This window comes from Triticum urartu, chromosome 2 (assembly GCF_003073215.2).
Source record: "Triticum urartu cultivar G1812 chromosome 2, Tu2.1, whole genome shotgun sequence".
Classification (NCBI taxonomy): Eukaryota; Viridiplantae; Streptophyta; class Magnoliopsida; order Poales; family Poaceae; genus Triticum; species Triticum urartu.
The window spans coordinates 261,832,296-261,904,384 of record NC_053023.1 but is presented as its reverse complement, the minus strand read 5'-3'; the positions used below and the strand labels follow the sequence as shown (position 1 = coordinate 261,904,384).

At 46.3% G+C, this 72,089-nt stretch overlaps 1 long non-coding RNA gene across 1 annotated transcript; it reads right to left on the bottom strand.

Annotated features, from left to right (window-relative positions):
- Positions 1-46,565: 46,565 nt before the first annotated feature.
- LOC125536982 lies at positions 46,566-50,263 on the bottom strand. Its single transcript, XR_007295395.1, has 2 exons — positions 48,872-50,263; positions 46,566-48,453 (listed from the first exon to the last, which is right to left on the bottom strand). It is a non-coding gene; the product is annotated as an uncharacterized LOC125536982 (long non-coding RNA).
- Between the last annotated feature and the right edge of the window lie 21,826 nt (positions 50,264-72,089).

Sequence of the window (72,089 nt, the reverse complement as noted above, 5' to 3'; positions counted from 1 at the left end):
TTGCAGCACGCTTGTGTCACATCATGGTAAATGGTAAAGAGGTGGCCCACGCCTTCCCCATAAAAAGAGGAAAACGCAGGGGCGCGGCTCATTTACTAAATGGACTCGGGTCGTGGACTTCAAGGCGCCCACGCCCCACGATCACGGGTTGGAACACGGTCGCTTCACTTGTCTTCTCGATTCTGGCTTGCTTGCCACGTGTCCCCCATGCCCCAAGGAGGGTAGGCGGCGGATGCAGAGGGCACGAGCCTTAATGGCGAGGCAGGAAACCGGGTCACCGCTGATTGGAGTAGCGGCTCGGTCCCGATTCCCTGCGCCCCTAGCACCCGGATTGGTTAAGTGGGGCGGCCGAGCCTGAGCCCCGCCCCTTTATAAGAAGGGAAGGGGGATGGCACCCTTCGATCCTGCAACATCCATCTCCTTCCATCTTGACTCCTTCCTTCCCTTTGCTATGGCGAGAGGGCGCGCCGGCGCTCTGATGGCACCGACGAGAGTCTCTGCTCGACAGCGTGCCCCCTCCCCAAGAGCTCGTGGTGGCGGAGCCGGCCACGAGAGGAAGAGGGAGGGGCGAGGGCGAGGCCACCGTGGCGCTTGGGGGAGAGGAGGATGGGGCGGCGCACCGACCGCGCCTCCCCCTAGCGGCTCTTCCCGCAATGGAGGGCCATGTCGGAGACCAGCCGCGCGAATTCTTCATTAGGCTGCACAAGCCAGTGTGCGGTCGCCTTCGTCTCCCCACTCTGTTTGCTCGGGAGATGGAGCTCGACCTGCCACAAGCCTTGAGGCTGCATATGAGGGGTTGCGGGAATGGCGGCATGTGGGTCGATGTCGACTTCCCCGCCCCTCGTGTCATGTATCTCCGCCGCGGGTGGAAAGCCTTCGCCCGTGCCCACAGCCTATCGGAGGTGCTCGTCCTCCACTTCAAATTGATGGAGAATGGCCTGCTCTCCAGCAAGGTTTTTGGGTACTTGGGAACTCGCCTAAGGTGATGCGTGGAGAGCTCCACTGACAACAAAACCTCCTCCTCGAGCGGGAGTGATGAGGAGGACAGCTACAGCGGCGACGAGGGCGTCAGGCGGGAAGATGCCAATTCCGACTCCGACTGACCACGCCGCCCTCCTCCCTCGGCCACGCACCCTGCCAAGGGTCTTCCTCGTCAAGATCTGCATCAGCGCGTTCCCCGCCGCTTCCTTTTTGGCCTTCACCTGCCGCACCTGGGAGGAAAGGGGCAAGAACGGGGATTATGGGGCACTTATCTTTCTTTAAAATTGTAGGCACTTGCCAAATCTTAATTTCTAGATAACGTAATCTATCGAGCCCATGCTTGTGTCCTGTAACCTCTGTACTCGTATCAACATGTTAATGAAAAAGTCTAGCCTTACTGCGAACCCGTGCACGCGTACGTTCATGCAGAGGCCAAATGCCTCCTTAATGACAATAAACGAGTCCTCCCGGCAAGCTGTCCTGTCGGTGCCCTCTGCGCTTGCCGGAGAATCACATCTGTTGGGTTACAGACAAAGGGCACAGCCCCCCGCCCACCCCCTTCTAGCAAGGGCTACCACGACCATCCGACCGAAGAAGCGTTCGGGCCAGGGATGGGAGCACCCGAGTTTTTTAAAGAAGGGTGGCGAGGTTTTCTAATGCACAAGTCATAGGTTACGAACACGAATGGGCAAGAGGTAAACTTTGTCCGTTTGGATTGCCGGGGATCACCATGCCGAGCAGTCTTCTCAACTTCTTGTCGGAGCCGGGTCCTTAGCGGGATCGCGCATCCTTGCCGTGGCTGGAAAGGAGAGAGGGCAAGAGCATGGAACCTTGGCGGTCCACTAATATTTGTTGGAATCAAAAAGCAATACAATATCCTAGACAAGCATGCATATACGTATATACATAAACATGGAAATCGACAGGAAACCATACATACTAAGGGATTTCTTTCCCTGATTGCGCACAGGGTCTGTGCCTGGCTCTGTACATAGGGTTACATGCCTTGCTGGCAAGGCTAGTACAAAATGGGGGTTGCCGGGGCTCCCGGCAACCGCTCCTTAGGGGTAAAACTTGCAAAGATGTTCGATATTCCAGGAATTGCTCACCGGAATGACATCTTCGGTCTCCAGGCCGACTGCGCAGGCCTGGTTACTCGTATTACACGATAAAGGCCTTCCCACTTTGGCGTCAACTTGTTTGAATTCTCGGTGGATTGGATCCGCCGAATAACAAGGTCGCCTTACTCAAGGCTTCGAGCGTGAACCTTGCGGCTATGGTAGCGGCGCAAGGCTTGCTCATAGCGAGCGGCTCGCACAGCATCCCAAAGACGATCTTCCTCAAGGAGCGTCGCATCATCTTGGTGCGACTGCTCTTGCTCAAGCTCATCATAAGAGAGCACTCGAGGTGACCCGTATATGAGTTCCATGGGGAGAACTGTTTCTGCCTCGTATACCAGGGCAAAGGGTGTCTGGCCAGTGGCTCGATTTGGTGTCATCCTGATTGACCAAAGATCCATTGGCAATTCATCAATCCAGCGCCTTTCGCACTTGTGCAGCTTGTCAAAAGTTCTAGACTTGAGGCCTCACAGCACTTGTGCATTCGCCCTCTCAGCCTGGCCGTTACTTCAGGGATGAGCGACAGAAGTAAAACAGACCTTGCTGCCGAGGTCTTGAATGTAATGCATGAAGGTGCGGCTCGTGAACTGTGTGCCATTGTCGGTGATGACTCTGTTGGGCACACCAAAACGGCACACTAGCCCCATGAAGAACTTGACGGCTGACTGTGCTGTCACCTTTCTCACTGGTTCCACTTCCGGCCACTTTGTTAAATTGTAGATCGCGACGTATAAGTACTTAAAGCCCCCGACAGCGCGGGGAAAGGAGCCCAGTATGTCGAGCCCCCAGACCTAAAATGGCCAGGAAAGAGGGTTGTCTGAAGACCTTGGGCTGGTTGATGAAGCTTCTTTGAATGGAACTGGCATGCTTCACACTTATGGATCTGAATATTCTTGCCAGAATAAGGAGAATTACATGGATAAATATGTTAGGTAGCATTCCACATAAAAAATTCTGTTTTTATCATTTATCTACTCGAGGACGAGCAGGAATTAAGCTTGGGGATGCTTGATACGTCTCCAAAGTATCTATAATTTTTGATTGTTCCATGCTATTATATTATCAACCTTGGGTGTTTTATATGCATTTATATGATATCTTATATGATTTTAGGGACTAACCAATTAACCAAGAGCCAAGTGCCAGTTTCTATTTTTTCCTTGTTTTTGAGTTTTACAGAAAAGAAATACCAAAGAAAGTCCAATTGACGTGCCAATTTTTGACGATTTTTTATGGACCATAAGAAGACCCCGGAGTAAAATATTTGGGCCAGAAGAGTCCCGGGCCGTCCACGAGGGTGGGGGCGCGCCCACCCCCCCCCCCCCCCCCCCCCCCGGGCGCGTGGACCTACCTCGTGGACGACTCAGGCACCTTCTTGACGTGAGACCTACGCCAAAAATTCCTATAAGTACAGAAACCTCCAGAAAATAACTTAGATCAGGAGTTCCGCCGCCAGAAGCCTCTGTAGCCACCGAAAACCAATCTAGACCCGTTCTGGCACCCTGACGGAGGGGGGAATCCCTCTCTGGTGGCCATCTTCATCATCCCGGCGCTCTCCACGACGAGGAGGGAGTAGTTCTCCCTCGGGGCTGAGGGTATGTACCAGTAGCTATGTGTTTGAACTCTCTCTCTCTCGTGTTCTTGATTTGGCACGATCTTGATGTATCGCGAGCTTTGCTATTATAGTTGGATCTTATGATGTTTCTCCTCCTCTACTCTCTTGTAATGGATTCAGTTTTCCCTTTGAAGTTATCTTATCGGATTGAGTCTTTAAGGATTTGACAACACTTGATGTATGTCTTGCATGTGCTTATCTGTGGTGACAATGGGATATCATGGGATCCACTTGATGTATGTTTTGGTGATCAACTTGCGAGTTCCGTGACCTCGTGAACTTATGCATAGGGGTTGGCACACGTTTTCGTCTTGACTCTCCGGTAGAAACTTTGGGGCACTCTTTGAAGTTCTTTGTGTTGGTTGAATAGATGAATCTGAGATTGTGTGATGCATATCGTATAATCATACCCACGGAGACTTGAGGTGACATTGGAGTATCTAAGTGACATTAGGGTTTTGGTTGATTTGTATCTTAAGGTGTTATTATAGTACGAACTCTATGATAGATTGGACGGAATGAATAGCTTCGTGTTATTTTACTATGGACTCTTGCATAGATTGATCAGAAAGGATAACTTTGAGGTGGTTTCGTACCCTACAATAATCTCTTCGTTTGTTCTCCGCTATTAGTGACTTTGGAGTGACTCTTTGTTGCATGTTGAGAGATGGTTATATGATCCAATTATGTTATTATTGTTGAGAGGACTTGCACTAGCATTGTTTCCTAGCATTGCAATAATGGTTGTGCTCACTTTTACCACTTGCTACCTTGCTGTTTTTATATTTTTCAGATTACAAAAGCCATTATCTACTATCCATATTGCACTTGTATCGCCATCTCTTCGCCGAACTAGTGCACCTATACAATTTACCATTGTATTGGGTGTGTTGGGGACACAAGAGACTCTTTTTTATTTGGTTGCAGGGTTGCTTGAGAGAGACTATTTTCATCCTACGCCTCCCACGGATTGATAAACCTTAGGTCATCCACTTGAGGGAAATTTGGTACTGTCCTACAAACCTCTGCACTTGGAGGCCCAACAACATCTACAAGAAGAAGGTTGTGTAGTAGAAGCTATCAAGCAGCCGTTGGTGATCTCGACCCTGGCCAACGAGGCCCTGCTGCAGCTGCCGTCAGCCTGCAGCCAGAGACCGTCAAGCCGCGTGGCCGGCAGCTCGCCGGTAAAGGAGTGTGGAAGCTGGAGCCAGGTGCCAGCAAGCTTCTCTGACCACACGACGAACTCTGGGAGCACATCCGCCAAATGGAAGTGCGGCCGAGGAGGCCGCGCAACCATGGCATGCCTCCCCTCATCGTAGGGGCCGCCTCGCCCTTGGAGGCCCCCACCCCGGGAAGAAATGCTGCCACGGACACCCAAAGCAACACCGGCCCCCGAAGAAGTGCGCCTGCGCCCTTGGGGAGCTACCGCTGGGGTCACAACATGCTTGCGGGGACGGCCTCGCCCCCTCTTGGGCGGTAGCGAGTCTGGCCCCCCTTGGGTGCTTTCCCCTTCTCGGCGCCGGAGAACCTCCTCGTCGGCACCATGAGAACTGAAGCAAGACGACGGGACAAGGAAGAAGAAGAAGAAGCGGGCGGCGAGAAGACGGAGAAGAGCAAGAGGGGCTCCGCCCCACCCCTCATTTATAGCATGAGGGAGGCCAGCCGCCGGCCTCCATGATCCCACACAATGATGGTTTTTCTCTGCATGCAGCGGAGTCTCGTCAAGTCGAACGGTTATCGAGGTAGCATGGGGAAGCGGAGACGCCCACGTCCCGTCAATTGCAACGCGTCGACCAAGGCCGCAGGCGGTTAGGGCCCGCGACGCTCCGCACTTTCCCTTTAGCTTCGCCTCGAAGCCAAGTTCGAGTGTGCCTTGGGCCTGGGGGCTACTGTTAGTGTTCTGCGAATGGGGGGGTACCCAGACTTGCCTGCCTGCGGCCCACGGCATGGCCCCATCAACGGCCTAGTATGACCCAGCTTCAGTAGGAAACAAATCGAGACCCTCACAGGGGGCCAAGCCTCGCGAGGCGGATGACACCAAGACCTCCACGAGGAGCACCCTCCCCAAGCTAGCTCTCGAGGAGCGGAGATCCCTATGCAAGCCTCACCTCACGAGGTTCGGATGATGTGAGCCATGATGAACAAGGCCAAGCGGGCGCCAGTGGGCAGAGTGTACTAGTTTCCTCTTTGGTGCTAAGGAGGCAGGCGCAGGCGCAGAGTCCTGAGGGATCAGCCAAAGGTTTCCATTCCGGTGCAACAAGACCAAGACCGCCAGGACGGCAGGAGGAGGTCATCATGGAGCCCACCACGGCGTCACGGCAAGAGGCTTTCACAGGCGACGACCACTTTTGTCAGGATGGCATGTACTAGTTGTCTCCCTTCGAATTTGGCCGTTGTGGGATCCCTGATTCATTTGGGAAGAGGACCAAGGCCAGTATAAATAGGAACTAGCCAACACCATAGAGGGGGATTGATTTGACCCTTCTTAGCTCCCCAGCTCACTCGAGCCCAAGAACACCCGTCCTCCTGAGGTTGTTCCTGTACTAGTTCATCCTCAGCCCATCGAGGCCAATCCACCACAAGGAGTAGGGTTTTACACCGCAAGGTGGCCCGAACCTGGATAAAATTCCGTGTCTCCTTTCCATTCAGTTCGTCGAGCTAGGCCGTGAGATTAGCGAGTTGGTAGACTGGGGAGGACGTGTTCTTCACACGCACCCCAGAGTTCGAACCTCTCAAGGGTCTGCGGAGCCCAAAACCCGACAAGATGTGGCCACAGTCATTTTGTGCGAGAGAGTGTGAAGAGAGCAACCCCAGCAAGCAACCATGTAGGCTCGTGTCCTAGCTATGTATATAGTGGAGTTGTTTCTTTTTCTCTCCATATGTACCAATTTATATTGCATACGTGCCACTGAAGAAAAAAAACTTTATTTATAAATGACGCGGCATCGTTCATGCGTGGTTCCCGACCCTCCATCTATTATATAATTAAAATAAGAGTCAAACAAGCCATCACATTAGTCCACACAGATTAAATTATCTTGGCTGCCAATTTTAGATATTAAGGGTTGAGATTTAAAGATGTAAACGTTACATAGAAATATAATTAGGTACAGGACTGCCACGGACAATCTTTTTGTTCCAACCCAAGCCAAACGTGATGGTAGGAGAAGTAATCGGAGCAAATCAGATTGACACGGACCGGGTGTTATAAAAAATTGACACGGAAAGTGTAGGTAATTTGGAACATTTGATAATACGACTCAACATGCTCTAGCGTACGGGCATAGGCTACCTATTATAAGTTTTTTAATCTACCTATTATGAGATGGACAAGGTCAAATACATAAATATTCTCTGATTGACCGTGCATGCATACATTGGGTTCTGTCTTATCGAAGCAACAAGCCAAGGCCCAGGAATTCCAAGGCCCATGACCTGATCGTTATCCACGCGATCTCAGCGGTGCACGGATGTGGAGGCTGCTGCCATGTACTATTAGTCTACGATGTAGAGCAACATTAACAATGACCAAAGACGTATGTGATTGTGCGCTGCCAGCATAAGGAGGAATTTGACCTAAACAGTGGCTGCGACGGCAACGCCGGCCACAAAGACGACGGCCGATGGCGCAGCAGAAGAGGCGCATGTCAAGGGACGGGGAACACAATGGTGTGACAGAGATGTCGCTGACTCACTGTTGTGGCGGCGCAGTCAAGTCGACTCAAGGAGTTTCGGGGATCACAACACAAACACAGACGTACGCATGCTTCTTCATGTGATCAGGTGCGGTGATTGATCTCTCTTGCTACGTACGTATAGCAGCTACAACATGGGAACATGGCATCTTGGCAACTGGCTACATATACATTATTTATGCATCCGTTCATGAGACATGGTTTTTCTGCGCGAGTATATGGATTTATGTTGATTTTGTAGATGAAATATGCATGACTTTTTTTATAGCAAGATGGGATAAGCATGATGCATCTGTGTGAGATCACTTTGTTGTGAAGTAACTACATATTTCCTACTTTGTTTTACAACAAGATGGGATATGCATGACCGATGTGTTGGCATTTTTTTATATAATTTGTTTGACTAAGAATCAAAGGTTGTATAGTGTTTGGTTATAATTTTTGATATATATATATATATATATAGGTAAATTGTTTGGGGCACCTAGGTCATTGACTTTAATATATATATATAGGTAAATGGGTATATATATATATATATATATATATATCTAATGGCTATGATTTCGTATAAAAAAGGTCTACCAAATGAAATTCTCATCTTTTGCTTTTATATGATATAGTTTCTGGCATATTTTCTTTTCTCTGTTATGTCCAAATTGTAAATTTTTACATATGGTCCACCAAATATTTGGCCTACTTTTTACGAGATGTTCTACGAAATTTTGTTTTTCTAACTAACAATGAATTTTAATATATAATAGGTCAATGTGGCAATTATAATGTTGTGGCAAGCTAAATCTTGCAATCGTTGACACGAGGGCAAACAGTCTACTATCTATTATATTATTTCTTCAGAACACAAACAAGCGATGATGTTGGTCTACATATGGTAAAAATATATATTCTGTTGATTTTGATCAAAACGGCTCAGATTAAAAGATGAGAAATTACGCACAAAAATAAGCACGTACATTAAAGAAAATGAAATTTACAAACGATTCTTATCTTTTTCTCTAAAGTTGGAAACGATTGTCATCCTAGAATAAGCAAAGTCAATGACGTAACTATACATTGAATAAGGAAACCGATCGATCGGTACATGCTAGGAAACATAATGACATAAGAAGTTACTATTCTCATCCTAGAAGAAGAAAATCAAACACGTACGTACATGAAGGAAGAAACTTTAGAAAAATGAAGGAAGGAAACTGCTTTGTTTTCCGGGAAAATGAAAGAAGGAAACTGTAAACCATACCTTTTGCATAGTCCGACTAGATTACAAACTAAGTATATTTTACTAGAACGGCACATACGAGTGAAGCACACGTCCGAGAGAAGGAGCGTACTCACGAGAGAAGCATACATGACCTGATGCCTAGCGAATCAAAGTCACAATAATACAAGGATCCACCATAATAACCTTAAGGAAAACTTCATCTCTTTGTCCGAGATATGCCGTGGTTTGCAATCCCGGCCATCAGGGCGCAGGTTATGTATGACAAAGGAATTTAGATCATCTGGATAGTCGTTAGATGTGGCTTTCCACACTACTGCAGTTTATTCTTTTAGATGACAATTCATCTGTCAGTTAGTTAACCGGCTGATAGGAGAAAGCATGGACGCTTTCCAACTACTGCAGTTTATTCTTTTAGATGACAAATCATGTGTCAGTTAGTTAACCGGCTGATAGGAGAAAGCATGGATGTCTACGCCAAGCAATAAAAACACTAAACAAACCAGGATATATTTTTACAAGAAAAGTATTTATGCATGAGAAAGAAACTACAAAACTAGGAGATGACAATGAAGACTCAGAATGCTTATTATGCCAAACTTGGAACTACAATTAGTGCAGTCATAAGGACAACACGAACCAGCAAGAGATAAAGGGAAGTATGCATAATAAATGATTGGTCTCTTATTCGTGAATGGTTTTCCAAGTGAAGATAGTGCGAAGAATACTGTTAGTAAACCTATGTTCTAATTTAGATTGTTGTTCAAGTAGTTTGAAATCCGAGTGCCTGCAGTGGATTGTTGATCGGAAAAATAGATAACACTGGTGAAAATATTGGCAACGAATTTTAAAATAAGGAGAAGTTGAATTTTTTTATCCTGCATAGTCTGTTCCTGCTTGATTACATAGTCACATACATCCTTGACATGTTTTACTAAGAACACATGTACTTCCAAGGTAAGTTTCATGTTACATAGATGCATACATCTAACTTTTTAATCTTGCTAGAAGAAAGCTCATTTTCCATTTATTTCTGCACTGACCAAATGCCCTAGATCAGCCGTGTAGTCATCCATAATTGTACTTCAGAAACCTTAATTACCAAATTAATCTCTTCATATCCATCTCATGCTCTAGATCTCCATAATTCAAAAATCCAAACTATCAACTTTTTCAAACTTACTACCCAAGCTCTATCTCTTTCTAGACCACTCAAATAAACTGCCCATAGTTAAACTTAAGGGATGAACAAAATGGAGAAGCAGAGTTGGAGTTTTACATTTGTATCAATTTTTTGGCCACGATGAGATTGATGATCTACGATATCCAGAACTATGAAAAATACCAACTCGGTGAGGCTGTGAAGCACACCAACTAAATTGTTTTGCGTGCTATGAGATAGAATTAGAGGAATGCTTACTCATGATATATTTCTTTGAAAAACACCAAGTTGTTAGTACATTATAACACAGATACACACATGCGCACACAAATAGAAATCCAAATCAACAGAAACAGATAAAATTGTACTGCCGGCACAAAATTATTACTTATGAGATATTTCTTCTGAAAAACACCAAGTGGTTAGTACATTATAACCTAGATACGCACGTGCACATATATATAGAAATCCAATTCAACAGAAACAGATAAAAATTCTACTATCAGCTCAAAATAATTTGTTAGAAAACCACCAAGCAATACAATATGGACGCGTGCTGCGTGCATACACGTGCACCATAGTACACAGACAAATCATATTACACTTGGACACAGGCATCTACGAACCATTCTATCAACTAAGCCAATATATCTGAATTAAAGCAAATATGATAACATATAAAATCTAGCCGCGCAAATGCGCGGGTGACCCCGCTAGTTATTTATAAGTGAGTAACTACTACTAGACGCGTCAAATTATCATGTGGGCTGCATCATCATAGAGAAATGAGCTCCACCGTGTCATGTGTGTGGTTGGGGAAGACGCAAAAAATGCAAAGAGTGCTACTAGTACTACGTGCGTGGGTGCGTGCACCCCTTCTCTTCGAGCATGGCTATTAAAAGTATAGCCCACTACTCTACCACGCGGTTATTATATGTGCAAAGAGTATAGGCAGTAATAATGACTAATAAGCCATCAAATCACGAGGCCCACCTTTCTCTATGTTTGACCGAGGAAGCCGCCATCATTTCACTCCTCGTTGAATATCCATCCGCTGCTACCTCCGCAAATAAATAAAATCTGCTTCTACCTCCGCAGCATGGTTAATAATATAGCCATTTCAATCACGACGTAGAAATATCATTCACTGATACAATAGGGCTAGATCTACGGCTGGTGATTTTTTTACTTTGTCTCTTTCTCTTTTTGTCTCATTTACTCATTTTACATAGGAGCACGTGTAGAGAATGGCTATTCCTTTCGATGGGACTTCTTCATGGGGTTTAAGACTAAGTAGCTCTGAATTATGCCTCTTCCCACCACTCTGAATCATGCCATCTACGATAGTACTCCCATTGCAACAATGATGTCCACTAGGTCTAGCACGTCCTGTAAGAAGAGACTGTCACACAAAACATACATCTTGTTGCCTTCTTCCTCATACAGTACGTACCACTGGTACGTAATACTAGTACTAGTACTACTCGTTCTCCTATAAACCTTGCGCTTGGCTCTTCGCCTCTTCGGGAAGTCGAGCAATAATGTTATTGTAGTATATATCATTCTAGCTATCTGAGACCGAATGAATTGATGCACGTCCACAACATGGGCGAGGGTTGAGCGAGGACCAAGGGGCGAGGGCCGAGGGAGAGTCCGTACTAGTACGTCCGTTTCAATATGGACTACATACGGAGCAAAATGAGTGAATCTACACTCTAAAATACGTCTATATACATCAGTGTTTGGAGTATGCACTAGTAGTTCATATTGAAATCTACTAAAAGACATATATTTCAAACAATGTCATAATCTCTCTAACTAAGGTAGGGATGAGGAGTAACGGAGGGAGTAGTAAAATTTTCTCCTCGTCCTACGAGCCACCGCGCGCGTGGGCGAGGGAGCGGGCGTAAGGCATTGTAAGCAAGCTTCTGCTCGTCCTGCGACTCTGTTAGCCACGGTGCCTGTGGGCGGGGGATACGGTGTACTAAGCCAGCTTTTCCTCATTCTGCGAGTTCACAGGACACATCAAAAGTAATACGTATAGAGCATCTCCAGTGTATAGATCCTTGCCTCTAAGGTAGGTCCCACATGGTTTTCCTATTTTTTAACATAACGCGCCAAGTCACAATTTGTTTGTTCACCTGTGGTACGCGATCCTCCATCAAGTGGACAACCAGTAGACGTTTCAAATTACCACATGGGCTGCCTTTTCGTACAGAAATGAGCCCCGCCATGTACCCGCACGGGTGTGGTTGGGAAACATACGAGAGTACGTGCGCCGTGTGTGCACCTCTTCTCTTTGTGCATGTCCCCTGCCTACATGGGTGTGTGTGAGAGAGATATGAACCTAGACAGATGGCTTGTGCGTTCGTGAGTGTTTTTTGTTGAGGAGGAGGTGGTGTGTGATTTTGTGAATGTATTTGTGGGAATATGTGTCGATGATATCTCAAAAAAATTGACACATGCAATGTGTGTGAAATAGAGGCCTATCTATATCATATATAGAGGGGGCGATCCACGAGAAGAGAGGGAGGGGTCATAGATATTGACATAGTCGAAGAGAGGATCAAGTGGGTGGGTGTGAGATCGATGAAGAGAGCCATCGAAATTGTGTGTGTGCAAGTCAAAGATATAGGGCGGCTGACCTACCGGGACGTGAGAGGGCACAAGGCAAGTTTGTGTGTGGCAGGGAGACATGACTAGAGAGCTCGATGTATTGGTGTGTGGGGGGGGGGAGGGGGAGACAGAGACCCAACTAGAGAGGTGGATCGACTCGTATGTGTGTTGAGAAGGAGAGACCCGGCTATGTCTTGAGGGAGATCGGTCGACATCCATACATAAGTGAAGGACGTGAAATAGGTTGGGACAGAGAGACAGAGAGATAGGGAGAGAGAGGGAGAGGGGTAGAGTGTTGGATGGGTGATGGAGTTGCTTGTCGAAGATGGTGGGAGAGGCCTACTAGACAAACTGAGGGTAGAACTACAATACTATCAATAAGAGTGGGCATGTGTTTCTGTGTGTGCGTGTGCGTGATAGATGTGTCGGGAGGCATGCATGGATGATGAAGGGGGCCCATGTGTTTGGTAAGAAGACCTAACTAGATCGGTAGATCAATTGTTGTGTGCCGGAGGGAAGGGAGAGACATAACTAATGAGGTAGATCGATCGGCACGTGGGGAAAACGAGTTATAGCGACCTAGCTAGGTATATGTATAGCGGGAGATCGGTAAGTGTACATGCATTTGTTAGAGGAAAATAAGGCCCAGTGAGACGGATAGATAGAGAGAATGGAGCTAGGAGGTGGTGCCAGAGGCCTACTAGCTAGATAGGGGGAGGAGTGTGCGATTGTGAGATCGAGGAAAAGAGGGGAGAGAGTTTATATGTGTGTGGGACCGGATGAGAGACACGAGGTATGGACACAGAAAGGAGGAGATGGAAGGTGCGTGTGTATGTGGTAGGCAGACATCGCTAGAGAGGTTTATTGATCAGTGTGTGTCGGAAAGGAGTTGTGGAGACCGTGGGAGAACAACCTAAAGAAAAAAATATGCGTGATGGATAGAATGTTGAGGGAGGTGGAGGGCGAGGAGGGCATGTGCATGCACGAGAGATAGTTAGTGCTAGCTACAAAGGTTAGATGATTGTGTGGGTGTAAGAGGCTAACAAAGATCATAATTGGATATGAAAGTGGATTCATATATTTGAATAGGATATCATAGTGTTATAAACATAAGCATGCATGAATATAGCGGTGATACGCGTGGTGTGGTTTTGGACATGTTATACCATAATGTGATAATGTGTGGTGTTTTCAACTCAGATCTAAATATCGAACAATCTAAACCATACTATACATCGAACAATCTCACATTTTATTTGAATTTGTGATAATGTGTGGCGTTCGCAGCTCGCAACTAAATATCGAACAATCTAAATCATACTATATATCGAACAATCTCACATTTTATTTGAATTTGTGATAATGTGTGGCATTTGAAACTCACATCTAAATACTTGTAGGCGTAGGGGACGGGGCACCATACATTATGTGATAAACACATTATACATATGAGGCATGTTTTTGATTATGAAGATCTAGCTAGAGCTTGAAATGTACTATGATTTGAAATTAACATAAAGTGGATTCAAAAAATCGAGTTCGAGTTCATATATTACACATAGTTCATATCTAACTCGACCGTAATCATGTGCTATGAAGATAATACGCAAACGATGGTTTAACTTGACAATAATGATGATTGTAGATCTTATTAAATAGAGAAACAAATTCAAATGGTTTAACTTCACAACAATCATGATTGTAGATCTTATTCAAATAGAGAAACGAATTCAAATTTTGTTCATATTGAAGCGGTAGTATATACGTTTGGAGTGCACTAAAACGTTAATTTCGGTAGCAAGTTGCATGCATTATACACGTAGCGAAATATTTTAATTGAACATAACATGAATTCAAAGTTGTGAATGTCATTTGTAGTGTGAATTGATTTGGTACAGTACACGAGACTAGACTCTCTTGTGTGGTGCAAATTGATTTCTTTTTGTTTTTCCGACGAGGGAAGTGCGAATTGATTTGGTACATTACATGTTAGGCTTGTCCGGAAATTTCTACCCGGTCCTTGTTACCCCGAAATATTCAAGATATATCTTTGCCTCGTTGTGCTCTGAAAACTCCCTCCATCTCAACCCGCGCCTTGCTATCCCAAAATTACAAAACACGCAAAAACTCCTACCTCCGGCGAAATTCTGACATGCGAAATGCTCGTCATACCCTTGAACCGCCTAGCTCCAATCGGTGGGGGTACTTTCGCAAATTACCCCACATTTAGGACAAGCGCGTCCCTAAGCCACGGTTCCCCCTCACATCCCATCCTCCCTCCCATTCGTACACCGAGGCCGCGAAAACCCGCGAAGCCCCACACCCTCCTCTGTCCGCCACACAGCAGGAGCCTCTTCCCCAACAACGTCGTCCATAGAAACACCTCGACGTCCCTCATCCACTACACCGGATGATGATCTTTCGTTGATCTCGTTGTCCCGCCGGTTCATCCACCCCGTCCTCCACCTCCAAAGAGCTGCCCTGATGTTCCCATCGTCTTTCGCGCCTCCTCCATTCCCACACTGCCGTCTTCACCTGCACCACCGAAAGAGTAGCATCATCACCGATTCCTTGGATGAAGCTGAGGCCTAATCGGCGCCAACAAAGAGGTTCTACACTAATCGCCACATTTTCTTCTTGATTCGATCTCACGGTGCTGCCGGCGCTCAGTCTTGAGTCGACACGACGCGGCTCCATCCACGACGGCGTTGCCGACCACTTCCTTTACGGCATTGCTCCCTGAGAGGCGATGTCCACATCAGTAGGAGATGCTGCTGCTTTGGATCTCGCTCACGTTGCTGCTCTGCTCTTGCTCTCGGTCCTCTGCCTGGTCTTCTCTTGCTCTTGCTCGCGCTGCTGCTCTCGCTCTTGCTCTTGCTTGTGCTGCTGCTCCATTTTAGCTACACTTCAGTTGACTGAATCTACTTTTGGGTCAGTCGATTTTCAGGGGGTGGGGGGCTTGCCGGAGTTAAGGCAGAATCAGCCATAGCGTCAGAGGAGATCGCCAGAGAGGTACCCCACTATCTATCTTAGGGTTCAGGGTGGGGGCGGTGGTCGCCGGTGGTTGGGTGGCGTGGTGGTGGGGTGGTGTCGTGGGGATCGCTGGAGAAAAAGCTCGGCACAGGGGGGCTCTAGAAGGATAGCCGGGGCGACGGCGGACCGGCGGTGGAGAGTGGATTTGGGGCGGGCGCGAGAGCGGGGCGGCGCGGGAGCGCCGCTGGCCGCGGGCAGCAGGGGCCGACGGTTTGGCCGGTGGTGGCTGGTGGTTTAGGGTGGTGGAGGTTGAAGATGAACTGCAGGCCCTTGATTTCATATGCAACGGCTGGAAAATGGACCGACCAGAGATGAAAAAGTCAGTCGACTAACGTGTAGCCTCACCCCTGCTGCTCTAATCTTACACGCACTGCTGCTGCATGAGCAGCAGATCTTGCTCTTGCTCGAGCTCCTGCAGCTGCCACCCGAGATGCTGCTACACGATCAACTGCCCGGCTCTCGCACGTGTTGCTGCTCCGGGCACTACTGCTAGTACTACTCCTTTTCTGCTACTAGTGCGTTCAGTTTCGACAGTAAAATTCAGTTTCGACAAGAAAATTCAGTTTCAACAGTTAAATTCAGTTTTAACAATTAAATTCAGTTTCGATAGTTATGTTCAGAGATGAGCGGCTGATGTATTTTACATCTAGCACTTTGTGGTTATGTATTTTACATCATCTATTGGAGATGCTATTAGAATTCCACTAAGGTTAACGTCGTCTCTCTTGTCCTGCTTCAGCCTCGCCCTCGTACAACTCAGCGGAGCTGCTCCAATGATGAAACCCTCCATCACAGCGGAGCAATACCCCGGGCACCATCTCCAGACACCTAGGATCTTCTTCCCCTCCTCTGACAGCCAAATCAGCCGAAGCATCCTCACCGACCAACCCAATCATGCTGAGATTGACATGGCTTCGCCAAAGAGGGTGTACACTTGTTGCATCACTTTTTTACTCTACATGTTATATATATTGTCCACTGAGCACACGTAGTAACGTGAAATACGATTAGTTTCTCCTACTATATGACAAGCAGTGAGGTACCTGTCGGTAAGAACGACACCTATGGGATCACAGGGAATCCCTTCTATGGTTGGCGGGCGCGGGGCTGTGGAAAGAGCGGGTTTAGAAGATCAACACAGGAAATTTATCCAGGTTCAGGCCACAAGTGATGCGTAATACCCTACTCCTGCTAGTTTGTGTTTATCTGGTGTTCTTGGACTAGACACAAAGTGTGCAGGGTCCAAAAAGTCTAAATCCTTCTCTAGTATGCCTCGGGCCTCCTTTTATAGCAAAAGGGGTCGCCACAGTGGCACATAGGAGGTGGAAAGTTGTACTGTATACAAGTCTATCGCCTGGCACCATAGGACAAACACATTTAATGCGCTGCCGATGTGCCCTCTCACTTTATCGGGGACGGCAAGGAAGCTTGTCTCGCCCGTCGCCGCGTCGTCTCGTTCTGACGCGCGTCCAAGCTGACTAGGCATGCAGCGCCACGCTGGCTAGCTGACTGCTGAGTTGGTGCGGTGACAGAGTCTTCACGAAGATCTGCATGCCACCACGCAGGTGCTTGCTTTGTTGTCCTGGAAGCTGCATGTCACCACGCAAGTGCCTGCCTTGTTGGCGGGTTGACTGCTGTGTTGGAACGGCGGTGGAGCCTTGGCAGGTGGGGGCCTGGCTGCGGCCCCGCAGATGTCCCCGGCAAGGGTCTTGCCGGGGGTCTCGTGAGCGTCCCCGGCAAGGATCTTGCCGAGGGGTTTCCTTCTTCTGGTTCTCATCTAGTCTTGTATGTTCTTGGTCTCCACAAAGATCTGCATGCCACCATCACTACAAAAAAAGACACATCCGTGACATTTTGGGCCGAACGAATTTTTTTTCTGTCATACTTATGACACTTCTATGATGATAACTATGACAAAACCTGGTATCATCATAGATGTGGTGGGCTCCTATTTCTATAACAAAAAATCTTGACAGAAAATGGGCTTTTCGTCCTGGGCGGGCTGGAGACGCAGCTGCATGACATTCTTTGGGCTGTCCATGACGAAAAAAACTGTGGTAGAAGCGAGGGGGAGGAAAATATCAGGGTGTTTCCGGTTACGGTGGGTGGTCGGGGCCGAGCGATGCATGGAGGTTTGTGAGTTTCTCTTGTACACGCACGCACGTGGGTGCGAGGCATTGGGCTCTAACTAAACCCGAGCGAGGCGTTCGCCTACTGAACTCGAGAGATTGCACTGCAGGCTACGCGTTACTGAACCCGAGCGATCGATCGATGGCTGCTAACTGAACCCAATCGAGCGATTCCTTCGCTACTGCTGCTAATTGAAGCCAATCGATGCTGCCTCTAGATGAACAGTGAGCATTGCTGGGGGGGTTTGGATGAACAGTTCCCGGTGGGGGTTGATGAATTTGACCCCATGGTGTTGCCTCTGGATGAACATGACCTTGATCGATCGAGCCGTTTGGGGCTGGATGAAGAGGACCCAGTGGAGGGCTGGATGAACATGACCACCCCATGGAGGGCTCGATGAACAGTAGCCCGTGGAGGGGTGGTTGAACAGGAGCCCGTGGAGAGGGTTGGTTGAGTAGTAGTCGATGGAGTAGCGCGCGGTGGAGGCTGGGTCAACAGTCACAGGTGGAGCCTGGAGGAGGTCGACGGTTGATGAACAGTAGCCCATGGAGGCTGGAGGGGGTCGACGGTGGAGATGAACAGTATCCCGTGGAGTCCCGTTTTGCGGTACACCACACCGCTCCCGATGAACAAGGCCCGCGTTTCGACCGTAGCGCTCCAACACAAGTCCGTTTTCTCTGTTTTGCGGTACGCTACACCCCCGCCGATCAACAGGACCCCGTTTCGACCGTAGGAGGTCCAACATAAGTCTGTTTCCTCCGTTTTGCGGTATGCCAGACCCCTCCTGATGAACAAGATCCCGTTTCGAACGTGGTCGGTCGAACACAAGGCCGTTTCCTTCATTGTGCGGTATGCCAGGCCTCGCTTCCATCGGCTGTTCTGTCCAAGCCCTCCCGATGAACACGACGACGCATTCCGTTCCGACCCAGCCGGTTGGCTCCCCATGAACACGATGATGATGCAATTTCTCCGTTCTGACCCAGCAATGTACACGGGCCCTGGCCATACGTATGCGTGAGTAGGCGTTCGAGACCCCGCCCGTATGTACGTACGTGGCTGTATTTTCTTTCTTGCACACGAGCCGCTGTACATACGTGTACATGCTACGTGCGCGCCTCTACTACGACACGTGTGCGCCTCTACATCGACCAGTATGTATGTACACGTTCACGACCAGAATGACAACCCTACGTACGCTTCGACCAGGTGGGTCCCGACTATCAGGCACTTCCTTACGTGCGAAGATGTAGCTAGTGGGTCCCAGCAGTCAGGGGGCGAATCGTTTTTTTGCCCGGACGCACTTCCTTGCGTGCGAAGATGTAGCCGGTAGGTCCCAACAGTCAGGGGGAAACGTTTTTTTCGCAAAATACGGTTGCCCATCCGGTGGGTCCCTGCTGTCATGTGGAGGAATCATTATTTTCCGCGTAATAAGGAGGTAGTTCCTTGCTGCGGCCGTGGACCTAGCTGTCAGCCTCTCCACGTATAGTCCACGTCCGGTGGAAGCCGTTCCTTGACCATGTTGACCACGCCGCGCCGAGAGCACCAGGGCGGTGGATGACGGTGAGGCCTAGGACGGGGACGACGCGGAGCCGGGGAAGACGCGGCAGTGGATGCCCACGCGTAGAGGAGTATGAGAGTTCATTAGTTCGCTGCAGTGTGAGGCTGCCATCACAGCAGAATAACATGGGGTGTGGGTGAGTAGAGGGATGGCCTGGCCAACGGTGGGTGTAGTAGGGGGCGGTGAGGCCTCCGCGGCATCGCAGCCGGCCACGGGAGGCAGGAGCACGAGGCACGACCGGTGCTGGTTTGGGCGGTTGGAGCAAGAAGACCAGAGTTTGAAGAAGCACTACAGCCGTTGGATGGACATCGTACGGTCATCGGAGCTAGAATCGTGCATATTGACTAAGTTGACAACGCCCTCCGTCCCCGTCAACTTAGTAGGCCCACAAGTCAGCCTCCCACTATACTAGGTCCCAGCTAGCAGGGGGAGTATTCATCTTTTCGTGCGTAATAAGGAGGCACTTCCTTGCGTGGGAAGATATAGCTGGTGGGTCTGAGCTGTCAGCGGCGATAACATTTTTTTTGTGAAATACAGAGGCCCTTTTGGTGGGTCCCAGATGTCAGGTGGAGGAATCTTTATTTTGTGCGTAATAAGGAGGCATTTCCTTGCGTGTGGTCGTGGACCCAACTGTCAGCCTCTCCACGTACATGTTGCTTCCCACATTGACCAGGCCGCACCGAGAGCACCAGGGCGGTGGACGACGGCGAGGCCTAGGAAGGGAACGACGCAGAGCTAGGGAAGACTCGGCAGTTGTTTCCCACGCGGAGGGAAGTACGACTGTACGATGGTTTACTGGTTCGTCTGTCATCGCTGGAGAATAACAGCAGGTGTGGTTGAGTAGAGGGATGGCTAGGCCAACGATGGGAGTACGGTGGGGCGGTGAGGCCTGCGTGGTAGCACAGCCGACCGCGCGGAGGAGGGAGCAGGAAGTACCACCGGCGCTTATTTGAGCGGCTGGAGCAGGAAGAGCAGAGAATGAAGAAGCACGATGGCCGTTGGATGGACATCCTACAGTCACTGCTTGTGCGTCAACCTTTTTTTAGGAGAGCCTCAAATCTGTGGAAAATAGCATACAACCCAGCTGCCATTATTTCTAATAATTTACAACCCATTTGCTAATTCTTAAGGTGTTTTGGAACCTATATTCTTTTTGTTAGCATTACATCCCACATTGTGGCCATGGTTAATTTTTTTTCGAAATTTTGCATATTTCGGTGCGGTCCGAATTGTTTTTAATCCCGAAATTTTGAGTCACATTCAAACTGATTTTAAAAATAAATCTATATCAATATAAAATCCAACAAATTGTCCATGCATAAAAATCAATGCAATTTAAAATCTCGAAATGAAAAAAAGAAATTTGAAACTAATTGCCGGTTTGATGTGATTTAATAATGTACAGCCCATTTATCATTACTGATAGGCCATTTTCTCGGCCAACCGAATGAAGCTCTCCTTGTCTTGAAAGATTTGCAGCCCAAAATGCCTGACAAAGCGACTTACTTGGCTGGGTTGTCGCCGTGTATCCAGCTGTCAGCCTCTCCACGTACAGTACTCTTCCGATGGAAGTCGGTCGTTGACCACATGGACCATGCCGCGCCAAGAGCACCAAGGTGGTGGACAAAGGCGAGGCCTTGGAAGGGGACGACGTGGAGCCGGGGAAGACGTGGCAGTGGATGCCCACGAGAAGAGGAGTATGAGGGTTCACTAGTTCGGCTGCAGTGTGAGGCTGTCGTCGCCGCAGAATAACAGGGGGTGTGGGTGATTAGAGGGATGGCCTGGCCAGCGGTGGGAGTAGTAGGGGGCGATGAGGCCTCCGCGGCATCGCAGCTGGCCACGAGAGGCAGGAGCACGAGGCACGACTGGCGCTGGTTTGGGCGGCTGGAGCAAGAAGACCAGAGGTTGAAAAAGCACTACGGCCGTTGGATGAACATCATTCGGTAACTGGAGCTAGAATCATTCATATTGACTAAGTTGACAAAGCCCTCCGTCCCCGTCAACTTGGTAGGCCCACAAGTCAGCCTACCACTATGCTGGGTTCCAGCTGGCAGGGGGATTATTCATTTTTTTGTGCATAATAAGGAGGCACTTCCTTGCATGCGAAGATAGCTGGTGGGTCTGACCTGTCAGCGGGGGGCATGTTTTTTTTGCAAAATACACAGGCCCTTCCGGTGGGTCCCAGATGTCAGTTGGACGAATCAAAGACTTGAGAAGGCGTACAGAACAAGCTAATGTACCAGTAAAGAGACGTTGCTGAGTTTTAGAAAAAAGAGAGACGTGCTCCTGTAGCTGGTTCGAATCCAAACCTAGACTATGACTATATATGGTGCTATGCTACTCTACAAGTAATGAAACTGACATTGGTGTGGTGCAACTGCTGCAAATCACGCAGAGTCATCTGTCGCGTCTCAACCACAATCCTCAACCATGGCCGAGTCTTCTACAAATGCCCGAATCATGGGGTAATAATATGTTTAAGTTGTGTTCTGCTGCTCTCAGATGCTGATTTTTTTTAAAAGTTTGGTTGATGATCTTCCAATTTGATTCGTCCAGAAAAGGGAAGATTCGTGTGATTTGTATTTCTGGGAAGTTGCTGATGTGGGGGAGTGCAACTATGCTGATTATTTAGTTAGCCGAGGAATCCCAATACCAGCAGGTTGGGGTGTTGGACAAGTAACTGAAGGAATGGCAGAAGAGGAAGATGCAGAGAAGAAGGTTAAAGATGCAGTTTCCCTAATCATGGCCAAGCAACAGTTGTTGAACAGCCTTGACAGCAATGAGAAGATGTAAGAGCTTGTGAAGATAATGGGCAAAATCGATGTGCTCTGCAGGATGATTGTCTCTTTATTTGCAGTGTATGTAGCACTCGTGATGTATTCAGCGGCTATGGCATGAGCACTTTGCTGAAACTAGTAATGAATGAAACCTGTGTAGCAGGCTGGGCGTAGTGTTGTGAACATCTAATGATTTCTATTAACGGAAATCAGGGGGTATCCTCTTTTGCTCCTCAATAAATAAATAGCAGAGGCCCTTTTGGTAATAAATAAATAAATTAGCAGAGGCCCTGTCGGGTCACCTTTGTTCTCCTTCGAAGACGTCGAGCAAATTTCAGTCCAACAACATGCTATGTCATCACATTCAAGTTTCACAGCGAAATATGAGTACAAATAAACAACAATGCCATCATGTTTTAGTCTTCATACAATCACCAAATACAAATCAACATATATAACAAGTGATGTTCTCACAAGAAAATACTAAACAACACGTTCATCAGGTTTCAGTTGTCATAGCAAACACAATTCCACATAGTAGATAAAAAACATCTTCTAACAGGCAAATACGACAAAAGCAATGTAATCATCATCCGCAGCAGCAGCGTCAACATCTTCGCAATGTGTATCAGTCTGAATCGTAATTCTCCACGGTGTCATCTTCTTATTCGTCATCAACGTCCTCGAACGTTGGCTTCTTGATCAACTCTTGTATGTCCACAACATGATAGGAAATCTTTTCGCTGGCGTCATTGACGTGATGGCTCTCAAAGATATTAGGAACATCTGTGTTATCTTGTACATCAGGAGCAGTGGAAGCATCATTTTGTTGTGCAACTTCATTAAACGATTTCCTCTTCTCAAACCTTTGCAATACTCTCCAGTCAACGCTACGTGCAAATGTGTCTTCCAAGAAAAATATCTGTGTTGCTTGATTTGCCAAAATAAAAGGCTCGTTGGTCTGGTACGCCGCCTTGACATTGATGGATTTAAAATAATCATCAGCTCTGGGTTTTGCGATCCTAGAAAACAGGTTATACCAACAACAGCACAACAGAACCACACACCGATGATCCTCGAAACTGGAGATATACTACAACTGAACAATGTCTGTTATGTTAGCATACATTTCAGTTGTCTCTTTGTCATACGTATCCGTGCTCATGATGACACTGTTTTGTGTCTTCTTGCCTTCGTCTCGTGCAAGGGTGTTGTAGCGCACATCTCCAACAACGCAAGATTCATAATGTCTTACCCGAGTATCAGGACCCATTACTAGCGAGTAAAGGGCATCATCAACTGCCTGCCCATCGTCCCGCATCTTCTTAACCTATGGTTAGAAAATAGACAAGCTGATCATCTTATGTACTCTGTATATTAAAAAACTGACAGTGCAATTCAAAATCTTACATGGCTCTTGAACCATTTCGCAAATCCCCTGCACCCCGCTGTAATCCCTACTTGAACATGGTGCTTTATGACACATATTATGATCCAATGATGTGTTGCCATCCTATGATGTTTTGAGTAGATATCTTTTGTCTTTGGGTTGATTGATGATCTAGATTGGTATGAGTTGTATGTTTTACTTTGGTGCTTTCCTATGGTGCCCTCCGTGTCACGCAAGCGTGAGGGATTCTCGTTGTAGGGTGTTGCAATATGTTTATGATTTGCTTATAGTGGGTTGTGTAAGTGACTGAAACACAAACCCGAGTAAGGGGGTTGTTGCATATGGGATAAAGAGGACTTGATGCTTTAATGCTATGGTTGGGTTTTACCATAATGATCTTTAGTAGTTGCGGATGCTTGCTAGAGTTCCAATCATAAGTGCATATGATCCAAGTAGATAAAGTATGTTAGCTTATGCCTCTCCCTCATATGAAATTGCAATAGTGATTACCGGTCTTGTTAACGATTGCCTAGGAAAATTCCGCACACTGATCCACCATTATTCCACACTCGCTATTTATAATATTTAGTAATATATTCTAACTTCATGATAACAGCACCTACTTTTATATTTTAGCTCTCCGATATCATACAAAGTTATCCTTTTCATACCCACAACCTAGTTTTATTTCTCGTTGCTAGTTGGAAGCAAGCGTTCGGTGTATGTAGAGTCGTGTCAGTGGCAGATAGGACTTGAGAGAATATTGATCTTACCTTTAGCTCCTTGTGGGTTCGACACTCCATACTTATCACTTCCACCTTTGGAAATTTCTACGATGATTCCTTGCACTTGGGGATTATCAAGCTCTTTTCTGGCGCCGTTGCCGGAGAGCAATAGCGTGGGGTTGATATTCTCGTGTGTGCTTGTTTGCTTTCTTCACTAAGTAGATTTTGTTTTTCCTTTTTGTTTCTGTTTAGTTGTGGGTTAAACATACTTATTTTAAAAGAATGAAAATACCAAAAAAAATTACTTGCCTCTCATGCCTAAGAAGTTTTTCAAAAATAGAAGTGGTTGGAAAGTTATGCATTGAAAAAGTGAGGGTCGACCTTGAGCACTCGTGTTCATGCTCACGGAAACAATGTAGAATTTTTAATGGAAGTTTCTCTGTAAATAATTATCCCCTTATATATATCCATTGTATTATAAAAATAATGTGTCAAGCTTTGGTTTTAGGATGATTAGATTGCTTGTTTACTATGTGCAGAACAAAAACAGAAACTTTGGCTGTAGCGCGTGATTTTATATTTTTTACTGGAAAGTCAAATGGGTCTGAAACTTTTTGAACATTACTTCTGTATAAAATTTTCAAATTTTCAAATTTATTTCATAATTTTTGGAGATACAAAAGTTTACTAAACCTTCAGATTACTACAGACTGTCCTGTTTTAGACAGATTCTGTTTTCCGTGTGTTGTTTGCTTATTTTGATGAATCTATGCGTAGTATCGGGGGGTATGAACAATGGTGAAGTTGGAGTACAGTAGATATAGTTCTAATATAAATTTGAATTAGTTTGCAACAGTACCTAAAGGTAGTGATTTGCTTTATTATACTAACGGATCTCACAAAGTTTTTGTTAAGTTTTTTGTGGATGAAGTGTTCGAAGAACGAGGAGTTACCGATGTGAGAAGAATAAAGAGAGGCAAGAGCTCAATCTTGGGGATGCCCAAGGCACCCCAAGTAAATATTCTAAGGATACTCAAGCATCTAATCTTGGGGATGCCCCGGTTGGCATCCCATATTTCTTCTTCAACAATTATCGGTATACCTCGGTTTTTGTTTCGCTCACCTGATTTGTGTCCTTTGTTTTTATTTTGTTATTCCTTTATGAACCATGCTAGTATTAGATAGCCCTTCATTGATTTATAGAATGCTTCATGTGCTTCACTTATATCTTTTAAGTATGATCTTATAGAATTGCTCTTTGTGCTTCACTTAAATCTTTTGAGTATGGTTTTATAGAATGCTTAGTGTGCTTCACTTATACATTTTCAGATTGGACATTAGTTAGTTTATATTAATTGTAGAAATCTCCATTAACTTCACTTATATATTTTGGAGTATGAATAATACTATCATCTAAAGCGGGTTTGGAAGAGTGTCAACTCTAGGAACTAGTGATCCCGCTATTCCGAATGAGAAGAATTTTGCTTATGTGGAGAGTAGAAAATTTCTATGCTTGTAGATCATGAAAAGAATGCTTTATGTGATGGTTATATTGTTGAAATGATTCATGATGCTACTGAAAATTATTATGAGGGAGGAATACATGCTTGTAGGAGTGCAATAATATCAAGTTTTTCTCTCTATGTGCTTAAAGTTTTGAAGTTATACTTGTTTTTCCTTCCTATGCTAGTTGATTCTTGTTCCCATAAATTATGTGCTCACAAAATCCCTAGAAATAGGAAGTGGGTTTGGTTTAAATGTGCTAGTCATATTCTTCATGATGCTCTCTTTATGTTCAAGTCTTATCTTTCATGTGAGCATCATTGAAATCATCATGCCTAGCTAAAAGGCATTAAAGAAAAGCGCTTGTTGGGAGACAACCCAATATTTACCCTTACTATTTTTGTGTGTTTACATGATTATGATACTGTAGTAATTATGTTTTATAGCTTTTGTTTCAATTAAGTGCCAAGTAAGACCTTTGGGAAGACTTGGGTGAAAGTTAATGTGATCTTGCTGTAAAAAACAGAAACTTTGCACTCACGAGATTAGCTTCCATTTTTTACAGAAGAGTGATTTGGTGCTGATTCTTTTTGCAAAAGATTAATAGACAAATTCCTCACGTCCATCAATTTATTTCATAATTTTTTGAGTAGCAGAAGTATGGTTAGTGTTCAGATCATTACAGACTGTTCTGTTTCTGACAGATTCTGTTTTCATTGCATAGTTTGCTTGTTTTCTAGTTTCTATGACTTATATTTCTCAATATAAATTGTAGAAATGATATGGTTAAGTAGTCATTGTGTGAGAAAAATTATGAACCTTGTCTTTGACAGTACCAAATTGAATGGTTTACTCTTTATCATACTAACCTATCTCACGAAGTTTCGTTAAGTTTTGTGTGATTGAAGTTTTCAAACTTTGGATGAGATATCGATATGAGGAGAATAAGGAGTGGAAAGAGCCTAATCTTGGGGATGCCCGAGGCACCCGAAGGTAATATTCAAGGAAGACTCAAGCGCCTAAGCTTGGGGATGCCCCGGAAGGCATCCCCTCTTTCGTCTTCAAAACTATTGGTATACCTTACTCGGAGCTATATTTTTATTCGTCACATGATATGTGTTTTGCTTGGAGCATATTTTCAATTTTACCTCCCGATTGAATAAAATCATTGGATCTGAATTATTAAATGAAAAAGAATCCTCCCACGGCTAGCTAATTATTTGACTAGTCAGTGTCCTTCACTATTATCTTTTGGAGTAGTTTGTCATTTACTCACGTGCTTCACGTATATCCTATGAGTAAATGGTTGAATAATTGAAATATAATAAATCTGAATTTATATATGCTTCATATGCTTACACCATGGGGAGTAATGACTTCACATAGAATAAGTATAGGTAGTAAACTTTTTGAAAGTTAGCAAACATAGAATTGGTCATTTGAACAATTCATGAAAGAATATTGAAGGAAGAGAGATTTCACATATAAATATACTATCTTGGACATCTTTTGCAATTGTGAGCACTCATTAAAATATGACATGCTGAAAGGTTAATGTCGGACAAGGAAGACAACGTAATGGGTTATGTTTTCTTATATCCGAAATAAAGTATATTGTCTTGGATCATCCAACATGTTGAGCTTGCTTTCCCCCCTCATGATAGCCAAATTCTTTGCACAAAGTAGAGATATTACTTGTGCTTCCAAACACCCTTAAACCAGTTTTTCCATGAGAGTCCACCATACCTACCTATGGATTGAGTAAGATCCCTCAAGTAAGTTGTCATCGGTGCAAGCAATAAAAATTGCCCTCTAAATATGTATGACTTATTAGTGTGGGAGAAAATAAGCTTTATACGATCGTGTGATACGGAAGAAATAAAAACGACGGACTGCATAATAAACGTCCATATCACAAGTGGCAATATAAAGTGACGTTCTTTCGCATTAAGATTTTGTGCATCCAACCATAAAAGCGCATGACAACCTCTGTTCCCTCTGCGAAGGGCCTATCTTTTACTTTTATCTTCTACTATTATACAAGAGTCATGGTGATCTTCACCCTTCCTTTTTACATCTTATCCTTTGGCAAGCACAATATGTTGGAAAGATCCTGGTATATATGGCTAATTGGATGTGAGTTTTCATGAACTATTATTGTTGACATTACCCTTGAGGTAAAATGTTGGGAGGCAAAACTATAAGCCCCTATGTTTCTCTGTGTCTGATTACAACTTTGAACCCATAAATATCACATGAGTGTCAGCAATTGTGAAATACTAAATGATAGTTGAGTATGTGGAGTTTGCGAAATCAAAGCTCTGACATAGACCCTTCCTGAAAATAATATGAATTGCAATTGTTTGATGACTAAGAGCACTGTTTGTTAGTTTTTAAGGAAGTTTGTGATCTATACTTTAACATGTGAATAGCTTGTTACTTGATCATGAAAAGTTTTATGAAAATGAGCTACTGTTATGATATATAATGATGCTAGAAAAAGTGATTGGAACTATCATTGATGAAACTTATGCACTTGCTATCATTCACACTTCATAAATTATTTCTTTTATCATTTACCTACTCGAGGATGAGCAGGAATTAAGCTTGGGGATGCTGATACGTCTCCAATGTATATATAATTTATGAAGTATTCATGCTATTATATTATCAACCTTGGATGTTTTATATGCTCTTTTATATGATTTTTGGGACTAACCTATTAACCTAGTGCCCAGTGCCAGTTTCTGTTTTCCCCTTGTTTTTGAGTTTTACAGAAAAGGAATATCAAACGGAGTCCAATTGACATGCCAATTTTGACGATTTTTTATGGACCAAAAGAAGGCCCCAGAGTAAAAGAGTTGGGCCAGGAGAGTCACGGGGCGTCCACGAGGGTGGGGGGCGCCCCCCAGGCGTGTGCTCCTGCCTCGTGGATGCCTCGGGCACCTCCTTGATGTGAGACCGACGCCAAAAATTCCTATAAATACAGACACCTCGGAAAATTAACCTAGATCGGGAGTTCCGCCGCCAGAAGCCTCCGTAGCCACCGAAAACCAATCTAGGCCCTCTCTAGAACCCTGCTAGAGGGGGCCATCATCACCGGAGGGCATGGAGGAGGATCCCGGAGGGGCCATTATCATCATGAAGGCCAAGGACCAGAGGGAGAACCTCTCCCCATCCAGGGGGAGGCCATGGAGGAGGAAGCACAAGGGGGAGAACCTCTCCTCCTCTCTCTTGGTGGCACCAGAGTGCTATCGAGAGGGTAATCATCGCCGTGGTGATCGTCTTCATCAACAAACATGACCCTCATCATCATCATCCTGATCTCTTTTACGCGGTCCACTCTCCCGCATGTAACACCCCGGATGTAACTTTCCCTATTTGTACTCCCACTCTTGCAGTTTCCGGCGTTAAGTTATATTTATTATCTCGGGTTCGGGTTTTTTTCTCCATGTGTTGTTGTCGTTGTCATGCATCTCATATCATGTCATCATGTGCATTGCATTTGCATACATGTTCGTCTCTTGCATTCGAGCATCTTCCCCGTTGTCCGTTTTGCATTCCGGCGCTTCGTTCTCCTCCGGTGGCCATTTCTAGCTTTCTTTCGTGTGTGGGGATTAAACATTTCCGGATTGGACCGAGACTTGCCAAGCGGCCTTGGTTTACTACCGGTAGACCGCTTGTCAAGTTTCGTATCATTTGGACTTCGTTTGATACTCCAACGGTTAACCGAGGGACCGAAAAGGCCTCGTGTGTGTTGCAGCCCAACACCCCTCCAATTTGGCCCAAACCCCACCAAACTCTGCTCCATCATCTAGAGCGTTCGATCATGATCGCGTGGCCGAAAACCTCACCTCATTTGGACTCTCCTAGCTCCCTCTATGCCTATTTAAACACCCCCCCGATTTTCGGATCTCCTCCTACCTTCGAAACCCTAATTTTCCACCGCGCGCCGCCGGACATTGTCCGCCCGGGGCGAACACACCGCCGCCAGCCAACCGCCTCCTGCCATGTGGCACCCGCCACCTCGCCGCCGCCGCGGCCCGGGGAGCCCGGAGCCGGCCCCCGCGGCCTGAGCCGCCGCGCTGCCACCTCCCTCTCCTCCGAGCCGCAGCCGCCGGCGCGCCGCCGCCGCCGCCGCGCCGCGCCGCCGCCCCGTCCATCTCCAACTCCGGCCAGCTCGACCTCTCTGGCGGTCCCGAGCACTGTTCCGGCGAAGATCCGGCCGTCCTCGTAATCCGTGCAAACCCTAGATCTCGAAGGCGTTTTTTTCTCTAAGTCCCAGTAATTCCGATCCAAGTGCTCATGTTCATAGCTCCGTAACTTCGCATCCGTAGATCCGATTCATGCATATAGCATATCAAAATGTTCATCTCAGAGAGTACATCATTTCGTTCCATTGCATCATTTTCATTTGAGTTCATCTTAATGCCTGAAATGCTGTTAGAAGAGGGCTACTTGAGATAATTGCCTGATCTGCTACTCCATTTAGGATTTTGTCATTTTTGCCATGATTAATGTGTGCATGATATGCCCTGATGCTCTACATGTGTTTTGTTAAGGGTTTTGTCATCTTTCCAGAGGTGCAATCCATGTATTTTTATGATATGTGTGGTGACTAGTGCAAGCTTGCAAAGTGGTGCACTTGCTAATTCTGTTTTCAGGGACTTAGTAATTTCACTAAGTCCTGGACCTGTTTATCTCATGATGCCATATGTTCATGTTGTTTCCTAGTGATCCGTGCCTCTTTTGAGGATGATCAGTAAGGATGTTTTGTTAACCTTGTAGTGCTATATCCATCCATGTCTTTGTTTGCAATTATGGAGCAACCTAGCTTGAGTCAATCAAGCTCTACTTTTGCTACTTTGTGAATCTGGGCAGATTGTCAACTTGTTTGCAATTTTGCCGGTGATGTTGTAGTTGATCAGTGCATGCTATGCTTTTGTTCTTGCCATGTCTAGCTTGCTTTTTGTGCCTTCTTGACGGGTGTATACTTGTCTTGCCATGACTTTCACCGTAGTGAGTGCCTCGAGCTCGTAAACATGCCTACTTGAGTTATATTTCAGCTTGCTCCAGTTTTCACTAAGTCTGAAAACTGATTATGTTTTTGCTATGTTCACATGCTTGCAATAGTATTTTCTGATCCCTTTTGGCTCAAGGTCACTAAGGGACTTTTGTTAAGCTCTTTGAGTAGCTCCATGCCATGCTTTAATTTGCCATGTTCATGTTCTGTAGCTTGTATTTTTGTGGCTCCGAAGAGGGCTATCTGATCTGAAATTCCAGACAAGTGTTAATTTCACCAAGTCTGAGATATTTTTGCCATATGCATTTTTTCCATGCTTGTTTGAACCTGTTAATGGATGAATTGGCCGTAGCTCAGTGCTAGACTTTTGTTAAGCATCTTGTATGCATCCCTGCCATGTATTTTGTTGTCATGTTTGGGTGTTGTAGCATGTTCATCTCATTGCATTTAGATGCCTACTTGCTGTAAATCGTAGACCGGTGCCATATTTGAATCGCTTGCCATTTCCAAACCATAACTCCGATTCCGGCGTTCTTTATATCGTTTTCAAGCGATTTCATCTCATCTTTCCAGTGGCACACTTGGTTTTCCAAGTTGAGGCTAGGTTCATGAATTTCCTGTCATATCTTGCATTTTGCATCCCGCATCGCATCCCGCATAGCATATCATCATTGCATCATATTGCTTGGTCTTGCACGTGGTTGATTGTATCCTTGTTGCTTGTTTGTCTTGTTTGGGTAGAGCCGGGAGACGAGTTCGCTAATGAGGAGCCCGTTGAGTTTACTTTTGAGGATCCAGTCAACTCTGACAACTGTGCAGGCAAGATGATCATACCCTCGATATCACTACTATCTTTGCTATGCTAGTTTGCTCGCTCTTTTGCTATGCCATTGCTACGATGCCTACCACTTGCTTGCAAGCCTCCCAAATTGCCATGTCAAACCTCTAACCCACCATGTCCTAGCAAACCGTTGATTGGCTATGTTACCGCTTTGCTCAGCCCCTCTTATAGCATTGCTAGTTGCAGGTGAAGTTTGGAGGCCATTCCTTGTTGGAACATCTTTTATTTACTTGTTGGGATATCATTATATTGCTATGTTATCTTAATGCATCTATATACTTGGTAAAGGGTGGAAGGCTCGGCCTCTCGCTTAGTGTTTTGTTCCACTCTTGCCGCCCTAGTTTCCGTCATATCGGTGTTATGTTCCCGGATTTTGCGTTCCTTACGCGGTTGGGTTATAATGGGAACCCCTTGATAGTTCGCCTTGATTAAAGCTTTTCCAGCAATGCCCAACCTTGGTCTTACCATTTGCCACCTAGCCTCTTTTTCCCTCGGGTTTCCGGAGCCCGCGGGTCATCTTATTTTAAACCCCCCCGGGCCAGTGCTCCTCTGAGTGTTGGTCCAAACTAGAGTCCTGTGCAGCGCCCCCTCGGGGAAACTCGAGGTTCGGTTTTAGTTGTATGGAGCGCTCATCTGAGTGTGCCCTGAGAAAGAGATATGTGCAGCTCCTATCGGGATTTGTCGGCACATTCGAGCGGTGTTGCTGGTCTTGTTTTAACCTGTCGAAGTGTCTTGAAGAACCGAGATACCGAGTCTGATCGGAACGTCTTGGGAGGAGGTCTATTCCTTCGTTGACCGTGAGAGCTTGTCATGGGCTAAGTTGGGACTCCCCTGCAGGGATTTGAACTTTTGAAAGCCGTGCCTGCGGTTATGGGCAGATGGGAATTTGTTAATGTCTGGTTGTAGATAACTTTAACCTTAATTTAATTAAAATGAATCACCTGAGTGTGTTACCGTGATGGCCTCTTCTCGGCGGAGTCCGGGAAGTGGACACGGTGTTGGAGTAATGTTTGCGCAGGTTGTTCTCTAGTTTCTCGCTCGTGCTTGGCCTTCTCTTCTCGCTCTCTTTTGCGAATAAGTTAGCGACCATACTTGCTAGTCGCTTGCTGCAGCTCCACATATAATTACCTTGCCTTACCTATAAGCTTAAATAGTCATGAGCGCGAGGGTGCGAGATTGCTGAGTCCCTGTGGCTCACAGATTACTATTACACCAGATGCAGGGCCCGATGATTCCGCTCCAGAAGACGCATATGAGCTCAAGTGGGAGTTCGACGAAGACTCTCAACGATACTATGTTTCCTTTCCCGATGATCAGTAGTGGTGCCCAGTTGGGGGTGATTGGGACCGTGTCGCATGTTGGGTTCTCTTTTATTTTGGCACCGTAGTCGGGCCATGAGTGTTTGGATGATGTAATGTTATTTATGTACTTGATTGACGTTGCGAGTGTAAGCCAACTATTGTTATCTCCCCTTTATTATTTATATTACATGGGATGTTGTGAAGATTGCCTAACTTGCGACATATGCCTTCAATGCGATTATGTCTCTAAGTCGTGCCTCGACACGTGGGAGCTATAGTCGCATCGACGGTGTTATACCGCACCCCGCTGTAATCCATACTTCAACATGGTGCTTTATGCCACATATTATGATCCAATGATGTGTTGCCATCCTATGATGTTTTGAGTAGATATCTTTTGTCTTTGGGTTGATTGATGATCTAGATTGGTATGAGTTGTATGTTTTACTTTGGTGCTGTCCTATGGTGCCCTCCGTGTCGCGCAAGTGTGAGGGATTCCCGTTGTAGGGTGTTGCAATACGTTTATGATTCGCTTATAGTGGGTTGTGTGAGTGACTAAAACACAAACCCGAGAAGGGGGTTGTTGCGTATGTGATAAAGAGGACTTGATGCTTTAATGCTATGGTTGGGGTTTACCTTAATGATCTTTAGTAGTTGCGGATGCTTGCTAGAGTTCCAATCATATGTGCATATGATCCAAGTAGAGAAAGTATGTTAGCTTATGCCTCTCCCTCATATGAAACTGCAATAGTGATTACTGGTCTTGTTAACGATTGCCTAGGACAATTCCGCACACCGATCCACCATTATTCCACACTCGCTATTTATAGCATTTAGTAATATATTCTAACTTCATGATAACATCACCTACTTTTATATTTTAGCTCTCCGATATCATACAAATTTATCATCTTCATACCCACAACCTAGTTTTATTTCTCGTTGCTAGTTGGAAGCAAACGTTCGGTTATGTAGAGTCGTATCAGTGGCAGATAGGGCTTGAGAGAATATTGATCTTACCTTTAGCTTCTTGTGGGTTCGACACTCCATACATATCACTTCCACCTTTGGAAATTGCTACGATGATTCCTTGCACTTGGGGATTATCACTTGTGCGGTCGCATCCGTGTCCGGCTACGCCGCTATTGCATCGTGAGAGGCGACTTGAGCGAGGGCGGCGACCTCGAGCTTCATCCCCGAAGACAAGATCTCCCGCAGAGCGTCCGCGCTTGCGGTCATGGCGGATGTGGTGCCAGGTAGGAGGACGATGCGCTATGGTGTGGAGGTTAGCTGGGCGTTACCGCTTTAAGTAGTGCATTCCGGTGAGGACAAGCGTCCTGGTGTATCATTAAGTCGCCGGAGTTGGTTCCTTGGGCACCGAGCCTCTTAACGACGGCATACGGATGGACGGCATGAATGTGGGTAGCTAGCGCCAGCTGGGAACGCACCGCGCGACGGAGCGAGGGACGAGGGTTTTTGGTGTACCAGGGTAGTCAGCTGCGGTCGTGGCAACGTTGGAGATGCCCTTTGCTCACATGCGATCCCCGCATGTCATTGAAAAAGCAAGATGACCCGGCATGGTCTCAGGTCCTGAGGATGCAGTTGGCCGCGGACGCGTCCCGGCGCCCCGTGCATCCTCGATGAGCCGGATGTTGGGATGTGTTTGGATTGTGGCCAAAGTGCACCTTACGAAAATTTTGGTCATGACCCAAAGATTGGTCTTTGTTTTGATGGTTGCCATTTTTTTGGCATGCCAATGAACTCTAGCCAACTCTAGTTCATTTTTCTTGCCAATGTCGGCCGAATCATGGGCAACCAAAACCTCAACCAAAAATTTGCCTACCCAATGCTTTGATGGGGCAACCTTGGGCACAAACCAAACATAATGTTGGTCGTGCCACCACACTAATGCCACCCTCGGCACACTGAAACCAACCATGTCTAGCGACGATGAGCGTGTCGCTCACCGCGGTCGCCGTGTCCAGAGGCGGTGCTGGAGTTGTGCCATGTTGTTGGCCCCCACGACCCACATGAACGGTTGCCGGTGGCGAGGAGGTCGTGGGCTAGCTCGTCCATTGGACTAGTCTGCGCTACGTCGTCCCGACAGGTGTGCCCCACTTGTCGGTTTCCCTGTTTTCCCGGCCATATCCGAGCGTCAGTGCTCCGCGTTGCGCATTAGGCCTTTCATTATGTAGGCCAAGTGAGACAACTTATTGTTTATTTGATCCGTTCAAGTATAACCATGTGGAGTTTGCTTATTTCTCATTCCTCTCCAACCCTCTTCTCCATCGATCATGTCGCCCTCCGGTCGAGTCCATCCCCCCGGATGCCTCATTTGAACATTCCACTGAGTATCATTCGCATGTGGGCCTAGACCATGCTTGTATTTCCAATGTTTTGTAATTTGTCCGACATGCATAAAAACAAACGGTTCGTTTAAAGTTTCACTTTGCCTCCACTACGTGTCGCTTCGCATCTTAGTTTTTACATCCCATTCGGTTCATGCCTTGACATATGTTGACGAGATCGATTGATGTTCAGAGATCAATTGCGTGACATGCAAGGAGATAAAGGTTTGGTCTGTTTCTATGATAGAAATGACCCGCGGGGGGGGGGGGTCTGTGGGGATCAGAGGGAGTATATTGTACGTTCATAAGCAAAACGAACGTATTGTACCCACCCTAGTCCTCTTTCAATCGATCTCCAGACCCCGAGATGAAATCGAGAGAGAATGAGTGGGGGCATGTGTGATACCTAAGGCGGATTCAAAATTTTGAACCGGTGATCATAGCATTTGCAAATCATATATAAAGGGTATTCAATGTTCATTTCATTTTTAAACGTACAATATATTCCCTCCTATCCTTTCTAGTTTACATATAAGTTTTATGTGTAGTCAAAGTATCTCTACTTTGATCAAAAAAGTATCAACATTCAACAACCCCAGTCAATATTATTAGATTCATAAGTACTCCTAGATTTGTACTCGAGATGGTTTCCAATTTGTTTTCAACCACGTGAATGTGCTTGTTCTCGCGCATGCTCTTCCCGCTAGGATTTCGCCATGTATAGCCAGTCCAATTGTAACTTTTTTTAAGCTCCCTGTCCAATAGTACTAGTGGAGTACTGACAACATCTATACTAGAGTATGCAGTGATCATAGTAGTACTCCCTCCTTCCATTTATATAGGGCCTATGTGGAGGAGAGAGATGTGAAGAAGTAAGGGGAGTATGCTTTGTGTAAGTTGCATGTCATATATTATTACTCTAACATTTGGTCAAAGTTAGCCTCGAAAAACGCATTAGGCCCTGTATGGTAAATGGAAGGAGGGAGTAGTAGTGGAAGTGGATCCTCTGACGTAGGTATCCCTGCCTTACCCTCCCTTTCGGTCCCTTACTGGCGGACCCCATGCTTGCTAGGCCCCTCATGTCAGTTACTCAATGGGTTCGGCCATGTCAGGGTATCCCCATCCGTAGTATACTCCCTCTGTTTTTATTTACTCCGCATAAAACGGAGGGAGTGGTAGTATAAATGACGAGGGCGGGGGAGGGGGAGGGACGCCGGTTTGCTCTCAACTTTAGTCCCACAAGCGAGCAAAAATGCAAGACGAAGCATGTTCCATTCAGTGAGCGACGTGGAGGGTCCAGCTTGCCGGGCTGCAACCGAACGCGACAAGAGCGATGTACAGTCAAAACCGATTGAACGGTCGTCACCGGAACCACTATTCACACCAGAACCTTCGCTGCTCGGCCTACGCCAGCCACTGCCCTAAAACCACACCTAATCTTCAGCCCCTTCCCCCACCTTTCGATCCCCTAGCCCGCATCAAGCGTCCCCTAGTTCGCCGGAAAGCCATGGTGCGCTGCAAGATCACGTACTACAAGATGCTGATGCCGGAGCGCCGCGCAGAAATCGCGGCGGCGGTCGGCGCCACAGACCTCCGTTCTCAAGATCGCTTTGCGGCGGGCCAATCCCCAAGTTCTCTGGAGCCAAGCTACGAGGGGGAGGAAGCCGATCCAATGTTCATGGCGGAGGTCGCGGCGTAGAAGGCCCGCGATGGGTATGAGACAATGGACGTCGACTTCGTGCCGGTATCCGAGTCCCCCATGGTGCAGGCGGACCAGCGGTTCAACCTGACGATACTAAAGGAGGACCGGGAGGCAGAGGCTCAGCTCGATGCGGAGCGCGCGCATGCCGCTGCCATCGAGGCTCTCCTGCAGGCAGAACCAGATGTTGTGGATGTGAACCGGGTGGTGGAGGCTCAACTTGAGGCGGGCGGATGCCGCTGCCATCGAGGCCCTCCTGCATGCGGAACCGGACGTCCTAGACTTGAACCGAGCGGCAGAGGCTCAACTTGACGCGGAGCGCGCGGATGCCGCTCTCATCGAGGCCCAGCTGCATGCGGAACCAGACGTCTTGGAGTTTAACCGGGTGGCGGAGGCTCGACTCGATGAGGAGCGCACGGATGCCGCTGCCATCGAGGCCCTCCTGCAGGCGGAACCGGACGTCCTCGACTTGAACCGGGCGGTGCTCTCGTCCGTGCAGAGCGCCCGCACACTCCGTGTGAACGAGTAGCTGGAGCCCGAGGACAACCATAGTGTGGAGACACACGTCGGCAACTATGGATGGTTCTCGGCGGCAGCCAAAGACGACGAGGCTGCTCGTTCCGCGAGCAGTGATAGTTTTTCTTTATGTTGTTGTTTTTATGGAACTTTTTTTGTGTAAAAACATATACTGTTATGCAAGTCGCCTGACTTGGGTCAGCCCACCATTTCAGGTGGTTGGATGAATATCCTACGTCTCCTAACCCTTCTTCCTCACCTCTTCTTCTTCCCCCAACAGACCACCGCACGGGCCGTATGGATACTCCCCAACATGCGGTTGGATAAACATACTCTATGAATGAAAATTATGTGTCAGCGGTAGGATGGCTGAGTTTGGCTTGTTCACATGCGACAACACGTGTCAGTGAGGGTGTGTTCCCTTGGTTGGGTTTGCGGCGTGCAGGAGCGACTGTGTGAGGGTGCGGTGCGACCGCGGCGTGCTGGAGCGACTGTGTGAGGGTACGGTGCGACCGCGACAGCCGTGTGCAAGTGTACCTCCTTTTCATTTTAAAAACTTTAGGCAAGCTTGCAAAAATGTGTGGCGAAGTATGGAAATGCAAGGCCTAGACCCAAACAGGATAAGTACGTACAAGGAGTACTAGTGTTAAAAAAGAAAGGCTGGGTTTTCCTTCGCGGGATTAATCGATACAAATCGTTGTTTCACGTGTCAATTAATGTGTATTGTTTTCTCCAAAGCCCAAAGAGCTAACCATCTCACTCCTCATCGCTTGATTAATGCAGCGCCATGCAAACCAACCTTCTCACTTCCGCATGCATGCAGGGGATATTAATGTCCTTGGTTGCTAGTATATTCCCTTCGTTCTTTTTTAGTTTGCGTATAACTCGGCGCACGCATACCAAGCAGACCACCCCGTGCATTATTTTCGAAAATTTTACCCCTGCATGCAAGGACCTAGAGAAATGTATGGCTATTAATACACATGGAATCATTGGCTCCTTTTCCTTGATTCCTGCTTGAGTCTTCTTGGATTCTCCGCAAGCGCGCTTCCCCTGCCTCTTATATGCATGCTGCATGCATGCGCTTGGTCTGTCATCACTCCCGGGCTGCATGCACAGCTATAAAGCAAGGGTAAAAAACCCATCAATTTTGCCTCGATTAGGCTTAGTGGCCTTTTGCAAATTGTAAATTTGATATACTAGCCTTGTGTACAAAAAAATGGAGGTAGTAACTATTATATTTGACTTCCTTCCCCATTGCGGTGACGTCGACGATATCTTGAACATTGTGGTTTGGCGAAGTGCGGTCGACGGAGAACACCATAGAGGGAGACCACGGTAAGTCATTCGCAAGTGCCGCCTGCAAGCCGAGACAACCGCCTTATTTGCATCCAGGAAGTCTGTTGAACCAAAGTACGTGTAAATGTACTAGTACTACTAGTACACAAGAGCGTCGTCCGTCCAGCTTAGTGCGGTGAGATGGTTTCTTGAATAAGATGATGGAGAAGCGGAGTCAGCGAAGAGTGAAATGATGGTTGCTTCATTCTTGCTTTGTGATTTGATACCTCACTGCTTTGTGATTTGTGATAGAAGGGACAGGGGAGTAGAGTCTGTGCTCTATACTATACATGCGTCCAATCATGGGAGAAAGAGGAGAGACGTTGCATTTTTCTATTCCTTCAATCAATCAATCAATCAATCAATCAGGGAGCTTCGGTTCCATCCTTTTGGCTTTGGCAACACCGTCCACAATGGTTCCCACGATGCCAAAAACTATTTTCACATTTGGCTACGCATTGTGGATGCCCTTAACCGTACCACTTGGTTTTGCTCCTGTGTTCTATCTATACAAATCTCAATTATATTGATCTAAAAAATTATAGAATCAAGATTAGTAAAAAGGAGGTGATTTTGCCGCGCGGATGGCGGGGGAGGTTTCTTATTTTTAGAGGACGTTGTCCTAGCGGTTTGCTAACATGCGGTCCCACGTGTCAGTGCTTTACCAAGCCGACCCGCGTCCCACATGAGGCAGAACAACAGCAGAAGCAACACGTGGTTAACTTGAAGAAGATGAGGGAGAAGCGGATTCAGCAACGAGTGAAATGATGGTTTCTTCATCCCTCCAACTTCTTTTTTAGCATTATTACTTCGTCCCTCCAACTTAACTACGGGAAAGGTGCATCTTTGTGATTTGACGCCTCATTGCTCATTACTACGCCGGCGCCATGACTGGGTGCTTCACCTCGGCTGCTCTGCACTGTATTCCGGTATGGCACGTGGACCCAATAGCTTGATGTCCCACATGTTGGTGAAAGGGACTAGAAGATTTATGAAAGTGAGCGCTCCACTCTTACGACGGAGGAGTACACGACACGACGACCCAGTGAACTGTCACTTGTATTGTATAGTACTATAGTTTTGATGTTTCGCACGATCCATGGATACAAACCCGATTAAACAGGAAAGGGCGGGATTTTTCCTGCGCGGTATATGATATTGGCCATACATTCCAAAGGCAATTTTAATGTATTGTAACTGAATAATTAAGTAACAATATGATATCTAGTAAAATTAAAAACACATATGATTTATTGTGTTAGAGTGTAGCAGTAGTGTTGTATTGCATAGTTGTTAGATGTAACATGCGAGAACGTGTAGAGATGTAGTTTTGGAGGACCTACAGAGAGAAAAGCGTAATACATTCACCGAACTTCAGAATAAGCTGATTACGGTCACTATATACATTTTGCGGTGATTATACGGTCACTTGCTCACGGTTCAACATCAGATTGCACTCTGTTGACCGGGAAAATAGTCTGCGTGGCACCATGTTGACTAGTTAAATTGACCATGTTCCTTGTGGGTCCCACCTATCAGTTCACATAGGGAAAAGGTCAGATAAACACAAAATTACGCAGGCGCGACAAGACTCCAACCCGTGCACGGGAATCACCTGGTTGTGTATGTGTCTGTCAGGGCCTGATGTGTGCACATGCACGTGTAGGTTGAGCACTTGAGCGTGAGAGTGTGTGTTGGTCGTGTGGTGTACTAGTGTGTGCATGCATGCGTGCGTGTGTGTGTGTGAGTGTTGCGTGCGTGTGTGGTTGCGTGCGTGGGTGCATGTGTTCGTGTGAGTGTTGCGTGCATGCAGTTCGGGTGCATGTGTGCGTGTGTGTGTGTGTATAATCACCACACCAGCTCCTGTGTGTTAAAATAGATGGCTCAACATACCAATACAAAGCCACCTTGTTCGCTATGCCCACAGTCATGACTTCGAACCACCGTCCAATATTTTTTTGTCGTTTGTTTTCATTCTTACTAGCAAGATGCCCGTGCGTTGCACGTAACATCAAGATGCATTTGTATGACTAGTTTATCTTGTGAGAGAAAAGGATGAATGAGGGGAGGCCTTATTTGCAAATATGGAGAGGTGTGTGGGTACCTTTTTGCAAAATTGCCATAGTTTCTTTCCTATCCGTCAGATATAAACCAGATGACATATATGGCAGGATGGCAGGCACACCATCATCACCAACTCTGCTTTTTATAAGAGTGTATTTTATAAGAGTGTAGATTTAGAGCAGATACAAGCCGACAGGTGGGCCCGATGGTAGTGAGATAATGTGATGCAACACTAGAGGTGCCACGTGGAGCGTTTAACTGGTCAACTAGTCGTGTCTAGAGCAAATACAGAGTTGTACGGTGAGCCCATGACTGTATAATAACCACAAAATGTAAATGGTGACCGTAATGAATGGATTCTGAAGTCCAATGTATGTATCGTGCTTTCGCTTGAAATACATTGATTGTCACTATATATATCGCGAGAGAAAGATGTAACATGCGTTAATGTGTTGGGGGCTTGCTTTTAGAGGACCTGGAGATAGTTTGTGTGCGTATGTGAAAGTGGCGTAGAGGGGGAGTATGCGATGGAGAGTGAGATGTTCTTCGTTTCTCTTTATTATGACTAACTTTATATATAGTATAAAAATATACAAATTCGTAGTGCGGAATAAGTATCATTGTGGGCACCATGCAATGCAAATTAGCGTTCATACTCCTCCATATAACTTTGTAATGTTGTATATATGTAGAAATTCTAAAATAATTTTTTGTCCAAACTTTATTCAAAAGGAATGTTGCATGCGAAATAAATGTGAAGAGAGGGCTTTTTAGATCAATGGGGTACGTGATGTAACATGTGTGAATGTGTAGTTGATGCATTTGGGAGGGCCTAGAGAGGTATATGTGTGTGTATTACGTATTCAAGAGAGGCATGGATAGAGGGGCCGGGGGGGCGTGGGAGAGATAGCACGAGAAATGAGAGTGGTCTAGAGAGAGAGAGATGAATATGATATCACGGCGAGAGATTCCCTTGAGTGTGTATATGCAAGGGGGAGTGGACAGAGGCACCAGGAGAATATTTTTGTGTGTGTGGTGTCTGTGTTGGTATGTGTGGGTGTGAGAAGATAACGAGACGTGGGGGCAGAGGGTGTGTCACCGCGTGAGGTCCAGTGGGTCGAGGTGAGGCCCTTCATTCGGTTCCGTCCTGCGCCACATTGGTCGGCCCGTGACGCATTTAGGGAGACCCATGGATGACTAGTCGTACAAGACAAAGATAGCATAATCGTGAAGGACTCTGTGTCCACTGACAAAGCCGGCTAGGATTTGTAACCCTAGGTTCTCGGACTAAGGTAACCCCTTTATCTCTGATATTACTATTCATCCAACCTAACTTTAAGGGGCATCCTATAGATTGCTTTGCTAGAATCATACTCGTCGATTAGGAAGAGAGTTGTGAGACAATGCATGAGAGACAGGCCTAAAGATAATGTGCATACAAGAGACACGTAGGCGGGTCTATGTATATAGGTAGGGTCGATGGGGATTGTGCGTGTGTATGCTTGCGAGAGGAAGAGTGCTTGTGATAAAGGTTAGTGAAAATAGTCGTAAATGGTTACGAGAGGGAGGGAGGGTTATATCGAGAGCATGTGTGCGAGAAAGACACCTCAGGAGAGAGTGTGTGAGCATGTGTGAGAGACCACCGATGGAGAGTGAAACTACACGTAACAGACTGTTGTACACATTGATTAAAGATATAAATTGTATCCAAATATTAGGATGGGATCATGATATTTGCAGTTCGCGTAAGGAATGGTCATTGATCCATCAGACATCTAGATTCTGTTGAATTTGAGCATGTCTATCTTATTATTTGACACAATTGATTCACATAGTTAGTATTTTGAACTCTAGAGAATGCATCGCTTTAGCAATCAAATATAAACATGAGTATAGTTCATGTTGTGTGTGTAAAGCACATTATACATACGAAAGTTACACAATGAACATTATAAATAGCTACCTATGAACTAGCATACATTTGAATTCAACTTAAGGTGGTTTAAAAAAAATCAAATTCAACATGAAGTCCATTCAATTATTTGAATTTGATATCATGGCATTTGTAAATCATACATAAATTATGGGGGCACCAATCTTTGCTCTGATTTTGTACATAATAGCATGTGTAGTCGTGTACAAAATAGATTCAAGTTTAGCTCCTCCATTCCAAAATAATTGTAGTTATATGATTTTTAAGTGTCAAAATTTCAAAAAGAAGCGGATAATTTTTTTTGACTGGGAACTGTAGGGGAAAACCCCCACAGCATATCAAAACTTTATTAAAAGGGAGAGCAAGTACAAGTACAAAGGGGGATTACAAGAGGTAATCAAGCTATTCTAGGTAAGTGAGAAGTTAAAATTACAAGTCTCAAGGTGGAAGAAATAAGATCTATCTAAGGATCATCCTTATAAGCAGGCTTGACCCTATATTGCATTAAAGCAATATCATGGATGAATGCTCTTCTCCATTTATTGAATCCAGCTCTCTCATGCCTGAAGACCTTAGCATTCCTAAGAATCTAGATATTCCAGCATGCTATAAAGACCACTTCGGTGAAAAAGGGTTTCCTGAAGCTCCTGCTAGCATTGATAACCAACTCAGCCATAGAGTCACCAGATGACCAATCAATTTGCAAGTAGTTCCAAACTCTGACACTAAAATTGCAATTAAAGAACAGATGATCTCTCGTTTACCTAGTCTGCAAAGGGCAAAGAACACAATTTACTCCATCCTCCAAATGCCAATGCCTCCTTTCCACCATGTCCTTAGTATTCAACCTATCCGTAATAAGCATCCAAGCAAAAACTTTTATTTTCATTGTACATGAGGACTTCCAGATCCAAGCTGTCAAAGGGTTGAAGGACTGAGACACAAAAGTGTGGGAGTAAAACAACTTTGGTGAATAACCCTTGGCAGTGCCACTCCAAAACCAAATATCCTTGGACCCAGTTACTCTATTATGGCGCTCCAACAATGATTGAAGAGTGACCAGGTCATCAAAAGCCTGACTGGACAAAGGAAGGTGGAAGTGCTGGAACATGTCCTGAGAGTCCAAAAACTCTTTAACAGTGATCCAGGGGTCCCTAACATAAGAAAAGAGTTGAGGGAATCTGAATTGGAGACTAGAGACCTGATCATGAAGCTGCCATTTGTCTGACCACATGAGGGCAGTGTCTCCTTCATTTATCTGGACCCAAGCACACTCCCTAAAGTTTTGCATTACCTTGCATATATCCTTCCACCAGAAAGAGCCACAATCAGAAGTTCCTTGAGGTACTCTGCCATGATAGTAGGAGTCCCAAATTAATGACACCCATGGGAGATCCTTTTTATTAAGGAAGTTATTTGCATGTTTGAGCAGAAGAGCCACATTCTGTACACCCAGATTAAGAATACCAAGGCCTCCCTTGCTTTTTGGTCTGCAAATAAGGTCCCAAGCGGCAAGAGAAGGGGCAGGCTCACCCCTATTCTTCCTCCAGAGGCATTGTCTCTGAATTCTCTCCAATTGCTTTAAAATTCCAGTAGGAATAACCAAACTGCAAAGGAAGAAGATGGGCATAGAAGACAAGGCAGAGTTCAGAAACTACAATCTTTCCCCTGATTTAAAAATGAGGAGCTAGCTGTCATTCTCCTCTTCATGCAGTCCACCAGAGGCATGAAATCCACCATTTTGGGCCTAGTAGTACCTACTGGCAACCCAAGGTAAGTAAATGGCATTTTCCCAATCTGGCATCCAAAAGCAGCAGCTAATTCTGTCATGACAGCAGTGTCCACATTGATGGGAATAATAAAAGATTTATGATAATTCACATCAAGGCCAGTAGACATAGAGAAAACCTTGAGCATGTCTTTCAGAAGAAGCGGATAATTTAATGAGGTTTTCAAACATACATGGTCAAATTTAACATTGTCTATTTAGGTCAATCCTCAAAGTTCAAGAGTACTCTAAACGTGAATGCTTGTGTTTCAAAATTTCGAATGAAGCACCAAAAGAGCCTCTACTCGCCCAAAACCGCGTGAGACCAATGTTTGGTAGTACAAGGAAATTACTTTTCTAATAACTCTGACCCGTGAAACCTACCGGCCCGACGTCCAAAGGTCTAAATCGGGGTAGGTTTGTAGCTTCATCTAGACGTCACGCAACCGCCTCCGAAAAACATTCATACACAATGGCCGCCTAAGCACACATGCGCACGACCGAAATCGCTCCCATTCATACACAACCCCCAACCGGCAGTAGGTCCGAAATTTAAGAGGGGGGCAAAGTTTGTACTTTCCCCAAATTTCAAATAAGCGCGGCCCATCTTCTGTTCAAAAAAGCCAAAAACAAGCGCGTCCTGGACTGAAACATGGTTCTCCCCCCTCTCCCCCGCCCACCCGTTCGATTCCCCATTCGTACTCGATGGTCGCAAAAACTACCTCTCCACCAGCCGCGAAACCCCAGTGTCCTTCGTCCGCCACCCCATCCCACCCATCAACCGCCGCCATCCTCCATCACGCGGGAGCCGATACCCCGACGTCGTCGTCCACCGCAACCTCAACCACAACGCCATCCACGGCTAGTAGTTGAAGCCAAGGCCGAGCCGTCCGTACCCGAGCCAGTTCAACCACGCCATGCTGTGCCTCACCGCTGCCGCTCCAACTTCGCCACCCTCCACCGCACCGGAGGTGTTCCTATTACACCGTCCTTCGCCACCTCGGATTTGCTTCCCCTCCGCCGATATACGGCCACGACAACACAGTCAACAATTTGGCCATGGGTTTGTCCAAGGGTCCATGGTTCTCCAAAACATCGGTTCCCCCAGGAGAAAAAAGAAGATCGCCGCGACATATGGAGGAGACCACACTGGCAACCGATAAGGGTACTCCTCTTCCCTTATTCGTGCAAATCTTACGTGTCTGCTTGCACGGTATTCATCCCACAGAAGACACTAGTTGACCGCTTCTTCTTGATACTAGATGTTCCTAGTAACTCGTGATGCACAAGGTTTCTCCTCATATACTATTTCACCTTAGCTAGAGGTCCGTCGCCCCCCTGAATTTCAATTCCTGGTCAGCTGATTCCCAATTAACGGAAGCACTCCCCGGCGTAACAAGCGCTAGTCCCCCTATTACACCGGGGAAGCAGCGCCTCGGTGTTTATCTTAGGGGCTTGTGGGGCCTAGAGCTACTGGCGCCGATCTGGAGGTCGGTCGAGATTACATGGATGGCCTGGGGGCGCTGCCAAGCACGGCGGTGGTGTGAGGTCGAGGGGAGGGCGGGGCGACAGAGGTAGGGGTTTGGGCCGGTGGTCGCTGGCGGTTGGAGAAAGATCGTCAACAGTGACTAGCGGGAGGTAGATGAAGTCCATCTGCCCATTCCTTATAGATCAGATGGTTCATTAAAAAAATCGACTGACCTATTTATTTTCAGTCGACTGTTATCTTGATATGACCACATGTGGTGGTGTGCTGGAGGAATACCTGCATTTCCTGTGCTCATATATTACAAAATCATACGGAGTAGAATCTAATTTTGTTTGCCATGCAATGTTGTAGAGCTATCATATGTCTCATGTCATTTATTTTTCAGCTACCTGCTATCTGCTACTTTTACAGTGCACTAGTTCTGCACACACTTCACCCATACTCTTACTATTGTGTTTTTATGCAAGGGTATTTCAGAGTCTGCCTCGAGAGAAGCAGAAAATAAAAGAGAGAAGTTGCTCCAGCTTTCTATGCGGGTAAGCACGGCACATTACAGCGCTATAAAGGATGCAGTGTCAGTAGATGGAGACGATAAACGTAGCTCTAGAGTTGATGACCTCGCTCGCAATGAACCACCACCCCAGATGCTTGCTTTAACTTCGCGGTGTCATATGTGGTTGCATGTTCCATATGGTGTCTAGCTTGTATTCGAAAGGCCGAAGTCGGTCTTTATTAAGACTAGTAGAACGCTCTTGCGTTGCTATGGGCTACAATCCATATAAATAAATCACACAAATGGTCATATCAAAGGTTAAATCTAATTTCTCCCTCATACGTCCGAACATGTTAGGACATTAAGCAAGCTCCCCAAAATTTAACCGTATGGATACTCCGGACGCCTCCAAATCCAACCCATATGTTATCCCAACATGCGGTCCCAACAAGAAAACCCTACCCCACGATGCACACTTCCTCTCCTGCCTTACCGCTCAGTTTCCCATCTTAGTAGGACATTTCTCGCTGGGGCCTTCTCCTTTAAAACCGGATAACGCTCACCTCATCTTCACCATGGCGTCCTCTCTCTTTCACACGATACTTATGGACTGCTTGCTCACCTGGAACACATCCTCGTCATAGAATGGCACGGTCTACAGCACATGAAAGAACCGCCCACAGGCGGTCGGCGGCTGTCTCGTCACACCTGGTCACTGTCTGCACCGCACTCGTGTCCCCCGCTCGCAGGAGAGCCGTTAACTGTGGCCATCTGCCACCACGCAGGAGGAGAGGAAGGCAGGGGCCTCTCCCGCTGGAGGAGAGGAAGGCAGACGGCGCAGAAGATGGTGTCGTCCTGGCACCCGTATCCCTGGACAGAGAAGAGAGCGACATGAGAAATTGAGAACAAACATGAATAACCCAATAACCAACTGTCTGTTTTTTATCCAACAAAAAAATGACCTTAAATTAGCCTTATTTCATAAAACACATTCAGAAAGGCTCACCATGTATCCACTGCTGGCAGTGTCTATAAAAGAGCTCTTTTTCCTTGCATCAGTGAGTTAATTTTTTGATCTCTACCAACTGGAAGCACATGTAACTATATTTTTTTTGTACAAACACATGTAACTATATTTAAAAACATGAACATCTGCTATCTTCATCAATAAATAAATAGTAAAAAAGCAGAGGACCAAACCCAAATAATTCGTCATGAATGTTACTGATCAGTTTTGTTAATGTGTAAGTACATCAAACATGTTAATATGTAAGTACATCAAACATGTTCGAACAAGCAGGAGGTGATGCTTTATGACATGTGTGCTTGGAACACAACAATCGGATGAATTGGAAGAAAAAAGATGAAGTGAGTTTAGAGATCGATATGGCGATAGAAAAGTAGATGGCTGAGAAGAACAGAGGAAATGAGAGGAGTAATTAGAAAGGGAGAAAAAGGTCAGCAAAAGATCGCCTGGTCATTCATGTTAGTTTCCTCTCCAAACTTAATGCATCCGCCAAACCTTGAACAAGAGAAGGACGGGGCGCGTGCCTGCAACCCATCATCTCCTCGGCTCATGATTAAAAGAAATATTTCAGATATTAAAGTACCAAAAAATATGAGCAGTGTCACGATCAATCCAGTAAATACTATAGGGCTTCACTAATTTCAGAATATTGGCCCTGAGATAACATATTTTGACTTTCCTTTGCCCATATTAACATATCGTTGCTGACATATAATATACTTTTCATCAAAGATAATGCAAGAGGAATTTAATAAACAACATAATCATGATCTTTAATTTTTTGTTAATTATTTGAAGTAAAAACAGGATGCTATTCACCTGAATATGTAAAAACATCAAAGTAAATATATCTATTTTTTGCCCAATTAATTTGAATATCGACATACAAATCCAGCATGTTTATGGAACCTTGTAATGGGAGTGGTTTGCCAAGGCTCGAATCCATAAAGAATGAAGCTTTGAGATATTGGTTTCAGGATGATACTGAATAGTATTGTATTTGGGTACAAACTGTTTGCTTGAAGGAAAAATTGAACACCATTAATTGACCCTCTTATCATTTCACTAATTACCTACATATTCAAAAGAAGAAAACTTCAGTACACACACATAGGCAGTATAGCAAGTAACACACCACTGATATGGAATGCCGCTGAAGAGTAATTCATGTAGCTTAGAGAATCATGCTATTTTTTCCTGATTAAAGAGACCAACTGTGTTCACCAATTTAGCAAACATACACCTAAAAAATTGACTTGCTAATTCCAGAAATGTTGATGCAACAACAATGCATCAAGTTGTGGAGTATAAATTATTTTTTTGTCTTTACAAAAATGGTATGACAAGCTCACGCAATCTAGAATGAGTGTTTTTAGCATGGAGGATTATATTGATGTACGTGATTAAGAAAGCAAGCAAATAATTAGTTATATGTACAATAGTCGCTAGTGTACCTTTAGAAATGAAAAATCCTGACAAACATTGACTAACCTCTGGATTGTTGCTTCTTGTAAGAATGCATCAGGAACCTTCAACATGTCCTGGATTAGGAAAACATGAACCCTCCAGCGTTTCTCGGTAAAATGAAATGAAAAGGTCTTATGTAGATGCTACAACAAAATGCTATCAAATGATCTCCACTCAGAACTACTTGAAGTATTTTCATCTCCATTTTTTTAAGATTCTTATGAATGTTGAGATCAATCTGCATACTGAAGGGCCAAATGATAACAAAAGCTAGTAAAACAATCTCATAAATATTTGTGAACTTGAGATACCCTGCACGTAGCTAGCAACGTGTATATGCATACTGAAGTAATCTTATGCTTCCTAGGGATGGACCAAGTAACAAAAGCTAGCAACGTATGTGAGTCACTGGCGCGTGGATGAACAGAAGCAACAACTTGTACACCCGTCTGTGCAGCCTGTGCAAAGGAACGTCAGCTTCGACGGCTTGTACGTCCGGGCTGCAGATAACAGAGGACCGATGATAGCTGCGTCCCCAGCAACAGGAGGAAGGGTGTGGTGCTGGTATGTATGTCCAGGGCCATCCGGATGAAAGGCGGTGGCAAACTGAGACATGATGTTGCTGGAAGAGGGAAAGCCTGCAGTAGATGGACGTGCATGGATAGGAGGCCGTTCTCTCCAATTCACCACTACCACAAGCACGACGCCACGGCCATGAGCGGCACCGCCCCTACCTCTCCTCCGGTTACAACATACAAGGATAGCAACACGGTGATCTGTCAGTATGGAGGAAACAGCCAGCGGTGGTGTTGGTGCTTGTACGACCAGCACGCGGCAGCGAACGTCTCGGAGCCCTCGCCCCAGAGCGTCCCCGACTCCCGCAGCACCGTCCCCTGGTGCTCCTCCTCCACCTTCCTATCCTTTCCCAGAGACATGGAACGGGCCAGGCCCTGCAGCATCGACGAGATCTGCCGCATTCTCGCAAGCCAACATCAGGAGCCCGCTCGATCGGCTGATTCTACAGAGAAGCTTCTTCCTCCCCTCTTCCATGGCTGGCAGAAGGGACGCGATGAGAGGAACGGGAGGCAACGCCTCATCCAGATCCAGATCGGGCAGGGGTGAGTGTAGGGGAGGGGGCGAGGCAGGCGGAGGGAGGGGCAACAGCGGAGCAGGGCGGCGGGGGGCTCCGGCGGGCGGCGAACCCTAGAGCAGGGGCGAGGCAGGCGGAGGGAGGGGCAACAGCGGAGCAGGGTGGCGGGGTACGGCGGCGGGCAGCGAACCATAGGAGAGGCGAGACCGAGGGAGAGGGAGGAGTTGGATCGAGCGACGATGCGGAGGGGGAAAACCAACAGGAGCACCGGACGAAAAAAAATCTACCAAGATTAACCTATGAAAAAAACCGGACGAAAGTGGTGGGACGAAAATTAACCGCGGAGACTACCAACTGCTCCATTAGGAGTAGAGATAAGGAAAGATATTTTTTACATGAACCACCATCCCATGAGCACCAGAAGACAAATAGCTAGTTAGGGCATTGGCTGAGTCAGTGACAAGCCCAGCAAAGACAGGCATCACCTGGAAGCCAACTAAAAAGCCGCGATGGTGACGAAGCAGCCCGCCTCCCACCAGGCTCTCAGGTCCTAGATGATCATGCTCACCACTCCAGCCGTATGTCTAACTTGTATTGCTTCCAATTTGGTTAAATTGCATCTGCTTAGCTTACACATTATACCTTTGAATATGACATGCCTTTCTGTTTTTGGTACATACTAGTACATCTGTGTATTGACCATGTTCTTACATCGAACTAATGTTCTTGTGTATCCCTCATCAATCACTTATGATGAGGTAGTCAGGCAAGTGGACAACTCCTCATTTAAAGAATGCAACGTCAGCCTCCCGACATGATTCTCAAGAAACAGCAAGGCTAGATGAAGATAGTGAACGTAGCTCTGTAGTTGATTACCGCATTTCCCCTACACTAGCATCGCAGGAGCTTGCTATAACTTGGCAGCGTGATATGTGGTTGCATGTTGCATATGGTGTCTAGATTGTAATTCTTGAAATCTGGTTAAACTTCATGTGCTATTCTACTTAGCTTATACATTATACCTATTAACGTGACATGCCTTCCTATATTTAGTACATAGTACATCTGTCTATTAAGCATGTCCTTACATAAAACTATTGTTTTTTCTGTATCCTGCATCAATCAATATGACGAGACACCTTTAGTATATGCAGTGCGATATTAGTTGCATCTTTCATATGATTTATAGCATGCGCTGCTTCTAATTTGTTGAAATTCCATTTATGATGGGACGCTTTTAACTTGGCAGAGTCATATTGGTTGCATCTTTCATGTGGTGTCTAGCTTGCATTGCTTCTTATTTGTTGGAATGGTTTCTGCTTAGTTTACACAAACAGTTGTGAACATGCCATGCCGTCCTGTTTTTCGTACATATTCCATCCTGGTACCATGTGTTTGCCTTACATCAAAGTAGTGATTGTTAGTATCATGCATGAATGAGTTCCGATGAGAGAATTTTGTTGCTTTTTCTTGTCGGTTTTACTTGAAAATTCAAAATCAATAAAGCGGAAAGAAGTTAGCAAGGCAGCAGATGAAGGTGCTCCTTCCAAACGGAGGGCCTCTACAGTTTCTACTCCTCCATCCCCCAAGATGATTTCCAAGACAACACATGCATAGACACTCAACGTAGTTGTGTTTATGATGAGCACGTCTCCCCTAGTGCACCATCACCGGTGCTCCCTCTAACTTGACACTATTATATGTGGTTGCATGTTATGTGTGATGTCTAGCTTGTATTGCTTCTAATTTTGTTAAATTTCATTTGCTTACTTTACACATTATACTTGAATAAGACACGTGTTCCTATTTCTAGAACATACAATAGCTATCTACCACACCATGTTCTTACATCAAATTACTACTGTTGTGTAACCTGCAACAATCACTTATCATAAGACATGTTTGACTTCTGAGTGTGATATAGGTTACATCTCGCATTCTTTTCTATCTTGTACTACTAATTTGTTGAAATGGCACTTATGACGAGACAATTTTAACTTGGTAGAGTGATATTCATTGCATCTTTCATATGGTGTCTAGCTTTCATTGCTTCTAATTTGTTGAAATGCCTTCTCCTTAGTTTACGCATCATAAGCTGTGAATATGTAATGGCACTAATGACGAGAGACCTCTAACTTGGTAGTGTGATGTTGTTTGCATCTTGCATGTGATTTATTTCTTGTACTGCTTCACATTTGTTTAAACGCCATTTATGATGAGACACTGTTAACTTGGCAGAGCAATATTTGTAGCATCTTTCATATGGTGTCTACCTTCCATTGCATTGCTTCTAGTTTAGTGAAATGTCTTCTGCTTAGTTTACACATCATAGTTCTGGTTATCTCTTCTGTCTTATTGTTCGTACATATTACATCCTCCTATCATGTGGTTGTCTAACATCAAAGTTCAGTTCGTCTGTATCACGCATCAATTTGTTCTGAAGAACTAAATTGTTATTCGTTTTTCTTGTCGGCTTGACTTAACATGGCACAGAGAAAGAGGAAGAAACATAGAATGGCAGGGAACGGGAACTGGAAGAATCCTGCAGATTCTGCTGGTACTTATGGTGCAATAGAAGGTCAAACTCCAGCGAAAAATTCTACAAACAGGGTATCCCATGCTACACGAGCTGCAGAAAAAGCCAAACAGAAACAAATAGCTGCCACCAAACAAGCAAAGACAGCTCTAGTTCTTGCAACACCTTCCACTGTACTACCAGCTGCACGGTTTACTCGTGCGTCAACTGAGCTAGCAGCACGTTCCCAAGCTCCCTTGCCAGCTGACACTACTTCCCAAGCACTCTTGACACAAGACGAGTTGGCAAGATCAGATGAACCTTGTGAGCTTCAACAGCAAGAAGGCAGTTGATGAGTGAAGTTACAGTTGCATGCTTCTTTATATGCAGTCTCATAGTTTGATGTACACTAACACTTCCTATGTTTGTTGTTGGACTAGAACCTAGGCGCAAGAGGAAACAAACATCAAGGATAATGCTCGATAGGTTAACTAAATATAGAGGAGGAAGAATGGAGATCTGTTTTGAGGCAGGTTTAAAAAGGCCACGTGATGCTACAGAGTCAGGCAAGTTAGTATGAGAGGCAGCGGTTGCCGTTAGGTGTCATGTATGTATCTTCCCAACATGGATTCAGTACATGAATGATAAAGACGAAACCCAGTTCAACACCTTCCTCGACCATTTATCTGTAAGTATGGTTATGTATGGAAACCAGTAATATCGTCTTGCTCTATCCCATACTTTCTAGGTTGCTGATAATGAGACTCCCATAATTTTCAAAAGATGTGGTTCAAGTTGGATAGTGAAGATGATGCAACCAGAAAAGCTTGCACCCATGTTTTCAAGTCTGCTCTGCGACAGTATCGGTATAACTTGAGGAAAACTCACTTTGAAGGCAAGGCTAACAGTGAACTTTCCCAAACATCTCCAGTGGAAAATATATCGGATGAAGACTGGAGGGGCCTCGTTAAACACTGGTCTGATCCGAAGTATCGGGTACATTATATATATGTGATCAGATCACATGTTGAAGTCCTATTTACGCATGTGACACACAAATCTATCTTCTTGCAGGTGAACTATTCAAAGAACAAGGCCAACCGTACGAAAGTGAAATTCCAATAGATGACAGGATCTCGTAGCTATATTGCACACTGCGAGGCTCTTGTAATTAGCTATTATCAGATCTATATTGACTTGTTCCAAATGCATAGGAAAGCCCGCGAGGACCAAAAAGTACCTGAACCAAATGCTGTGGAAATCTTCAAGGGCTATCACACCAGCAAGAAGAAGGGCATGACTACACCAGTCAAAGCCGCTGTTGTAAGTCCTTAATCCTCATGCCTTTTAACTAGTAGTTACTCTGACTTGTGCCTTGAACTACATGGTTTGGAGCCAATGTGTATTACTCTTTTCAATTTTATACACGATTGTCTTAGCGTATCATTGCACCTTACAAGGTTTAAAAGAGAGGACACTACAAAAAAAAGACACATCCATGACATTTTGGGCCAAATGAATTTTTTTTCTGTCATACATATGACACTTCTATGACGATAATTGTGACAAAACCCGGTATCATCATAGATGTGGTGGGCTCCTACTTCTATGACAAAAAAATCATGACAAAAAATAGGCTTTTCGTCCTGGGCGGGCTAGAGCCACAGCTGCATGACATTCTTTGGGCCGTCCATGACGGAAAAAACCATGGTAGAAGCGAGGGGGAGGAAAATTTCGGGGAGTTCCAGGTTACGGTGGGAGGTCGGGGGCCGAGCGATGTGCATTTCTCTCATACACGTACGCGCGTGTTTTCGAGGCGTTGGCTCTAACTGAACCCGAGTGATTGCACTGCAGGCTACGCGTTACTAAACCCGAGCGATCGATCAATGGCTGTTAACTGAACCCGATCGAGCGATTCCTTCGCTACTGCTGCTAACTGAAGCCGATCGATGGGATGAACAGTGAGCGTTGCGGGGGGGGGGGGGGATGAACAGTGAGGGGTGGCGTTGCCTCTGGATGAACATGACCCCATTGTGTGGTGGAGGGCTGGATAAACAGTAGACAGTGGAGGGGTGCCCGTGGAGGGGTGGATGAACAGGACCCCATGGTGTGGAGGGCTGGATGAACAGTAGACGGTGGAGGGGTGGTTGAACAGGACCTCGTGGTGTGGAGGGCTGGATGAACAGTAGATGGTGGAGGGGTGCCCGTGGAGGGGTGGTTGAACAGGACCCCGTGATGTGGAGGGCTGGATGAACAGTAGACGGTGGAGGGGTGGTTGAACAGTAGCCGGTGGAGTAGCGCGCGGTGGAGGCTGGATGAACAGGAGCCCGTGGAGGCTGGATGAACAAGAGCCCGTGGAGGCTGGAGGAGGTCGACGGTGGAGATGAACAGTATCCCGTGGAGTCCCGTTTTGCGGTACGCCACACCCCTCCCGATGAACAGGAACCCCGTTTTGACCGTAGCGCTCCAACACAAGTCTGTTTCCTCTGTTTTGCGGTACGCCACACCCCTCCCGATCAATAGGACCCCCGTTTCGACCGTAGGAGGTCCGTTTCCTCCGTTTTGCGGTACGCCAGACCCCTCCTGATGAACAGGATCCCGTTTCGAACATGGCCGGTCGAACACAAGGCCGTTTCCTCCGTTTTGCGGTACGCCAGGCCTCGTTTCCATCGCCTGTTCCGTCCAAACCCTCCCGATGAACACGACGCATTCCGTTGCCTCCCATGAACACGACACATTCCATTGCCTCCCCATGAATACGACACATTCCGTTGCCTCCCCATGAACACGACGACGACGTTGTTTCTCTGTTCCGACCCAGCCATGTACACGAGCCCTGACCGTACGTATGCGCGAGTAGGCGTTCGAGACCCCGCCCGTATGTACACATACGTGGCTGTATTTTCTTTCTTGCACCCTGGCCGCTGTACATACGTGTAAATGCTACGTGCGCGCCTCTACTACGACACGTGCGCGCCTCTACATCGACCAGTATGTACGTACATGTTCGCGACTAGAATGACAACGCTACGTACGCTTCGACCAGGTGGGCCCCGACTATCAGGCACTTCCTTGCCTGCGAAGATATAGCTGGTCGGTCCCAGCAGTCAGGGGGCGAATCATTTTTTTTGCCCGGACGCACTTCCTTGCGTGCGAAGATGTAGCTGGTGGGTCCCAGTAGTCAGGGGGAAACGTTTTTTCATGAAATACAGTGGCCCGTCCGGTGGGTCCCAGCTGTCAGGTGGAGGAATCATTATTTTCCGCGTAATAAGGAGGCACTTCCTTGCTACGGCCGTGGACCTAGCTGTCAGCCTCTCCACGTATAGTCCACGTCCAATGGAAGTCGTTCCTTCACCACGTTGACCACGCCGCGCCGAGAGCACCAGGGAGGTGGACGATGGCAAGGCCTAGGAAGGGGACGACACGGAGGCAGGGAAGACTCGGCAGTTGTTTCCCACGCGGAGGGGAGTATGACTATACGAGGGTTTACCGGTTCGTCTGCTGTCCCCGGAGAATAACAGTAGGTGTGGGTGAGTAGAGGGATGGCTAGGCCAGCGATGGGAGTATGGCCGGGCGGTGAGGCCTGCGCGGCAGCACAACCGAGCGCGAGGAGGAGGGAGCAGGCAGTCCCGCCAGCGCTTGTTTGAGCGGCTGGAGCAGGAAGAGCAGAGATTGAGGAAGCACGACGACCGTTGGATGGACATCCAACAGTCAGTGCTTGTGCGTCAATTTTTTTAGAAAAGCCTCAAATCTGTGGAAAACAGCATACAACCCATTTGCTATTATTTCTAATAATTTACAGCCCATTTGCTAATTCTTAAGGTTTTTTTGGAGCCCATACTTTTTGTTAGCATTACAGCCCATATTGTGGCAACGGTTAAAAAATTATATAAAATTTTGCATATTTCGGTGTGGTCTGAACTGTTTTTAATCCTAAAATTTCAACTCACATTCAAACTGATTTTAAAAATAAATGTATATCAATATAAAATCCAACAAATTCTCCACGCATAAAAATTAATGTAATTTAAAATCTTGAAATGAAAAAAAAGATATTTGAAACCAATTGCCGGTTTGATGTGTTCTAAAAATGTACAACCCATTTCTCATTACTGATGGGCCATTTTCTCGGCCAGACGAATGAAAGCTCTCCTCGTCTTGAAAGATTTGCAGCCCAACAGGCCTGACAAAGCGACTTACGTGGCAAATCACAAAAATACTGGGCTGTGGCCGTGGACCCAGCTGTCAGCCTCTCCACGTACAGTACTCTTCGGATGGAAGTCGTTCCTTGACCACGTTGACCACGCCGCGCGGAGAGCACCACGGCGGTGGACGACGGCGAGGCCTAGGAAGGGGATGACGCGACAGTGGAAGCCCGCGCGGAGAGGACTACGAGGGTTCACTGGTTCGGCTGTGGTGTGCGGCTGCCATCGCTGCAGGGCCTGGCCAGCGGTGGGAATAGTAGGGGGCGGTGATGCCTCTGCGGCAGCACAGCCGGCCACAGGAGGCAGGAGCACGTGGCACGACCGGCGCTGCTTTGGGCGGCTGGAGCAAGAAGACCAGAGGTTGAAGAAGCACTACGACCGTTGGATGGACATCGTACGGTCATTGGAGCTATAATCGTTCATATTGACTAAGTTGACAAAGCCCTTCGTCCCCGTCAACTTAGTAGGCCCACAAGTCAGCCTCCCAGCAAGGTGGGTCCCAGCTAGCCGGGGGAGTATTCATTTTTTTTGTGTAATAAGGAGGCACTTCCGGTGGGTCCGAGCTGACAGCGGGGGGAACGTTTTTTTCGCAAAATACTGGTGGCCCGTCCGGTGGGTCCCCGCTGTCAGGTGGAGGAATAATTATTTTCCGCGTAATAAGGAGGCACTTCCTTGCGGCTGCCGTGGACCCAGCTGTCAGCCTCTCCACGTACAGTACTCTTCCGATGGAAGTCGGTCGTTGACCATGTTGACCACGCCGCGCCGAGAGCACCAGGGCGGTGGACGACAGCGAGGACTAGGAAGGGGACGACCCAGAGCCGGGCAAGACGCAGCAGTGGATGCCCACACGAAGAGGAGTACGAGGGTTCACTGGTTCGACTGCGGTGTGAGGCTGTTGTCGCCACAGAATAACAGGGGGTGTGGGTGAGTAGATGGATGGCCTGGCCAGCGGTGGGAGTAGTAGGGGGTGGTGAGGCCTCCGCGGCATCACAGCCGGCCACGGGAGGCAGGAGCACGTGGCACGACCGGCGCTGGTTTGGCCGGCTGGAGCAAGAAGACCAGAGGTTGAAGAAGCACTACGGCCGTTGGATGAACATCGTACGGTAACAGGAGCTAGAATCGTTCATATTGACTAAGTTGACAAAGCCCTCTGTCCCCGTCAACTTGGTAGGCCCACAAGTCAGCCTCCCACGATGCTGGGTTCGAGCTGGCAGGGGGAATATTCATTTTTGTGTGCGTAATAAGAAGGCACTTCCTTGCGTGCGAAGATAGCTGGTGGGTCCGACATGTCAGCGGGGGGCACTTTATTTCGCGAAATACAGAGGCCCTTCCGGTGGGTCCCAGATGTCAGGTGGAGGAATCATTATTTTGCGCGTAATAAGGAGGCATTTCCTTGTGGGCAGCCGTGGACCCAGCTGTTAGCCTCTCCACGCACAGTCTACTTCCGATGGTGTCGTTCGTTGACCATGTTGACCACGCCGCGCCGAGCGCATCCAAGGTGGTGGACGACGGCGAGGCCCCGGACAGCAACAAGTCGGGGATGGGAAGACGCGGGAGTAGAGTCGCAGACAGAGAGGTGTACGAGGGTTAACTGGTTCTAGTGCGGTGTGGTTCGGCAGTCGGTGGAGAAGAACAGGAGGTGTGGAGGGGTGGAGGGATGGCCTGGCCAACGGTGGAGTAGCGCTTCATAGCGAAGCGTGCTAAGCAGAGCTGCTAGCAGCAGGAGGCGGGAGGTGGTCCCGGTGGCGCTAGAGGAAGAAGACGAGAGATTGAAGATGGATGCCGGTCGTTGGATGTAAATCCAACGACTAACATGTCAGCATCATTTGTTGACTAAATTGACAACAACTTGCATTGGCTTCGACCTATTGGCCCACATTTCAGCCTCAAAAAATGTGGCACGTATTCAACCTATTTTTTCAGAATTTATAGTCTTTTTTTTGTGCGGTAGAATTTACAGTCAATTTGATCTTTTATTTTGAATTACAGCCATTAGCTGGGCTGGGTTAACAAATAATGTAGCGTCCATGAAGCTCGTTTATTTTATTTCCTAAAAACTTACAGGCCATTTGCACTTTCTCGAAATACAAGATTTTGCTGGGCTGATTCTAATTATAATATTGGGTTGGGCCAGCAATGTTATAAATATATTTAAATAATAAGTGATATTATTACATTCGTTCTTAAATCTTACCAAGCTTTTGTACACAATCACTAGGATTTTCGTGCCAAAACAATCCAGGATTTTATTTGTTAAGAAATTATTTTTATAAGTTAATAAGATGTGGGATATTGTTTTCTTACATATGTTAGTATCTGTTAAATATATGATGGCAATAAAAATAATATATAATAACATATAAAATATTTTTTTTAGAAAAACAGGGAGCATCTCCCCGGTTGCATTGCTGAGAACGAAACCACAACATATTCTGATACAACAGCTCAAAGAGCAGTTCGAAAGCAAAGGTAGAAAAGCTACAAACTAGGGGGGTGGATGAACAAGTTCTCTGAATAACACAAATCACCCGAGCGGTGCCAAAGGCAGAGCGGATAGAGCACTCAAATGACACAAGGAGGGTCCAACGAAGCCTTCATGGTCTTCAGCCGAGGGGCCGTGTCAGCCTGCGGCGACCAGTAAGCAAGCGAAGACACCGGGCTGGAAGGCCTAGCATGGTGGATGTCCCTCTTTTTCGGCGCCAGGTGCCCATCATCTTCATCAGAGATCTTGAGACAAGCCCACGGGTCCAGCCTCAGAGCAGGTCGAGCCTTGTTCAGCCACAAGTGATCGCCAACGGTTTCTGGAGGGATCTTGATAGGGTTTCCATGAAGCTCGTCAACTTGTCCTTGTCCGATCCGGAGGAGAGAATCGCCCAGTTCCTCACCATGTTCTTGATCAACCTCAAGACCTACGGAATGGAAATCCAGGAGGTGTTACTGAAAATCATAGCATTTCTCTATTTCTAGAGGCACCAAAGGACAGCTGAGCTAACACTGTTTAAAACTGAGCACTTTTTGGTAGCAATCCAGAATCTGGCGACAGATTCGAAGGATGAGCCAATCTGACTAGAGAAATATACCTCAATGTGGGCCCAGAGATGTTTAGCAACTATACATTCAAAAAATAGGTGAGAACAAGACTCTTGTTCCAAGAAGTAAACACAATTAAGAGGTTTGATGATGTGTGTCTTTCTAAGGTTATCCCTAGTCATCAATTTGTTTTTGGAGAGAAGCCAGAGAAATACATGAATTTTAGGGGGAACTCTCAATTTTCAGACAGCAGGGATAAACACGGGTTGAACCCCTCTAAAGTTGATAACATGATAGAGGGAGCTGGAGGAATACTTCCCCTTATTGTCCAGCTGCCAAATCAGGGCATCCGGCTCAGCAGTAAAGGTAATGCTTTTGGCAATTTCGTCCAACTAGAACCATTGTTCAATGATACTATCACTAAAGTTCCTTCTAAAAGAGAGTTTTAGGCATTGACCATCCCAAACTTCATTGGCACTTTTGTTAAGCTCATTGTGGACAGAGTAAATAGGCCAAAATTGAACTGCTAGGGGGGATGTGCCAAACCAAGTATCTTCCCAGAACCTGGTTCTGCTCCCATCCCCTATGTTCCATCTGTAGCCAAATTTCACAGCATGCATAATAGATTTTAATCCTTTCTAGAATCTAGAGGTCTTAGGGTTGGAGGAAGGGACAAAAATATTAGGTTTATTTCCTAGGTATTTATGGGCAGTAAGAAGCTTCTAGGGTTTCAGGTCTTCCTCATAGAATCTTTTAATCCAAGACCCTAGAAGACGGATGTTACTTTCTTGGAGGTTAGGTATGCCTAGGCCTCCAAAATCTTTTTTCATAGAGACTAGGGCCCAATTAGCAAGGTGTAGCTTCCTATTTCCCTCAAAATCATTCCACAAGCAATGAGACATCTGAGAATTGATGAGGTTCACTACCCATTTAGGGAACTTGAAGAAGGAGAGGAGATACACTGGAATGCTAGCCAAACAAACTTGTATGAGGATCAATCTACCTTTGTAAGAGAGAAGTTTGCCCCTTCACCCAGCAATCCTTTTAATGATTTTATCTAGAAGGGTTGGATATCCTCTCTCCTCAGTTTATCATAGTGGATAGGAATACCTAGGTACTTAATGGGGAAGTTACCTTTATTACAGACTAGAATAGAGAGGAACTCAGCTAACTCCTATTCATCCATGTTGATAGGGATGAGTTCACTTTTAGAGTAGTTGATTCTCATGCCTGAGACTTGTTCAAACCAGGTTAGAACAATTTTCAGATTGCTAGCATGTGTGGACTCATTGTCTAAGAAAAGGATGGTATCATCTGCATATTGAAGGCAGATGATGCCACTAGGGTAGACCTCAGGACAGAGCCCTGCAATCAGACTATGATCAGCAGCTTTGCTCAGCATTTTACTAAGAACGTCCACTACTAAATTAAACAAAAGCGGGGAGATGGGGTCACCTTGCCTAAGGCCTTTACCAGCAAGGAAAAAATCACTTTCACAGTTATTTAACTTGACCCCAACATACCCCCCCATGAGTAAGTTGCTGGATCCAACTCTCCTCTATGAAAGGCTTGGAAAAGATCTAAGAGATCATTTTTCACCAAGTCCCAAAAATGCTGGTAAAACAAGAAGGGAATCCCATCAGGACCAGGAGCCCCATCAGGATAACAGCTAAAAATGTCTTCCTTCACCTCTATCTCTGAAAAAGGGGCTTCTAGCACCTCATTTTCAGCAGGAGAGACTTTTTCAGAAGCAGAGAAAAAATTGTTTTGTAGAGATAATCCAGAAGGGTTTTATTTCTTAAACAGGTCTTTGTAGAAGTCACTAGCCACTTCTAGCATCTCATCTACCTCAGTAACAGGGCCATTAGGGCCATCAAGGGAGTGAATGAGGGTTTTCCTCCTCCTCTGTTTGCTACTGCATGAAAGTAAGCAATATTTCTATCACACTCCTTAATGTTCCTATCTCTAGACCGTTGTTTGGCTTTGATTTCTTCTTGAAGCCAAATTTTCTTGAGCTCTCCATGGACAAAGTTTAATCTATTAGTCTCAGCCTCAGAGAGGTCAGTGGTTTCTGCCTTAATATCTAGAGAATCAAACTCAAGGAGGAGAACCCTTTTGTATCTTCTAAGATTAGCTTCCTCATTGGAGTTCCACCCTTTGGTAGTTCTTCTAAATCTCCTGATTTTGATCTACCAATTTTCTAGGGGGCAGTTGCTCCCAGTAGGCTCATTCCAGATTTTCCTGACTAGCTCAGTAAAATCTTCTCTAAGTAACCACCACTTTTCGAATTTAAAACTATTGCTCTTTGGAGTTTGGTTAAGACCAGAGTCCCAGAGCAAAGGAGTGTAGTCACTACCACATCTGGGCAGAGCTCTACAACTAGAAAGGGGAAAGAAACTATCTAATTCTGTGTCACCAAAAATTCTGCCAATGGTGGACATAATCCTGGAGCAGCACTTCCAACATATCTAGCAGAACTATGGGTTTTCCTTCTGACAGGGCAATTCTCAACTTTATGGGTAACCATTTTGCAGATAAAACAACTCTTGAGATTGACACATTTAACCAAATGATGCCCTGGTTCCCCATAGTTGTAGCAGATTACCTTAGAGTATGCCATAAGGCCCGAAGCAGGGGCAGGAGCAGTTTTCTGCATGTCCTATATCTTCTTTTGCAGATTCTTGCCTTGAGATTTTCCACTGATCTGAGAGTCAGAACCACCAGCAGATTGATCTTGGGAAATTACAGGAGCCTGCCCAGATTGTGCCCCCATTTGGGATGGAGGTGGGCCGTACCACTGCCCAACCGGCGCTCCCACCATTGTGATAGGGGAAATTCCTCGGAGTTCCTGGTTTCTTCCCATCCTCCAGCCAGATGTTGCCTCTCAGGAAGCAGAAATAACCACCGGACAACTCAATTGAAGCAGATTGCAAGCCTAATTTCAATCTTCTGGAGGTTTGGGAGAGAGGTAAGGTAGGGGATCCACCTGCTCTGGCTCTGGTGGCGTGCTGGTGGGCAGGAGTCCAGTCAAGCATTCCCATCTCGCAGCACGACGTGGATCCCCTGAATTCACTTCTCCTTTCGCCCATCGAACAAACGCAATCGGCGGCTCACTGGGGTGGGGCATCCTGTGCTTCTCCGAGAAATCTCCTTCGAAGTAGATCCGCAGGGCTAGATTCAGCAGCTCCCAATCCACATGATCCTTGCACATCCGAGCATACCTGCATGTGTGAGAGAACGGATTTGGTCCCTCCTCGGCTTCCTCCCTCGCAGCTTCCTCCTTTGCTTCCCTACATTCGCGCGTGCACTGGGTCCAGGAGAGAGCGTCGCCGCAGATCCGCATCGCCCGCTCCCTCCATCTCCTCCCTCGAGTCTCCCACAGCACCGCCGGCGCGACGGAGTCGAGCGGCTGGAGCATCCGCGGGAAGGCTTTGTAGACATGTGGGAGATGCATCATGTACATCTGCCTGTCTTCCAGCCATTCCCCCGTGGATATGGCCGGCGACTCCATGGGGCGCATGAGCGGACTTGCTGAGGGGCGCAGGCGCGCCCGGAGTCAGGAGGCGGGGGGTGGCGGCGAGATCTATTTGCCAATTACTCCCTCCTTTTCGGTTTATAGGGCTCAATTCAAAAATCTCACCAACCAAGGTAGATGATGAATGGTGGAATACTTTTTGTAGTTTGCAAAAGCACCTAATTAATGCACTTGTATTCCTCAATAATTATGTTTATCAATGCATAAATTGCAATGCATGCATCCGTAAAGTACATGCATTGGTCAATTTTCTCTTAATACTTGCGTGCAATGATTTAATGCACCTTGGAATCTGAACATGTGATGGAAAACAACCAAATTGGGCCTTATGAAATGGAAAAAATAAAATTTTAAGATAAGCCCTATAAACCGAAAAGAAGGGAGTATGTGAACTAAACAGTCAACATATAAAACAATTTAAATATATATAATATAGTTAGAAGGGAAACATAAGTTGGACCTAGGGTTCCTATTCTTATGTAGAAAAATAGAACAGACCTCTGCGTTTTCTTCGAAAAAATACATAAATTGGGCTGCCAAAAATAAAACCTCGGATGGGAGGTCCATAGGCCGGTCGATACATGACGACCCTAAGAAAATACAAACAGGCCTATGGACCTCCCATCCGAGGTCGTGGGATGCGCATGTTAAAAATGAAAGCCTAGACGGGGCAGCCCAAAACCACGTCTGTCGGCGTCCTGGGAACGGGGGTCCCCAGACTTGCCTGCCTGCGGCCTGCGGTGTGGCTCAAAGGGGGGCCCAGCACGGCCCATCTTCATCAACACAGACCCAAGACCCTCGCGAGGGGCCAAGCCTCGCGGGGCGGATGACACGGAGCTTCCTCAGGCACGGCCTCATCAGGCTGGCTCGCGAGGAGGCGGAGAGATCAAGGCGGGGTACCTCACGAGGTGCCCGTGACGCAAGCCATGACGACCAAGGGCGCCAGGCGGGCGCCAGCCCACGCAGTGTCCTCCTTTCCTCTTTGGTGCAAAGGGAGCAAGCGCAGGCGAGAGCATCAAGCAAAGGCACCCGTTTCGGTGCAACGAGACCAAGACCAGCCCAACGGTAGGGAGGAAGTCATTGTGGAGCCCAACCAGCGTCACCACCCGAGCCTTTGGCAGGCGAGGACCAACTTTAGTCAGGATAAGTGTACCAGATGTTCCCCTTCAAAATGGCCAATTGTTGGCGCCCTTCCCGCTCAATATTTGGAAAGAGGCCCAGGGCCTTTGCCTATAAATAGGACTAGCCACCCCCAGGGTAGGGAGGATCGGCCAATCCAGAAACAAGCTGGGATCGGATCGAGTAGCATCACGCAGAGAGAGAGAGAGAGAGAGAGAGAGAGGGAGAGAGAGAGAGAGAGAGAAGGGTGACTGAACTCCTCCTAGCAGTTCATCCCCCAGCCAAGAACAGACCCGCGCGAGGCTGTTCTTCCTTGTATTGCTCATCATCATCAGCCCAAGAGGCAATCCACCACACCACAAACTAGAGTAGGGTATTACACCACAATGGTGGCCCGAACTAGTATAAACCCTGTGTCTCTTGTGCTGTTCTTTCCATAGCTTAGATCTTAGCGAGGCGGTGGGGTGCTGGTAGGTAGAAGGCGGAATCTTCGCGTGCACCCCAGTGTTCGAACCTCTAGGGTCTGCCGGAACCCGAAATCCGACAACGTCCAACACTTGCCAAAACTTCGTCCCTCGTTTTCTCTGTGTTTCGCACACTCGACATTGTGTGGGCATTTGACTGTGCATCATATGAAGATGTGCTATGCATGAATGTTGATCAGCATGATGTTAACTGGCTGGTAGTTCCATTTTCGACAATGAATAAAACTTCCAACATGATGTTAACCCTGTTTGAAAAGGCCGTGTTAATATAAATGCTCTGCCTCTGTAAGTTGCAGTTTCTTATCTGAAACTGAACTTGCAGTTTTTTATCTGAAACTAAAAATTGCAGTTTCTTCTCTGAGAATCACATTGTCTGCACTTCTATACTCCTATGAAACTACATTTTTTAATTGCTAAAAATAGATATCTAGAATTCATAAAATACTTTATATGCTCAATACTGTAAATCTGAAATTCAAAAGACATTCATATCTGAAAGTACTCTCAAAATACACAACACAAAACACAATTCACAACCTGCAAATACTGACAACCCTAAGCTCCTCCTGAGAATTCACAACCTGCCCGACTATTGGGCTGGGAGGGGGGCAGCCCCCTCCTATTCCTCGGCGGCAGACAGCCGCCCATGAGACGATGTGAACGGCGAGGGAGACGATGGCGGGGAAGCATCGTCGGGCCAACTGCTTTTCTCCTCTTGCAGTTGGGTTCGGTCGATGAAGACTCCACCGGCTCGCTCTGGCAGGACACCCTCACAAACGACACCCTGTAGATGCTCGATCCTTCAATCTCTGGTGGATGCTCCATCTGGGATCGATACTCCCACCACCGCTCCCTCACGATCGGATTCGGTGAATTTGTTTGCTCCATGGCCCAAAGGAGCAGCTCTATGTACTCTGGCGCGACTCCCTCCGGGAGTATCGCCGCTTTTTCGCTCTGTTACAGATATTTGGCCATGGATGTCGCCGTCGCTGCTAGTTGGTCCTTGTTGTCAAACCAAGACTGTATCTCCAACATCCTAGCTAGCTTCACAGGGTCGTCATCTGCGATCCTCATGTATCGGTTGTACTCCTCCATCGATCTACTTCTCCACAACACCTTCACTCGCCGGCGGTGGTTTTTGAATGGAAGAGGAGAGGAGCAGCGCTAGTTTCGGATTAGAACGGGAGAGGAGCGACGCTGGTTTTGGACTGGAACAGGAGAGGAGCGGCGGTGGTTTTGAAATGGAAGAGGAGAGGAGCGGCGCTGCATTTAGATTGGAACAGGAGAGGAGTGGCGGTGGTTTAAGAGGAGAAGAGCGGAAGAGCAGCGCTGGTCTTGGAAGTATTTTTTTGTCGTTTTGCGTATTTTGGGTGAAAGTTTGACCACGTACTGTATTTGACAAGCAAAATGTGAATGCATGTCACCAAAAATTGTATCGTTTGGCTCGTATCTGAATGTACTTTCAAATTATACTCCCTCCATTTTTGTATACAAGGCCACAAACTCATATTACAGGTACCAAGGTGAAAATCAATGATATGTTTAAGTCAATGTTGCAAGCTAGCTTGTCACCTTGATTGTCGTGTTAATTAATGTGGTTTTTCTCTCCCAAGCACAACAAGCCAACCCTCTTACTCCTCATTGGTTGATTAATGTTGGGAATGCAAGCTAACCTTCTCACTCCCGCATGCACACAAGGGATATTAATGTCCTCGGGTGCTAGTACGAGGCAAACACCATCAATTTTGCCTCGATTAATGTTAGTGGCCTTGTATAGTTGCAAAGTGTAATTTTGATACTGGCCTTGTATACAACGTATAACATATATTTTATGTGCGAAAATCATGGTCAATTATGACCCAGAATAAAAGGGAGACTAGTTAATGTGGGGTTGCTTTCTTAATTGAAGGGTAAATTGATTTTGATTTTGATCCAGTCAGAGCGTGCCGGCCCTCTCGTCCAATCCTAAATCGCTGCCGCACGCTCCTCTCCTTTCCACCATCTCCATTCCAAAACAACCGTCTCGCCTCTCCCTCTTCTCTATTGCAAGACCACCGTCTCTCCTCCGTTTTCTAGACGCCTTGCTCCATGGCGCGGGCGCAATCCATGGATACAAAATTAGTATATTGTATACTATTGAAAAGTCAAGGGCGGGGCTTTTCCTGCACGGTAGGCGGTGGGGCAGTTCCGCCTAGTCGGTTCGATAGAGATGCAAGAAGACGAGGGAGTAGGCTGCTGCAAATGTAGGGCTGTGTGATTTGACAGCGAGTTACTGCTGGACAGGTAGGGCCCCGTGATTTGACATGCCATTATCATTTTAACTGCGGCGCTACGACCGGCGTGAGTCTCCCAGATTCCTGACCACCTCCATACACGTGCCTCTCCCAATGCTGCACCATGTACTAGAGGCTGGCTCTTGCATGAGAGCCCACTTCTCCACTTTTTCCTTGCCTCTCTTTCCTCCACATATGCAAAAATGCCATGTAAAGCGCACTATTGTACTTACTTTTACTTGCTCCTACAGGTGCTTAAGCTTGCCACATAGGCATAAAGTCTGATGTGGCAAGTTAATCAAGAAGAGAGAGACTAGATTGGTGACCCAAGGAAGAAACGGTGCTAAGAGCATGTACCTAGGTGAAAAGACAATTTTGAGTCTATAGCTAATTAAATGAAGCAAACTTAGCAACACCATTTCATTGAAAGAGGTCACTCCTCAGCAAATGCAATAAATACACGCGCTTAGCACCATTTCTTCCTTGAGTACGAAGAAAGAGATAGAGAGGAGTAAAAAAACACACTTATAGACAACCTTGTTGTAGTATGAGTGACTAAGGGATGACTATGTATGACATGCCAACATCAGATAGCCTAACGCACCGTGTTAAATATCCAAGGGCGCGGCCGCGCGAGCGACACGACGGTCGTGGTAGGCGCGACCATGATATGGGCTGCTGGCAGCCCTTGGATCTGAGATCAAACAGTCGCATGCTAAGTTGCTGAAAATTTGCAGAATAACCCTCCAGGATAGGATATTCACCCATAGGTCTAGAATGACGCCATGCAACCGTTCGATCTCAGATCCAAGGGCTCTCGGAAGCCCGTATCATGGGAGAATGGAAAGCCACTACCCTGCCGTTCGCACGCTGGCAGTTCGCTCCTACTCGTCCACGCACGTCCTTCAATACTACGACGGTTCGCTCCTAGTCGTCCCGTCCATTCACATTACGGCAGTTCCACTAATCCTAACCCTCCTCCCAAATCCATGGCGTCCCAAATCTCCACGATCGGCGGTGAGTACAAGGTTAGAACCATCACCGACGATGAGTTCGACGTCATCTACACCCATTCTTCCGCGACGGTGAAAGGATGCCTTTCTCGCTTCAGCCGCATGTTCGAAAACTCAGATGATGAGTGGGTCGCTGGGCTAGATGTTGAGTACACCATAGTCCTGGGACGAGAGAAGGATCTAAAGGATGAAGAGAGGAAGAAGCCCGCCGTGATCTAGGTTTGCGTACATAACGTTTGCTTGGTCTACCACATATGCCGTGCCGACGTTGAGTGCCAGGATTTTAAGAACTTCCTCAAGGAAAAAACAGTGAAATTCGTTACTGTAGACTTTGGTAACGACAAAGAAGTCCTGCGTCGGATAGGCCTCATTGTAGGCAACACCTTCGACCTCTAGAAGAATCGGCTGGTGTCCTCTCGTCAGCCTTCAATGTTGACCCTGGCAGGAGCCATGGTTCATCCTTCGTACATTAAACTGGAGAAACCTCATTACACGTTTCATCCTCATGCATGGCAGCGAAATGTACTAGATATATACCACATCCACTATGCTGCAATGGATGGCTACCTTTGCTTCAATATCTACAAGGGTTGGATGAAGAGCAACATCCAAGTGTGCGGTTCAAGCAAAGAAGTATCGGCCAAGAGGAAGAGGGACAAGGACGAAGTCGAGGACATGGACGAGGACTCCGAGTAAGGTGGCAGTGTCGTTGCTCATGGTGGTTCTAATGCAGTGTCTACCGGAATAGTTGCAAGGTTTAATTTCAGGTGTGCTTAATTTAATTTGAGGGGTGTGTTGTGCTGAGCCCCCAGCAAAACTATGTTATGTTTCTTCTCGTTACTTTAACTCTTTAGTATGTACATACTAGTATTTCTTACATTTCATCTTTTAGTTGGTATAGTACTACCACTCGTTTCTTCACATTATATACGTACAATATATATGGCCAACATCATATAGCCAGCAGTTTAGTTGTCAAAGAATTTCAGGGTGCTTAGTTTTGTCAAAGAATTCCAGGATGCTTAGAGGGTGCTTGCATCCAAGGGACTTATTTTAGTCTAACTAAAAATAGTATCTTTAAGAGGCTAAAGTTCCAAGCACCCCTGACTAAAGAGGGTCTAAAACTAGTCTTGAGACTAAATTTTTTTAGTCAGGGGTACCCCTACTAAAATGTGGATTAGTCCTCTCTCTACTCATTTAACTCCTCTCCTTTAACACAGGCGAGTTCTGGATTGGAGGGTTTGGAGGATAATAAATGCTCATTAACTTGATTTTAGCCTTTTTAGTATTTGGATCCAAGCATGGGTGAGGCTAGCATGTTTTAGTCCCACTACTTTTAGTCATGAGACTAAAACGTATCCAAGCACCCTCTTAGTTTTATTTGAGGGGTGGGTTGTGCTGGACACCATTATTGTGACTAGCCTTTTTAATAGTACTATATGCATAATTTGGCGACGAGTGCTCTCTATATGTACCACCTTTGTTTTTAATTTCAAGTTTTGCTTCATGGCGCAATCCATCGATACTACTACTGTACAAAAGTATACATTTTTTAAAAGGCTAGAGGGTGGGGCAGTCTAGCTTGGTCGGTTTCACGAGAGGCGAGGGCCTTTGTGATTTGACGGCTCATTACTGCTGGAAGGCTGGGCCTTGTGATTTGACTGCTCGTATAAATGCGCCCACGACCTGATCGAGGAGGAGCAAAGAACCATGCAGTATACCCAAGTTTTCCACTGGAGTAGTACTACGACGGAGGAGCACGAAACACGGCAGCCCAGTGCCATATGGCGATAAAAATGATCTAATTTGCTAGTCATCTCATTGTTAGCATTGTTCTATTCATTCCCTCAAAAAACATTGTTCTATTCATGCCTCGCAGAGAACGTGCCACGTGCGGCGAAACACCCGAAGCAAAAGATGAAACACAGGAGCAAAAGAAGAAGGAAGATTATCACCCCAAATGATCTAATTCGCCGCGGAGTCGTAACTGCTTCTTCATCGCCTCCACGACCTCCATCTCCTTGCGCGTCTCCTCCGCCATCTTCATCATTGTGTCCATGACGCGACATTTCTCGACGCGAGCCTTCATCATCTGTTCCACGGCCATATTACGTACCTTGACAGCAGCCGGGTGCTCGATGCGGAGCTTCACCAACTCTTCCTTCTGTTCCATGGCGAGGGCCTGCAACATCTTCATCGAGGAACTACTATTCTCATGCAGCTTCTTCTAGCCGGCGTTCTTCTCCTTCAACAGGTCGATCTCGTGGCAGAGCTTCGCATTATCCTCCCGAAGTCGCAGGATTTCGCTGGTCGCCTTCTTCTTCGAGGCAATGCTCTTCTTCAGCAGGATCACCAAGCCGGCGGTCAACTCCCCATGCTGATTGAGCTCAGCGGGCATGTCGTCGAGGCTCTCCTTCAGCAACTGCATCAAGCCTTGGATGAACTCCTTCTGCTTATTGATCTGATCGGGCATGCCGTCGAGGGATAACGACTCCAGCTCCCCCGGCTCGGCATGTTCGCCTCCGCGGCTAGGGCGCTCCTGGGAGCCATCGCCTGCCCGTGAGAGATCTTTCGAGGTCTCTGCATGGCGGCTCTCTCTCTCTCTTTTTCCGTAGCCTTGGTTGCCGCTCCCTTGTTATGAGTAGTTCTCGACCTAGAGCTCTGCTCACCGGCCATGGCAACGAAGGACGAAGAAGAAGCACTTATGAGGAGGAAAGGTAGAGTAATTTTCGGTTAGGTAGTTCCCCTTTTTATAACCTAAGTGCTAGCACTAGTACTAATACCTGCATAGTGGGAACACATTCAGGTTTGGTACGCACTACTAGTAGGTGTGAGCAGGCTTTCGAATGTGATGGGAACAAGGTAAAGATTAATTGATGGTTTTGGTTTCGAGGCCCGAAACGACTCCCGATGAGTTTAGGGGAACATAAATTTCAAGTACTACACTGCTCAAATGCGTAAATATTATGTTACTGTCAAAAATTGGCAAAAAATATGAAGGAGACCAATGGAAGTACTATTAGCAACCCACGATTTAACTACTCGCATGCGCGCAGTGGAGTAATAATGTCTTCCTTCCGCCCTCACGTCCACTCAATTTGCATGCGCTGTATTAATTGACCATCAATGAAGTGAACGACTTTACACGCGTCAAATTATCACATGGGGTGGATCTTGGTACAAAATTGCGTCCGCCCGTGTACCCGCATGTGCGTGCGAGGAATGAGTGCGTGCACATCTTCACTTCGTGCATGTACCGCCAGTATGGCTCAGGGAGGACGAGTACATTCTTCTGGAACCAGCAGCATGTCACTGTGATCAATCCATGCAAGGAGGTCGCGACAACGCCTACACATGTGCCACATGGCTTCATGAACTGTAAGAGAGACACTGTGTAGCGTCCCATTGGTATTCTAATTTATGTGTTTTGCACATACTCGAAGTACTAGTAAGGTACACGTGCATTGCACGCATCAGATTTTGCAACCAAATTATGAATAAATACCACACTATAGCATGTAAGCTCTGAGTCATATATGCCTGATGTAGCCCTTCGTTTAATTCTTATAGTTCATCTCATTCAAAATCAATTAGTTTTTATAAAAAAGCTAAGAATGCGGGAATAGGAAAAACATGGGATTATAGTGGAATGTCGTCTTGAATCCTACAGGATTGTATGAGTGCTTGATTCTGCATAGAAAAAACGCAGAATTCTTTCAAATAGGTTTGAGTGGATGGGATGTTTCCTATGAAATATAGTGCAAATGAATCATATGGAAAAATTCCTATGGTTTACAATCCTACGAATAAAACAACCAAGATAGGAAAAATTCGTAATGATTAGAATCCTCCAAAATTCCTTTGAGAATCCTTTGAATCAAAGAAGCCCTTAATATATTTTATGATTCATGGAATTGTGCGTTGTAAAGCATAAAGTAAAAACAAATAATGGCAATTCAACTAGAAAAAAGTTTGGG